Below are 72,089 nucleotides of genomic sequence, written 5' to 3'. Positions count from 1 at the left end.
AACAGAGCTTCTGGATGGTGAGTGTGTGTGTGTGTGTGTGTGTGTGTGTGTGCGTGCACAGAGAAATGGAATGAGAGAGATGGAGAAAGAAGTGGAGAGGGGGAAGAAACAGACAGGAAAACACAGCACCATTTAGCCTCAGGATGTCTTGATAACCTTGTACAAGAGATTCCCGTGACAGACAAAACAGTATTGCTGCTCATAGGTCAGTGTGTACAAGGCCTCTCTATCACACTAGGCTGGCCATATGTTGTTTAGCTTCTGATAAAGGAAGTTCTGCTTCCCTTTTAGCTGGGGCATCATCCCATCATTCACCCACCTCTTTACAGCCGTATCCTAATCATTACAACGTTATTACCTGTTAATAAACAACTCTGAAAGGGATTATAACAACTTAATAATACATCATATATGCCATTTAGCAGACAATTTGATCCAAACCAACTTGCAGTCATGCGCCCATACATTTTACGTATGGGTTGTTGGATGCGTAAGATGTTTATTTAGTTGCAGTGTACAGTGAAATAGTTCAGCTCCGAGCTCCAACAGTGCAGGTGTGAATGAAACAAAACAACAAAACAATAGTAATACTGATAAATATAAATGTCCAATGGTGTCCATCGAGGGAGCAGATAGCCAATATGTTTCTCAAATGAAAAATAGATTTGTTTTTAACCATCCTCCATAATGCTCATATCATGATAGGCTGATAAATGTGCTATGGCTATAGGATAGGTTGGTTTGGCTTCAATGCTCCACCAATTGGCTAGTTGCAGCTCCATCCGACTGACCCGTGTCTACTTCTTCACTTCCTGTTTGCTGGCCTCCTGGTCATTGCCCCACTTTCATCTCCTCTCTCTCTGTGTAATTTGGGCTCCCTCCTGTTGTGTTGGATGTGTTTCCAGCCCAGTTCCTCTTAATGCTGCTCTCTGGCCCGCCTCTTCTGGCTGCTGCCTGTCATTGTGAAGTGTTGGGTAGAATATGTGCTCTGACTCTTATTATGGAGTATACTGGTTGTGTTGTCATAGTTGTTACTAGTTCAGTTCTGTAGAGTGTGCAGAATAGCCATCACTGGAGTGACAGTCCACTGTGTACTGTCTGATTGATTTGAGTTTATAGGTTCACTATGTTGCTTCCCCAGCATTTCACATTGTTCTAGTTCTGCCTGTTATGTACGCAACTATACAGCCATTTGATTGCTCTACTGTGTTGGTATGTACATGAAATGTGATTTGTTACAGAGACCCATGTCAGATCTCTGATGACTTGATTTCTGTGATATACTGTAGTGTTGTGCAGGCTCAGTTGTAGTGGCTGTCTCGGCCTTTGTGATTGGTTGGCTGCGGCTAGTTCTGGAGCAGTGCTATTGGCTTTGGGCAAGATTCCTCAGCTGTTTTCACTTAATTCTCAGAGTCAGTAGAAACCACAACATACACAAAGAGAGAGGGAGAGGGAGGGAACGGGAAGAAGATGACCTAAAGGAGAGACAATTACATAGATATTGTTTGGAAACGTGCCAAGGTGTGTGTATGTACGAGAGAAAGAGAGTGAAAGAGCGAGAGGAAGAGAGAGAGAGAGAGAGAGAGAGAGAGAGAAACGAATAAAATTGATCAAACTGAGGCAGAGGGGTGAAAATAGAGCCAGGAAAAAATTGAGCGTTTTCCAAACTCCACATCCACAAACACAACTCTGGTAATGTCATTACCCTCAGTGAATTGCCCTCTGTTACTCCATCACTCCCCTTTCATCTGTCCTTTTACTGGCCTGTCTACACCAGCCACACCCCATGGTGCCTTCTTTAGGCTTTTACAGAAACCTCAAAACATTCAAATGACTTGTCTAAAGGAAAACAGATCGACGTTAGGATGAGAACAGGTTACAGGTCATGGTGTTGAGAGTGTAGAGAGGAAAGTAAAATTGTTATTTAACTGAAATTAACTTCACTATCCGTGTTAATATCCATTGCTACACTACTACTTACTGTATGTTCAATCTCAAACTTTTCCCTCCGCCTCCTCGTCCTTGTTCTCCCTCCCTCCCTCCCTCCCTCCCCCTAGCCTGGGAACTACCAGCGCACGGTGAAGCGCACGGAGGATGCCTTCCAGGCGTGTAATGACATCGTGGTGTGCTTCCAGGAGAGAGCCCGTGTGGAGAGGCAGTACGCTCAGCAGCTCAGCGAGTGGAGCAACAAGTGGAAGCCCCTGGTGGACTCCAGTGAGTACTGCAGTTGAAGAGATTCACTGTTTGCTCACTATGTTCCCTGTTGATACTGTATCCACTCTCTCTGCTCTCCTCCCTCTACAGGCCCGCTATATGGATCCCTCCTGCAGGCGTGGCAGTGTTTCCTCTCCTCCGCCGACCGCCTCGCCGCCCTGCACTCGTCCGTGTGTCGCTCCCTGGTTTCGGAGGACGGGGACCGGGTCAGGACCTGGCAGAAAGAGACCTTCCATAAGAAGGTCTTTGGAGGCTTCAAGGAGTCCCAGGACTTTGGGACTGGCTTCGCACGTGCTCAGAAGCCCTGGGCCAAACGGCTGAAGAAGGTTAGAATACTGTAGATGAAAGAGAGGTCTCTCTAAGACACTATGAATCATCACGTTGAATGGACAATCTCTACTGAGAAATTCCCAGACTCAAAGACCATACCTTTATATAGGGTAGGGCAGAGGTAAATGACTTGAAAGTGTTTGTATGGGAGTCTTCATTGAGTCACTAATATGTCAGTGTTACCTTATGCCCCCCTCAGCTGGACAAAGCCAGGAGTGCGTTCCATAAAGTGCAGCGTAAGGAGCAGACTGCCAGGGACCGGGAGGTCCACGCCAAGGGCAACCCTGACGTGGCCATCGAGAAACAGAGGAAGATTCAGGAGGAAAGAGAGCTGGCTCAACAGGAGACGGAGAAAGTAAGTGATAGACAGTAAGAGAATGAAGGAGAGAAGTGAATGTGTGAGTCTGTGTGTGTAATGATGTGTAACTCTCTCCCCCAGGTGCGAGTCCGCTATGAGAAGGTTCTGGAGGAGGTGACCCGCTATGCCCCTCGCTACATGGAGGAGATGGAGTGTATTTTTGACCAATCACAGGAGGAGGAGAGGAAGAGGATCAGCTTCCTCAAACAGGCCTTCCTGTCCGTCCACAGACACCTGGACGTCACCAACAACGAGAGGTAGGCTACACCTGCAGCCAGACTGTGACTAGGATGGTGTGTTTGTTGGGGGGGGGGTGTTTGTTGTAGTTGCGTTGTGTAAATGTCTTTCTCATCTCTCACGCCCCATTCTCTTATCCCCCCTCTCTCCCTCACTCTCCTTCTCTCCCCTCTCTCCCTCCCTCACTCTCTTTCTCCCCCTCTCTCTCCTTCACTCCCCCCTCTCTCCTTCTCCCTCCCACTCTCTCCTTTTCCCTCCCCTCTCCCCCCCCTCATCCTCTCCCTCCCTCCCTCTCCTTCTCCCCCTCTCTCCCTCCCTTACTCTCTTTCTCCCCCTCTCTCCCTCACTCCCCCTTTCTCCCTCCCTCACTCTCCTTCTCCCTCCCACTCTCTCCCTTTTCCCTCCCCCTCTCTCCTTCTCTCCCTCCCCCTCATCCTCTCCCTCCCTCCCTCCTTCTCCCCCTCTCTCCCTCCCTTACCCTCTTTCTCCCCCTCTCTCCCCCTTTCTCCCTCCCTCACTCTCCTTCTCCCTCCCACTCTCTCCTTTTCCCTCCCCCTCTCTCCTTCTCTCCCTCCCCCCTCCTCCTCTCCCTCCCTCCCTCCTCTCTCTCAGTGTGAAGGCTGTGTATAATGAGCTCCACAACACTCTCATGGCCATCAGTGAGCAGGACGACCTGCGCTGGTGGAAGAACACCCACGGACCGGGCATGCCCACCGACTGGCCTCAGTTCCAGGTGCAACACTCACACACACAGACACAGTGGGCTAATGGAAGTTAATGGGGCCTAATATAATGTACTGTAATAATGGATTGATGTAGACTTCTGCCCTGTGTTATTGTCAGAGTTAGTCTAATGGAGTGAACAGTGTTACAAGCTAATGCAGCAGACTGTATAACAGTAGAGCATAGTCCAACATACTGAGTATAACAACAATGTGACCAGTATTACAGTCTCTGGAGGCTAATAGACTGGACCGGTCTGCCTTGTTGTCCAATGGGGTCTAATGAAAGGTCTCTTTCAGGAGTGGACGCCAGAGAAGAAAAGCAAAAAAGGGAAGAAAGAGAAAGAGGTAGAGTCACAGCAAGGCACCATAGAGAGGAGGTAAACATGTCTCCATCTGTCTCTTTATTGATTCCTCCTACAGCACATCTCTATCTCAGTGATGTTAAGTAGTTGGAGGAATTTACGTTACAGTCTTAGTATGATACAGGAGACGTGTAGTACTCACTTCCCATCTCATTATGATGAATCATATAGTTCAGATACTGACTGTTGTGATAATTGCATGTAGTTACGGTTAGTGTATGGTTGATTTACACTAACACACTCTCTCTCTCAGTGTAATGATCGGAAGAGTTAAGGTCAGGGCTCTCTATGACTATGACGGACAGGAGACAGATGAGCTCTCCTTTAAAGCAGGTAGGTCTTCACGCTGTACTTGTCTGTGAGTGTGTGTGAGAGAGAGAGAGAGAGAGAGTGGTACTCTGTTACTGAATGATATATTATGACCATGCTCCACCTCTCCCCTCCAGGTGAGGAGTTTCTGAAGACTGAGGATGAGGATGACCAGGGCTGGTGTAGAGGGATGAAGGATGGAGGGAGAGAGGGACTCTACCCAGCCAACTATGTAGAGACAGTGTAGTTACACCACTATGTTTGTAAAAAGAAATAGATTGAATGAAAATGAAAGTGACTCATTTTGATAAGAAACATTGTGTCTGAAATGATCCTCAGCCGATGTGTACTGTGTACTGTGTATTGTTCCTTAATGAATACCGGCTGCATCACATCCGGCCGTGATTGGGAGTCCCACAGGGCGACGCACAATTGGCCCAACATCGTCCGGGTTAGGGTTTGGTCGGGGTAGGCCGTCATTGTAAATTAGAATTTGTTCTTAACTGACTTGCCTAGTTAAATAAAGGTAAAACATTTCTTATGAATAAATAAATAATAACAAATGAAAAAAGTGCCCATGCTATCTGCAGGAAAGCTTTCATCCAAAGAGAATACACTATGGGATATGATAGCTCTGAAGGAACTTTTGGCATACCTACACGGCATCAAATATCCTGGTTTATTTTCTTTAAAATATGTTGGAAAATGTTTAATATATTTACCTGAGACACCTATATGAAAGCTATATGATGTATGATGCCTTTTTTGTACAATTTGAGAGATGCGATGCTGATTCTATAGGTACTGTACATGTCACCACTTGATGCTGAAGCCATACTGTATGTTTGCTGTTCTTATAGAGCTAAACTCGCCTGTTCGCTTTACTGAAACATATATTTATGTAGAAATAAGTGCTTCGACAGGCTTTAATCAGTGATTATTATTATGAACGGAGTGAAACTTTGACAATGAGCACAATTCATCAATACCTGAAGCCTGATCAGTAATAGTATGAGCAGTAATGTCTCCTGTACCCTGTGTGTGTTATAAGAGTATGATGTGACAGGATTGGGATCTCCTTTCAGAGGGACTGTAATAGATCTCCTCTCATCGTCTTCTTGATGGCAACTCCCCTTAATAGAACCTTTGCCAAAGTGAAGGATAGGATGTCATTTCTGGGCCTGTCCACGTTCTGGTTTTTCTTTTCCATTTCTAAATGCGTGTATATGTGAGTGTGTACTATACATGCATGTGTGTGTATATGTGAGTGTGTACTATACATGCATGTGTGTGTATATGTGAGTGTGTACTATGCATGCATGTGTGTGTATATGTGAGTGTGTACTATACATGCATGTGTGTGTATATGTGAGTGTGTACTATACATGCATGTGTGTGTATATGTGAGTGTGTACTATACATGCATGTGTGTGTATATGTGAGCGTGTACTATACATGCATGTGTGTGTATATGTGAGTGTGTACTATACATGCATGTGTGTGTATATGTGAGCGTGTACTATACATGCATGTGTGTGAAAGGTAAGCCTCGGCCCTCATTGTCTCTTGTAGTAGTATATTTGAGCCTTTCATACTGTAAGTGCCTTTCTAAAGAATAAAATGAAACTAAACGATTGTTGATCACTTTTGTTGCCGTCTTCTTGGGACAGGAGATGACGAGTGAGAACACATTTAATGACTGTGTTTGTGTTGTTCTACAGTAGATACAGTATCTACAGCGTTTATTTACACATACTCTGAAGAGAACGGCTAAATGTACAGTATATGTGTGTGATATATGTGTGTGTGTTTGAGTGTATGCGCGTGCGTATACAAGTGCTTGCAGCCATGTGTGTGTGTGTGTGTGTGTATATGTGTGTATGTGTGTGTGAATACCATCGGCCTGGGTGTTGGAACAGGGCTCTGGAGCATGTTTATGGTGCCACATCAGTGGAGTTGTCAGTCTGAGTGACAGTCAGACACAGACACAAGTGTGTATCACAGACTGTTTCAGAGAGTAGAGCAGAGTGGAGTAGAGCAGAGTGCAGTAGAGCAGGGCATCCTGGACCTAGTTCAGGTCATCTGCCTGTGATGTCACCTCTCTCAGCCAGATGGGAAGTGACATCATCATATGGCCAGAATTCCGCCCATGGCTCTGGATGTTGATGATTCTCTATTCAAAGGACTGCACATAGTAAGTGGCACAGCAGGGAAACAAACAGATGGTAACATTGTAATGTGATATGGAATTCAACAGAAATAAAGGTTATGTATTATAGGTTAAACATAAATGGAATGTCTTACTGTATGTCTAGAACCATGCCATGATTTGTATGCCACATAGTTTAACATCTGTTGATTGGTCAAAATGATACCCCGTCTGTATGGGGTCATGTGAGTAGGAAGGATGGGTCAAAATGGCCGGGGTGGTGTGAGGAAACTATTAATTAAATGTTTGTTTAGAACTTTGAAAGTAAAATAGATGAGTAATTGTGCTGTAAAAACCTGTTCCTTTGAATTATCTTCCTGGGAAAATGTAATCACTGGACTACTCTCATCACCAAGGACTTCCTTTCATCCCCAAGGACTTCCTTTCATTACCAAGGACTTCCTTTCATCCCCAAGGACTTCCTTTCATCCACAAGGACTTCCTTTCATTACCAAGGACTTCCTTTCATCACCAAGGACTTCCTGATTGTGTTGATTGACTCTCCTGCATTTTCTGTTGGATTTTAATTGATATTTTTGTGAAATTACTCTCATTTTGGTTTGTGACCTTTGAACTCTGGACTACTGAATTGACAGGTGGCTCGATATAGTAGATAGATAGTTGGCCCTCTCCACACTCCCTCACTATTTCATTGTGAAGGCAAGCCAACATACATTATTAGCTTGTGTGTCGTGATGGTTTAGACTTGCACAAATACAGTGTGATAGAAACACAACCTAATGATGCCACTCTGAGGGGGGAAAGACGCTTAAAGGGATAGTTCATCCAAATGACGAATTCAACTCATCTTACCTCATCTTAAGGGTGCATAGTCGTCCATGGAACCGTAGAGTCAGCTACCCCAAGGTTACCTTCACCTTGTAGGGATTCAGTTTCTAAGTTCCTGATAGTCCGACACCCTTGCTGATAATAAGCGTACCTCTGATTCTTCATTTGGCCAATCAGAGCACAGCTTATTATCAGCTTGGGTGCACCTCCCTCCTATTCCACAGAGATAGAATTCAGCAATTTATATTCATTAAGAGAGCTCATTTTATACAGTAAGTGCAATGCCAACACATAACAATTAACACTCACTTGTTTGTCACAGCAATTATGATTGGAAACAGCTCATTTACATGCTAATGGTCCCCTGACATCCATTGAAATTGACGCCAGTGAGCTCTCAAAGACAACCCGGTCAATAGTGTCACCCATTTATCTTAGTCAGGTCAACATGTGGCCAACCACTCTTAGTACATAGTCTCTGCCCTCTGTATTTACTATGAAACAGTCATACATCACATCTCCTGCCACTCACAGCAGTCACCACGAAGACAGTCAATGGAGAGAGTCAGTTTACAGTGGCTTTACCTCCGGTGTGTCATGTATTGTCATGTTATGTCTTGTTCCTGTTCTTTCTCTTCACTTCGTTTCCCCCTGCTGGTCGTATTAGGTTACCTTCTCTCCCTTTCCTTCCCCCAGCTGTTCCTCATCTCCTCTAACTACCTTGTTTACTCTCTCCCACCTGTTCCCTTTTTTCCCTCTGATTAGGTCTCTATTTCTCTCTCTGTTTCTGCTTCTGTCTTTGTCAGATTCTCGTTTGCTTCACCCTTGTCCCGTCCTGTCGTAATCTGCCTCTTCATCAGATGCTACGTGTGATCAGGTACCTCTGTCCTCTACAACCCGCGCCTACCCGGAGAGACCAGCAGTCTGTTGCCGCTAACCCTGCTATTCTCCTCTGCTGCTAGACTCTGCTTACTCTCCTGTAAAGATCAGAGGACTTTATGATTTATTTGTCGCCCTCTCTGCGGGTTGTCTATTTTGTCAACCGATACATCTGAAGAGGATTTATGTCTTCCCTGTGTTTGGACATTAAAAGACTCTGTTTCTGTTAAACCGCTTTTGGGTCCTCACTCACCTGCATAACACGGTGTCATATGATTATATCATTTTGCTTAGAAGAGTGATTTGATCCGATCCCTAATGATCTCTTCTGTTTGTGTGGATCCTCCTTCTCTCCGTCTCTCCGTTTCTCTCTCTCTGCCTGGTTCAAATGAAATTCAACTACACTTAATATCCTGCACACACCAAGGCAGAAAGATGCACATGCACCCGTGCAGACTCATCTGCAGTTCACCAGGCAGCCAACAGAGGGGGCTAAAGTATCAGATTGACAGCATACAGCAGGCCTGTCTCAAGGAGAAATATGCTCACTGGTGTAGCAGCATATTGGGAAAATGTCTTTATTCCCTCATGTTTCATGTTGTGACAAGCAGAACTTTGGGTTGCCATGGAGAGAGCTGCTGGGGGAAAAAACATAATTAAAAGCCCTGGAACTGATGTTAGTCTGACTCAGTGCATGTCTGTCTGCAGATGGATGAGAATGCATGATGTTTCCTTGAAGGCAAATCGAACACATGTTGTATATTGTGTGTATTTCATATATTGTGTATGCATAATGTTCATATAATGCTGAGTGTATGTGAAAGGGAGAGGGGAGTATGTCAATTATGCTGTGTTACTCATATGTCTTCTTTGATACAATTCAGTCTAGCAGGGTAAGGTACATAGAACGTGTGTGTGTATTTGTGTGTGTGTGTGTGTGTGACTGAGTGTGTGTATGTGTGTGTGTGTGTGTGTGTGTGTGTGTTTGTGAGTGGCTGTTGTGTGTCTGTGGGTATCTCTATGTAAACACAGACTGGTGTGTGTAGAAATGACTCACCGTCCCTGTTAGAAAGACACAGGGTAGAGGAGCAGATGAGCGTTCTCCCAGCTTGTCAGTCACACAGCACTCCCAGATGGGCTCTCACATCCTCCCCTGGTCTCTCTCAGATACACAAACACCCCCAGGGGAGAACCTCAATCCCCCTTACGGTCCACAGGGAGATGAAACCCCCAATCCCCCCTATGGCCCACAGGGAGATGAAACCCCCAGACCCTCCTGATGCCCACAGGGAGATGAAACCCCCAATCCCTCCTATGGCCCACAGGGAGATGAAACCCCCAATCCCCCCTATGGCCCACAGGGAGATGAAACCCCCAGACCCTCCTGATGCCCACAGGGAGATGAAACCCCCAATCCCCCTACGGCCCACAGGAGATTAAACCCCAATCCCCCTATGGCCCACAGGAGATGAAACCCCCAATCCCCCTACGGCCCACAGGAGATGAAACCCCCAATCCCTCCTACAGGCCACAGGGAGATGAAACCCCCAATCCCCCTACGGCCCACAGGGAGATGAAACCCCCAATCCCTCCTACAGGCCACAGGGAGATGAAACCCCAATCCCCCTACGGCCCACAGGGAGATGAAACCCCAATCCCTCCTACAGGCCACAGGAGATGAAACCCCAATCCCCCTACGGCCCACAGGGAGATGAAACCCCAATCCCTCCTACAGGCCACAGGGAGATGAAACCCCAATCCCCCTACGGCCCACAGGGAGATGAAACCCCCAATCCCCCTACGGCCCACAGGGAGATTAAACCCCAATCCCCCTATGGCCCACAGGGAGATGAAACCCCCAATCCCCCCTACGGCCCACAGGGAGATGAAACCCCCAATCCCTCCTACAGGCCACAGGAAGATGAAACCCCCAAGCCCTCCTACGGGCCACAGGGAGATGAAACCCCCAAGCCCTCCTGCGGCCCACAGGGAGATGGTGAGAACCACAACTCCCTGTTATAGGCCAAGGGAGGATTAACACCAGGGTTGAACATACAGGGCTTGCTGGTAGCTACAGGAAAGGGCAGGTCTGAGTCAGCCAGCCTCAGGTGGGAGGACCAGGGGGCAGGCGAGAGGACCAGAAGGTGGGGAAGAGGGCCTGCTCACACAAGAGGGTCAGCTCAGGAGAAAGGGGGAGGGCTCTCTGGCTCGCTTGGCCTCTGTGTGCATCCAGTTTTCATTTTAAATTGCCCAAAAATAATGAGCAATCAAGAAGATGGTTATTCTAGCATTTCAATTAGCCTAATTAAAGAGAGGGCAGCAGGCCACTGAATAGAATGGCTAACAGTACTGTGTGTGTGTGTGTGTGTGTGTGTGTGTGTGTGTGTGTGTGTGTGTGTGTGTGTGTGTGTGTGTGTGTGTGTGTGTGTGTGTGTGTGTGTGTGTGTGTGTGTGTGTGTGTGTGCAGTACGTCTGTGTGTGTGTGTGTGTGTGTGTGTGTGTGTGTGTGTGTGTGTGTGAGTGTGTGTGTTTGTGTGTGTGTGTGTGTGTGTGTGTGTGTGTGTGTGTGTGTGTGTGTGTGTGTGTGTGTGTGTGTGTGTGTGTGTGTGTGTGTGTGTGTGTGTGTGTGTGTGTGTGTGTGTCTGTGGACGTGTTTAATTCTACAAGAAAAGTAAAATAACAACAGTTGGACCAACTGGGGACATTTTGTTAGTCCCCACAAAGCCAACTGATATTTATAGGGGGTTAACGTTTAGAATTAGTGTTAGAATTAGTGTTAGGGTTAGAATTAGGTTTAGGAGCTAGAGATAGGATTAGGGTTAGGGTTAGGGTTAACTGTAGGGTTAGGGTATGGGTATGGGTTAGGTAACATTTTGAATTGGACTGAATTGTGTTTCCCCACAAGGTTAGTTATACAAGACTGTGTGTGGGTGTGGGTGTACATATGTGTGTATGTGTACATATGTGTGTGTGTGTGTCTACGTGTGCGTCAGTGTGTTTGAAATACACTCTGAGGGATTGAATTCCTGCATCACCAGTCAGATTGAGAAATGAACCCCTTTCTCCCCAAATCTCTCCCTCCATTCATAGCCCAGAACGTAAGTTATAACCTCAATACCAACACCAAATTCCAGAACAGATCCTGCCTTCACTCCAGTTTAACAAACACCATTTACCTCAATTTGTTGCTGATCCTAGAACAGTTAGTTGATAACATCCTGTTTCTCTCGACACCAGACTGAGCCCTCTGAACTGTAACTTCAGCATCTCGTCTGCTCTGACAGTGAGAGAGTGAACTGTAACTTCAGCATCTTGTCTGCTCTGACAGTGAGAGAGTGAACTGTAACTTCTGCATCTCGTCTGCTCTGACAGTGAGAGAGTGAACTGTAATTTCAGCATCTCGTCTGCTCTGACAGTGAGAGAGTGAACTGTAACTTCAGCATCTCGTCTGCTCTGACAGTGAGAGAGTGAACTGTAACTTCAGCATCTCGTCTGCTCTGACAGTGAGAGAGTGAACTGTAACTTCAGCATCTCGTCTGCTCTGACAGTGAGAGAGTGAACTGTAACTTCAGCATCTCGTCTGCTCTGACAGTGAGAGAGTGAACTGTAACTTCAGCATCTCGTCTGCTCTGACAGTGAGAGAGTGAACTGTAACTTCAGCATCTCGTCTGCTCTGACAGTGAGAGATTGAACTGTAACTTCTGCATCTCGTCTGCTCTGACAGTGAGAGAGTGAACTGTAACTTCAGCATCTCGTCTGCTCTGACAGTGAGAGAGTGAACTGTAACTTCAGCATCTCGTCTGCTCTGACAGTGAGAGAGTGAACTGTAACTTCAGCATCTCGTCTGCTCTGACAGTGAGAGATTGAACTGTAACTTCTGCATCTCGTCTGCTCTGACAGTGAGAGAGCGAACTGTAACTTCAACACCTCGTCTGCTCTGACAGTGAGAGAGTGAACTGTAACCTCTGCATCTCGTCTGCTCTGACAGCGAGAGAGTGAACTGTAACTTCTGCATCTCGTCTGCTCTGACAGCGAGAGAGTGAACTGTAACTTCTGCATCTCGTCTGCTCTGACAGCGAGAGAGTGAACTGTAACTTCAACACATCGTCTGCTCTGACAGCGAGAGAGTGAACTGTAACTTCAACACCTTGTCTGCTTTGACAGTGAGAGAGTGAACTGTAACTTCTGCATCTCGTCTGCTCTGACAGTGAGAGAGTGAACTGTAACTTCTGCATCTCGTCTGCTCTGACAGCGAGAGAGTGAACTGTAACTTCAACACCTCGTCTGCTCTGACAGTGAGAGAGTGAACTGTAACTTCAACACCTCGTCTGCTCTGACAGCGAGAGAGTGAACTGTAACTTCTGCATCTCGTCTGCTCTGACAGTGAGAGAGTGAACTGTAACTTCAACACCTCGTCTGCTCTGACAGTGAGAGAGTGAACTGTAACTTCAACACATCGTCTGCTCTGACAGTGAGAGAGTGAACTGTAACTTCTGCATCTCGTCTGCTCTGACAGCGAGAGAGTGAACTGTAACTTCAACACCTCGTCTGCTCTGACAGTGAGAGACTGAACTGTAACTTCAACACCTCGTCTGCTCTGACAGCGAGAGAGTGAACTGTAACTTCTGCATCTCGTCTGCTCTGACAGTGAGAGACTGAACTGTAACTTCAACACCTCGTCTGCTCTGACAGCGAGAGTGAACTATAACTTCAACACCTCGTCTGCTCTGACAGTGAGAGATTGAACTGTAACTTCTGCATCTCGTCTGCTCTGACAGCGAGAGAGTGAACTGTAACTTCAGCATCTCGTCTGCTCTGACAGTGAGAGAGTGAACTGTAACTTCAGCATCTCGTCTGCTCTGACAGTGAGAGAGTGAACTGTAATTTCAGCATCTCGTCTGCTCTGACAGTGAGAGCCAGATGGTCATGTAGAACACTCACAGTGACATGAGCGAACACAGCTCCCTCTGCTGGAGCTCCCTCCCTCACACACACACACACACACACACACACACACACACACACACACACACACACACACACACACACACACACACACACACACACACGCATGCACACACTCATTAACATAAATGCAAATGGTACAACACATTTCCTACAGCTTTCTTTCCACGGTTCCCTGGTCGTTTCTTCTTTCATTAGTCACCCCTTTCATCCTCTCTTTTTTCTATTCCTCTCCCTCTCCTCTCTCTCTCTCTTCCTCTCTCTCTCTCTCTCTCTCTCTCTCTCTCTCTCTCTCTTCCTCTCTCTCTCTCTCTCTCTCTCTCTCTCTCTCTCTCTCTCTCTCTCTCTCTCCTCTCTCTCTCTCTCTCTCTCTCTCTCTCTCTCTCTCTCTCTCTCTCTCTCTCTCTCTCTCTCTCTCTCTCTTCTCTCTCTCTCTCTCTCTCTCTCTCTCTCTTCGTGTCCCTGTGCTCCTCGTTTCAGTCTGCTGGTCAGAGTTAATTGGCTGCTGTCTAATTGCTGCTCATTAGCTTGAATAACCAAACATTTAAAACAGCAACAAATCCTCCTCTTTCTCACTCTCTCTCTTTCGCTCTCTCTGAGTGTTTTATTCCCAGTCCGCCAATTCCCCGTCTTTCATTCTGTCTGTCTTCCTCCACATAGCCACACATAGCCACACCACACCTCTCATAGACAAAAACACACACGCACGCCGTACGCGCACACGCACCCATATTCCCTGTCTTCCGTTCCCTCCCCCTACCCTGTTGGCATTTTGTCAGAGTCTGTTTGTTTCGGTTGCCCTCAGTCTCCCCCACCACTGTATACCCTCTTTAATCTGTCTTAGAAAAACCTCTGGAGGTTAATTCCTTTCTCAGAGCAGAGTGCTTTACTGGCATGGCAGCCAAATCCATACAGAAAGAGTGCATCAAGCTTTAAAACGGACATCTCAACAGCGGAGCAGTTTAGCCAAAGTGACGTGATATATAGAGCATACTGTATCACCGTGGAGGAAAAACGCCTCTATCAACAGAAAGACTGCTGCTGCCACTGCTACTGTGGGTGTCTCCAGGGGATGAGAGGTGCGTGTAGAGAAATATGATTTTGATTACACAATCTCACAGACACACACACACGCGTCTCACCACACGCACATGTGCCCAGGCACACACTCACTCACACATGCAAACATCCAGGAATCTGAACCTACGATAATGAGTGTGATAATGAAGTTTGGGCATTGGTTTGGAATGAGCTAAATTACAAGTTAGGAGTCTGTTTCACTGGCCTCTCTCTTGCCAGTCTTCAAACACGTCTGTCAGGGACACGTCTGTCAGGGACACATCTGTCAGGGACACGTCTGTCAGGGACAGGTCTGTCAGGGACACGTCTGTCAGGGACAGGTCTGTCAGGGACACGTCTGTCAGGGACAGGTCTGTCAGGGACACGTCTGTCAGGGACACATCTGTCAGGGACACGTCTGTCAGGGACACGTCTGTCAGGGACAGGTCTGTCAGGCACACGTCTGTCAGGGACACGTCTGTCAGGGACACGTCTGTCAGGGACAGGTCTGTCAGGGACACGTCTGTCAGGGACACATCTGTCAGGGACACGTCTGTCAGGGACACATCTGTCAGGAACACGTCTGTCAGGGACACGTCTGTCAGGGACACGTCTGTCAGGGACACATCTGTCAGGGACACGTCTGTCAGGGACACGTCACAGACCCACACATGATGAGTCATTTACGTTTCCTTCCATTTAACACCTTCATTTGAAAATGTACATCTATATGTGTAATGTGACTTTAATGATGACACATGGCTTCTAATGACATGAAGGAATGAGAAAGTAAAGACCAGGGACAGAGATGGATAGAATGTAAGGATGAAGGAAGAAAGAGGCAGAGAAAGAAGATAAACAGGGAGAGAGAGAGTAAAGGGGGTTGATGACTAAAGAGAGAGAACAGAATAGAGGGAAAGGGAGTAGGAGGCAGAGAAAGAAGATAAACAGGGAGAGAGAGAGTAAAGGGGGTTGATGACTAAAGAGAGAGAACAGAATAGAGGGAAAGGGAGTAGGAGGCAGAGTAAGAAGATAAACAGACATAGAGAGAGTAAAGGGGGTTGATGACTAAAGAGAGAGAACAGAATAGAGGGAAAGGGAGTAGGAGGCAGAGTAAGAAGATAAACAGGGAGAGAGAGAGTAAAGGGGGTTGATGACTAAAGAGAGAGAACAGAATAGAGGGAAAGGGAGTAGGAGGCAGAGTAAGAAGATAAACAGGGAGAGAGAGAGTAAAGGGGGTTGATGACTAAAGAGAGAGAACAGAATAGAGGGAAAGGGAGTAGGAGGCAGAGTAAGAAGATAAACAGGGAGAGAGAGAGTAAAGGGGTTGATGACTAAAGAGAGAGAACAGAATAGAGGGAAAGGGAGTAGGAGGCAGAGTAAGAAGATAAACAGGGAGAGAGAGAGTAAAGGGGTTGATGACTAAAGAGAGAGAACAGAATAGAGAGAAAGGGAGTAGGAGGCAGAGTAAGAAGATAAACAGGGAGAGAGAGAGTAAAGGGGGTTGATGACTAAAGAGAGAGAACAGAATAGAGGGAAAGGGAGTAGGAGGCAGAGGGGGGAGTCACATCAAGGAAATGAAAAGCAAGGGAAGGAGAAAGAGAGGTGTGGGCGATTCGCCCTGAGAGACGGTAGTCATGGTAACATATGAAAATGAAGGGATGAAATATGAATAGAGACTTTTGGTAAGAGAGGGCAAATACATAAAAACAAGCTGCTAATTAAATGTCACACTAAAAGTAAATGCAGAGCAGTTACTACACAAACACAGACTCAAAGGATGGTGAGGACTCTCCCTCTCTCCTATCTCCCTCTCTCCTATCTCTTTATATGGTGGCATGTCTGACCTGTAGTCAGCTGGGGTCACACAGCATCTAGGGTCAAGGGGACAGGGTCAGGGATCAACATGACAAATCCCTCCCAAATCTTGAATATGTCAATAAACAGATCTTGAGAAAGGGAATTAACAGGATAGATCCTTAAAGATGAGTGTGTATGTGTGGGTGTGCGATCAATAAGGCCAGTATTTCATGGTAAGTGTGTGTTTGTGTGCGTGTGCTCTTAAAGGGGAAGATAAGTGTCATGTCAGTGCTTGTTCTAAAAGCGACACAGTCTCAGTTTGGACAGTGGCTGCTGCTGTAGGCCAGGCTTTTAGTTTCTCTCTTCTCAATCCCATTTGCCTCTCTTCTACTCTACTTGTCCTCTTCCTATCTCACTTTTATATCCACTCTGTCTGTTTCTGACCTGTCCTTTCACATTCTGTCTCTCTCCTCCCCTCTCTCGCACTGTATCATCCCTGTCCTCTTTCATCCTCTCTCAGCCTCTCTCTCGCTCTGTGCTCTGCAGTGACAGTTAACAGAGGCAGCTGTTTACCGTCATTTATACATCAGTCATCCCTCGCTCTGGGGGTTCTCCACTCGGACACTCTCTCTCTCCGTCCACCATCACCCTCTTTTCCTCTCTGTGATCAGATGATCAGGAGAGAAGTAATTATGACTTATTATGACTGTCTGGGATCAGATGATCAGGAGGGAAGTAATTATGACTTATTATGACTGTCTGGGATCAGATGATCAGGAGGGAAGTAATTATGACTTATTATGACTGTCTGGGATCAGATGATCAGGAGGGAAGTGATTATGACTTATTATGACTGTCTGGGATCAGATGATCAGGAGAGAAGTAATTATGACTTATTATGACTGTCTGGGATCAGATGATCAGGAGGGAAGTGATTATGACTTATTATGACTGTCTGGGATCAGATGATCAGGAGAGAAGTAATTATGACTTATTATGACTGTCTGGGATCAGATGATCAGGAGGGAAGTAATTATGACTTATTATGACTGTCTGGGATCAGATGATCAGGAGGGAAGTAATTATGACTTATTATGACTGTCTGGGATCAGATGATCAGGAGAGAAGTAATTATGACTTATTATGACTGTCTGGGATCAGATGATCAGGAGGGAAGTAATTATGACTTATTATGACTGTCTGGGATCAGATGATCAGGAGGGAAGTGATTATGACTTATTATGACTGTCTGGGATCAGATGATCAGGAGAGAAGTAATTATGACTTATTATGACTGTCTGGGATCAGATGATCAGGAGGGAAGTGATTATGACTTATTATGACTGTCTGGGATCAGATGATCAGGAGAGAAGTAATTATGACTTATTATGACTGTCTGGGATCAGATGATCAGGAGGGAAGTAATTATGACTTATTATGACTGTCTGGGATCAGATGATCAGGAGGGAAGTAATTATGACTTATTATGACTGTCTGGGATCAGATGATCAGGAGAAGTAATTATGACTTATTATGACTGTCTGGGATCAGATGATCAGGAGGGAAGTAATTATGACTTATTATGACTGTCTGGGATCAGATGATCAGGAGAGAAGTAATTATGACTTATTATGACTGTCTGGGATCAGATGATCAGGAGGGAAGTAATTATGACTTATTATGACTGTCTGGGATCAGATGATCAGGAGGGAAGTGATTATGACTTATTATGACTGTCTGGGATCAGATGATCAGGAGAGAAGTAATTATGACTTATTATGACTGTCTGGGATCAGATGATCAGGAGGGAAGTGATTATGACTTATTATGACTGTCTGGGATCAGATGATCAGGAGAGAAGTAATTATGACTTATTACGACTGTCTGGGATCAGATGATCAGGAGGGAAGTAATTATGACTTATTATGACTGTTTGGGATCAGATGATCAGGAGGGAAGTAATTATGACTTATTATGACTGTCTGGGATCAGATGATCAGGAGGGAAGCGATTATGACTTATTATGACTGTCTGGGATCAGATGATCAGGAGAGAAGTGATTATGACTTATTATGACTGTCTGGGATCAGATGATCAGGAGGGAAGTAATTATGACTTATTATGACTGTCTGGGATCAGATGATCAGGAGGGAAGTGATTATGACTTATTATGACTGTCTGGGATCAGATGATCAGGAGGGAAGTGATTATGACTTATTATGACTGTCTGGGATCAGATGATCAGGAGAGAAGTAATTATGACTTATTATGACTGTCTGGGATCAGATGATCAGGAGAGAAGTGATTATGACTTATTATGACTGTCTGGGATCAGATGATCAGGAGGGAAGTGATTATGACTTATTATGACTGTCTGGGATCAGATGATCAGGAGGGAAGTAATTATGACTTATTATGACTGTCTGGGATCAGATGATCAGGAGGGAAGTGATTATGACTTATTATGACTGTCTGGGATCAGATGATCAGGAGAGAAGTAATTATGACTTATTATGACTGTCTGGGATCAGATGATCAGGAGGAAGTAATTATGACTTATTATGACTGTCTGGGATCAGATGATCAGGAGGGAAGTAATTATGACTTATTATGACTGTCTGGGATCAGATGATCAGGAGGAAGTAATTATGACTTATTATGACTGTCTGGGATCAGATGATCAGGAGGGAAGTGATTATGACTTATTATGACTGTCTGGGATCAGATGATCAGGAGAGAAGTAATTATGACTTATTATGACTGTCTGGGATCAGATGATCAGGAGAGAAGTAATTATGACTTATTATGACTGTCTGGGATCAGATGATCAGGAGGGAAGTAATTATGACTTATTATGACTGTTTGTGATCAGATGATCAGGAGAGAAGTGATTATGACTTATTATGACTGTTTGGGATCAGATGATCAGGAGAGGAAGTAATTATGACTTATTATGACTGTCTGGGATCAGATGATCAGGAGAGAAGTAATTATGACTTATTATGACTGTCTGGGATCAGATGATCAGGAGGAAGTAATTATGACTTATTATGACTGTTTGGGATCAGATGATCAGGAGGGGAAGTGATTATGACTTATTATGACTGTCTGGGATCAGATGATCAGGAGAGAAGTGATTATGACTTATTATGACTGTCTGGGATCAGATGATCAGGAGGGAAGTAATTATGACTTATTATGACTGTCTGGGATCAGATGATCAGGAGGGAAGTAATTATGACTTATTATGACTGTCTGGGATCAGATGATCAGGAGAGAAGTAATTATGACTTATTATGACTGTCTGGGATCAGATGATCAGGAGGGATGTAATTATGACTTATTATGACTGTCTGGGATCAGAAGATCAGGAGAGAAGTAATTATGACTTATTATGACTGTCTGGGATCAGATGATCAGGAGGGAAGTAATTATGACTTATTATGACTGTCTGGGATCAGATGATCAGGAGAGAAGTAATTATGACTTATTATGACTGTTTGGGATCAGATGATCAGGAGGGAAGTAATTATGACTTATTATGACTGTCTGGGATCAGATGATCAGGAGGGAAGCGATTATGACTTATTATGACTGTCTGGGATCAGATGATCAGGAGGGAAGTAATTATGACTTATTATGACTGTCTGGGATCAGATGATCAGGAGGGAAGTAATTATGACTTATTATGACTGTCTCGGATCAGATGATCAGGAGAGAAGTAATTATGACTTATTATGACTGTCTGGGATCAGATGATCAGGAGGGATGTAATTATGACTTATTATGACTGTCTGGGATCAGAAGATCAGGAGAGAAGTAATTATGACTTATTATGACTGTCTGGGATCAGATGATCAGGAGGGAAGTAATTATGACTTATTATATGACTGTCTGGGATCAGATGATCAGGAGAGAAGTAATTATGACTTATTATGACTGTCTGGGATCAGATGATCAGGAGGGAAGTGATTATGACTTATTATGACTGTCTGGGATCAGATGATCAGGAGAGAAGTAATTATGACTTATTATGACTGTCTGGGATCAGATGATCAGGAGGGAAGTGATTATGACTTATTATGACTGTCTGGGATCAGATGATCAGGAGGGAAGTGATTATGACTTATTATGACTGTTTGTGATCACTTGGGAGTATTAATTCCACACATATAATTATGGTAGAAATGTGAGAATTGCCCTGTTAATACTAGAATATTTACTGTACATAACATATATATCAGTATTGCTAGTAATATTCTATTACTCAGCTATTTTCAGCTATACTGATCAAAGAGGGTTATCATTATCAGTGTTAGTCAAGCCAAAGTCTCTTGTCCCAAAAACAACCATTCTCATTGAGGTGTATCTACAAGTTATACAGCATCATATCTCATGTCAGCCCAAGAAGTTGGCATGTACCTTCAGTCCATCATGGCTCCTGGCTGAGTATTCTGATTATTTGACCTAAAAAACATTATGTCCCTTGATAGCTTGAAATGCTGAGAAGTGCTTAAAATCCCTATTTTGACTGTGGGCTGGGCCATCCTAGAGGAAAGCAGACCTTATATAGCCTGGCCTACACTATATTTCAACTACCTGTACAAATAATGTGTAGATACATTTATTTGAGACAGCAGGCATTGCCATCTAGGCAGCTACTACGGCCTAGTCCAGCCAAAGGACAAGGCATTTGTAATTTTCTACAGTAAACACATTTGCAACTGTAAATGAAATCAAGAGGAAATGGTAATCATAAATACAATGCAGTCTACAATTAACACGGTAGGTAGTAACCCCATAACAAGCCTACCATGAATAACTTGCAGATGAGAGAGATGACTTGATTTACTACAGAACTTGAAATGCCCGGTAGCCTACGCCATGAGGCGTAGTCACTCACAGCCTCAAATTATGCGAAGTCTAAACTCATTCTAGTAAGATCTCATGGGCTGGCTCGGGTTGACAAAGATGAGCAACGCCACATATAGGCTACAATGGAATGCTTCCCACTACAGTTGCCAACATTGCTGCAATTTTCAATTATTTTGGTGTTGATGTTTCGTCACATCGTTAGATAGGCCTACAGTACACACACGAAGGGAAATTACATTATCACGAAACCATGATTTGATCCTAACGAGGTGGTGCGCGCTATCACTCGTCCGGACACCATGGCACATACGCCGTGTCCCTTTGGCGGTGGGCCGAGCCACAGTGGTCTGTCCCTATCGCACCACGCGTCTCCTCGCCTCCAGCAACACCCCCTCTCCTCCTCACACACTGCCTCTACCGTCCCCTCCCATCCCCGGGCTCTGCTCGGCTCTCTCTCCCCTCTCTACCACACATATACATCAGTATGTCTTTAGCACGGGTAGCGCTATACAGTCAGCGAGCAGAGAAGCCCGTTTAGTATTCCGAGCACAGGGGAAGAGAGGGAAGGAGGGGAGAGTGAAATACAAAGACAAAAACAGGGTGAGAAGACAGAAAACACATTCCAAGACAAGAAAATAGGAAAGGATGAGAGGGGAGCGGAGAGATACCATATTGTTCATTTCTTCCTCTCAGTCTACCCCTCCGCCTTATTCTTCAATCCCAGGTGCAGTATTTGAACCCATTTTCCTGTCTTGGGGTAGAGGGCGGAATGTTGATTTTTAACGCGTCGCATCTGAAAAATAGGCTGGTTTTTAGATGAAAAGGGCAGGAAGGAGAGGGAGCAGTTTCGGATACAACATAGAGGTTTGATGATATTTCATTGTTGTCATATTAATACACGCCTATGTGTCGTTATATAGGTTCGGCTACTCACCATATTATCCTGTATGATCTTGTGTCACGTAAGTGTTATATACTATCTATACTGTAGCTATGTGCCACCTAACTGACTGTATGTCTGTCCGGTTCAAATATAAATTGTATGCATATTTTGTGCAGTGATGTGCGAATGTAATCATTCTAATTGAATGTATAGCCCATTGGTTCGAGCGTTATGGCATGCTTATAGTAGCCTATGTAGCCCACACTGTAGGTTATCTCTCGCGCAAGTGTGCAGTGTGCAGTGTGCATAGCATGTATGTGGGTTTATATGCCTGTCGGGATGTAAGCCATTGCTCTCAGATAAATCCAACTTTTGAATGCATGTATAGGTGTATAGGGCGAAACACGCACACACACACACACACACACACACACACACACACACACACACACACACACACACACACACACACACACACACACACACACACACACACACACACAGCATGAGTAAGACAGGGGAAACATGTAGGAGCTGAAACAAGTGTTATTCCCCTCCACCCACCCCACCCCTCTCTCCTCTCCCTTCTCCCCTCTCCCCTCTCCCCCCATCAAAGGCACAGTGGCTCTGGCTTTATGAGATAGACTTCCATAATTATGCAAATATGAATACGCTCATATGTAACCAAAGTCACAAGGATAGTCTCGATGGCTCACTGACTTTGGCGTAAATGTAAGTGAAGTATGAAGCGAGGGCTATCCACGTGCACTGTGTGGCTGATGATAATGTTGCCATCTTAGTATTGGACCAGTGAGCTGCTCTGCATATATGGATGTGCAGCTTCTTCCACCGGCTCTAGTCTGCACAGGAAGAGAGCGGAACCAGTATCCCAGGGTTCCTCACCGGCCTCTCGCTCAGCTTGGTGCTCGCGCTGTGTTTCCTGTGTGACGATATAGATAATTTAGACACTCGCGGGAGCAGGCCTGGAGCAGCAGAGAGCCCTGCATGCAGCACAGCAGACTTCAGTGTGTGTGTGTGTGTGTGTGTGTGTGTGTGTGTGTGTGTGTGTGTGTGTGTGTGTGTGTGTTTATGTTTATGATGATGTAGGGACATAAACAGAATATTGAAACCTCCAACGTCGGATAGTTGTACTAAAAGCTTGCCTATGGGCTGTTACAGGCCAGCCTGGAGTAACCTAAAGGCTGAGTCGCAGGCAGCAAAGTTATTACCTTTAGTCAATAGACATTAATACAAGGTCTTCAATCTTGGCCTTGTATTTCTAGTGCCATCTCACAGCCAAATACAGGAGGCAGTCCTCTTTTGTAGCGGTAAAGGTATTTGGTAGTATCTATTTACCCTAGTGCATCAGTTTGACACAGTTGGATGAGCAGAGAGCACAGATGATATTGGCCCAGACAGACATGACGCTGTGATGCACTGGCCTCGATAGGTAGGAAGTGATGCAAAGGTCCATGCCAGTGCTATTGAGCAAAGGTCATGACCTCTGTGTGAGTCACGGAGGGCCCTGCATCCAGTGACTTCATGTCTTAAAGGATGAGTCTTGAGGTTGGAAGTGATAGTGCGCTTATAACACAAGTCCATGGAATACAGTGGAACAGACAGCACAGAACTGAGGAAAGGATGGTAGAGTAGAGGAGAGGATGGTAGAGTAGAGGACGGTTGAGTAGAGTAGAGGATGGTAGAGTAGAGTAGAGGATGGTAGAGTAGAGTGGAGGATGGTAGAGTAGAGGAGGGGATGGTAGAGTAGAGTAGAGGATGATAGAAGAGAGGAGAGGATGGTAGAGTAGAGTAGAGGATGGTTGAGTAGAGTAGAGGATGATAGAGGAGAGGAGAGGATGGTAAAGTAGAGGAGAGGATGGTAGAGTAGAGTAGAGGATGGTAGAGTAGAGGAGAGGATGGTAGAGTAGAGTAGAGGATTGTAGAGTAGAGTAGAGGATGGTAGAGGAGAGGATAGGATGGTATAGTAGAGGAGAGGATAGTAGAGTAGAGTAGAGGATGGTAGAGGAGAGGATGGTAGAGTAGAGTAGAGGATGGTAGAGTAGAGTAGAGGATGATAAAGGAGAGGATGGTAAAGTAGAGGAGAGGATGGTAGAGTAGAGTAGAGGAGAGGATGGTAGAGTAGAGTAGAGGATGATAGAGTAGAGGATGGTAGAGTAGAGGAGAGGATGGTAGAGTAGAGTAGAGGATGGTAGAGTAGAGTAGAGGATGGTAGAGTAGAGGAGAGGATGGTAGAGTAGAGTAGAGGATGGTAGAGGAGAGGAGAGGATGGTAGAGTAGAGTAGAGGATGGTAGAGTAGAGAAGAAGATGGTAAAGGAGAGGAGAGGATGGTAGAGTAGAGAAGGGGATGGTAGAGGAGAGGATGGTAGAGTAGAAGAGGGGATGGTAAAGTAGAGTAGAGGATGGTAAAGTAGAGAAGGGGATGGTAGAGGAGAGGATGGTAGAGTAGAGTAGAGGATGGTAGAGTAGAGGACGGTAGAGTAGAGCAGAGTAGAGTAGAGGGATGGTAGAGTAGAGTAGAGGATGGTAGAGTAGAGGATAGGATGGTATAGTAGAGGAGAGGATGGTAGAGTAGAGTAGAGGATGGTAGAGTAGATGGTAGAGGAGAGGATGGTAGAGTAGAGTAGAGGATGATAGAGGAGAGGATGGTAAAGTAGAGGAGAGGATGATAGAGTAGAGTAAAGGAGAGGATGGTAGAGTAGAGGATGGTAAAGTAGAGGAGAGGATGGTAGAGTAGAGTAGAGGATGGTAGAGTAGAGTAGAGGATGGTAGAGGAGAGGAGAGGATGGTAGAGTAGAGTGGAGGATGGTAGAGTAGAGAAGAAGATGGTAGAGTAGAGTAGAGGATGGTAGAGTAGAGTAGAGGATGGTATAGTAGAGGAGAGGATGGTAGAGTAGAGTAGAGGATGGTAGAGTAGAGTAGAGGATGGTAGAGTAGAGGAGAGGATGGTAGAGTAGAGTAGAGGATTGTAGAGTAGAGTAGAGGATGGTAGAGGAGAGGATAGGATGGTATAGTAGAGGAGAGGATAGTAGAGTAGAGTAGAGGATGGCAGAGGAGAGGATGGTAGAGTAGAGTAGAGGATGGGAGAGTAGAGTAGAGGATGATAAAGGAGAGGATGGTAAAGTAGAGGAGAGGATGGTAGAGTAGAGTAGAGGAGAGGATGGTAGAGTAGAGTAGAGGATGATAGAGGAGAGGATGGTAAAGTAGAGGAGAGGATGGTAGAGTAGAGTAGAGGATGGTAGAGTAGAGTAGAGGAGGGGAGAGGAGAGGATGGTAGAGTAGAGTGGAGGATGGTAGAGTAGAGAAGAAGATGGTAAAGGAGAGGAGAGGATGGTAGAGGAGAGTAGAGGATGGTAGAGGAGAGAAGAAGATGGTAAAGGAGAGGAGAGGATGGTAGAGTAGAGAAGGGGATGGTAAAGGAGAGGAGAGGATGGTAGAGGAGAGGAGAGGATGGTAGAGTAGAGTAGAGGATGGTAGAGGAGAGGAGAGGATGGTAGAGTAGAGTAGAGGATGGTAAAGGAGAGGAGAGGATGGTAGAGTAGAGGATGGTAGAGGAGAGGAGAGGATGGTAGAGTAGAGTAGAGGATGGTAAAGGAGAGGAGAGGATGGTAGAGTAGAGTAGAGGATGGTAAAGGAGAGGAGAGGATGGTAGAGTAGAGGATGGTAGAGGAGAGGAGAGGATGGTAGAGTAGAGGAGAGGATGGTAGAGTAGAGTAGAGGATGGTAGAGTAGAGAAGAGGATGGTAAAGGAGAGGAGAGGATGGTAGAGTAGAGGAGAGGATGGTAGAGTAGAGAAGAGGATGGTAAAGGAGAGGAGAGGATGGTAGAGTAGAGTAGAGGATGGTAGAGTAGAGAAGAAGATGGTAAAGGAGAGGAGAGGATGGTAGAGTAGAGAAGGGGATGGTAAAGGAGAGGAGAGGATATAGAGTAGAGGATGGTAGAGTAGAGGAGAGGATGGTAGAGTAGAGTAGAGGATGGTAGAGTAGAGAAGAAGATGGTAAAGGAGAGGAGAGGAGAGGATGGTAGAGTAGAGGATGGTAGAGGAGAGGAGAGGATGGTAGAGTAGAGTAGAGGATGGTAAAGGAGAGGAGAGGATGGTAGAGTAGGGGAGAGGATGGTAGAGTAGAGTAGAGGATGGTAGAGTAGAGAAGAGGATGGTAAAGGAGAGGAGAGGATGGTAGAGTAGAGGAGAGGATGGTAGAGTAGAGTAGAGGATGGTAGAGTAGAGAAGAAGATGGTAAAGGAGAGGAGAGGATGGTAGAGTAGAGAAGGGGATGGTAAAGGAGAGGAGAGGAGAGGATATAGAGTAGAGGATGGTAGAGTAGAGTAGAGTCGAGGATGGTAAAGGAGAGGAGAGGATGGTAGAGTAGAGTAGAGGATGGTAGAGTAGAGGAGAGGATGGTAGAGTAGAGTAGAGGATGGTAGAGTAGAGTAGAGGATGGTAGAGGAGAGGAGAGGATGGTAGAGGAGAGCAGAGTAGAGTAGAGTAGAGGGATGGTAGAGTAGAGTAGAGGATGGTAGAGGAGAGGATAGGATGCTATAGTAGAGGAGAGGATAGTAGAGTAGAGTAGAGGATGGTAGAGGAGAGGATGGTAGAGTAGAGTAGAGGATGGTAGAGTAGATGGTAGAGGAGAGGATGGTAGAGTAGAGGAGAGGATGGTAGAGTAGAGTAGAGGATGGTAAAGTAGAGGAGAGGATGGTAGAGTAGAGTAGAGGATGGCAGAGTAGAGTAGAGGATGGTAGAGTAGAGTAGAGGATGGTAGAGGAGAGGAGAGGAATGGTAGAGGAGAGCAGAGTAGAGTAGAGTAGAGGGATGGTAGAGTAGAGTAGAGGATGGTAGAGGAGAGGATAGGATGCTATAGTAGAGGAGAGGATAGTAGAGTAGAGGATGGTAGAGTAGAGTAGAGGATGGTAGAGTAGATGGTAGAGGAGAGGATGGTAGAGTAGAGTAGAGGAGAGGATGGTAGAGTAGAGTAGAGGATGGTAGAGTAGAGTAGAGGATGGTAGAGTAGAGTAGAGGATGGTAGAGTAGAGGAGAGGATGGTAGAGTAGAGTAGAGGATGTAGAGTAGAGGAGAGGATGGTAGAGTAGAGTAGAGGAGAGGATGGTAGAGTAGAGTGGAGGATGGTAGAGTAGAGAAGAAGATGGTAAAGGAGAGGAGAGGATGGTAGAGTAGAGTAGAGGATGGTAGAGTAGAGGATGGCAGAGTAGAGTAGAGGATGGTAGAGTAGAGTAGAGGATGGTAGAGGAGAGGAGAGGAATGGTAGAGGAGAGCAGAGTAGAGTAGAGTAGAGGGATGGTAGAGTAGAGTAGAGGATGGTAGAGGAGAGGATAGGATGCTATAGTAGAGGAGAGGATAGTAGAGTAGAGGATGGTAGAGTAGAGTAGAGGATGGTAGAGTAGATGGTAGAGGAGAGGATGGTAGAGTAGAGTAGAGGAGAGGATGGTAAAGTAGAGGAGAGGATGGTAGAGTAGAGTAGAGGATGGTAGAGTAGAGTAGAGGATGGTAGAGTAGAGTAGAGGATGGTAGAGTAGAGGAGAGGATGGTAGAGTAGAGTAGAGGATGGTATAGTAGAGTAGAGGATGGTAGAGGAGAGGAGAGGATGGTAGAGTAGAGGATGGTAGAGTAGAGAAGAAGATGGTAAAGGAGAGGAGAGGATGGTAGAGTAGAGAAGGGGATGGTAGAGTAGAGTAGAGGATGGTAGAGTAGAGGAGAGGATGGTAGAGTAGAGTAGAGGATGGTAGAGTAGAGTAGAGGATGGTAGAGTAGAGAAGGGGATGGTAGAGTAGAGTAGAGGATGGTAGAGTAGAGGAGAGGATGGTAGAGTAGAGTAGAGGATGGTAGAGTAGAGAAGGGGATGGTAGAGTAGAGTAGAGGATGGTAGAGTAGAGGAGAGGATGGTAGAGTAGAGTAGAGTAGAGTAGAGGATGGTAAAGGAGAGGAGAGGATGGTAGAGGAGAGTAGAGGATGGTAGAGTAGAGGATGGTAGAGTAGAGTAGAGGATGGTAGAGTAGAGGATGGTAGAGGAGAGGATGGTAGAGTAGAGTAGAGGATGGTAGAGTAGAGAAGGGGATGGTAGAGTAGAGAAGAAGATGGTAGAGTAGAGTAGAAGATGGTAGAGTAGAGAAGGGGATGGTAGAGTAGAGTAGAGGATGGTAGAGTAGAGGAGAGGATGGTAGAGTAGAGTAGAGGATGGTAGAGTAGAGAAGGGGATGGTAGAGTAGAGTAGAGGATGGTAAAGGAGAGGAGAGGATGGTAGAGGAGAGTAGAGGATGGTAGAGTAGAGGATGGTAGAGTAGAGTAGAGGATGGTAGAGTAGAGGATGGTAGAGGAGAGGATGGTAGAGTAGAGGAGAGGATGGTAGAGTAGAGTAGAGGATGGTAGAGGAGAGGAGAGGATGGTAGAGTAGAGTAGAGGATGGTAGAGTAGAGGATGGTAGAGTAGAGGAGAGGATGGTAGAGTAGAGTAGAGGATGGTAGAGTAGAGTAGAGGAGAGGATGGTAAAGGAGAGGAGAGGATGCTAGAGGAGAGTAGAGGATGGTAGAGTAGAGTAGAGGATGGTAGAGTAGAGGATGGTAGAGTAGAGTAGAGGATGGTAGAGTAGAGGATGGTAGAGTAGAGGATGGTAGAGTAGAGTAGAGGATGGTAGAGGAGAGAGAGGAGAGGATGGTAGAGTAGAGTAGAGGATGGTAGAGTAGAGTAGAGGATGGTAGAGTAGAGTAGAGTAGAGGATGGTAGAGTAGAGTAGAGGATGGTAGAGTAGAGAAGAGGATGGTAAAGGAGAGGAGAGGATGGTAGAGTAGAGTAGAGGATGGTAGAGTAGAGTAGATTATGGTAGAGTAGAGTAGAGGATGATAGAGTAGAGTAGAGGATGGTAGAGTAGAGTAGAGGATGGTAGAGTAGAGGATGGTAGAGTAGAGTAGAGGATGGTAGAGTAGAGAAGAGGATGGTAAAGGAGAGGAGAGGATGGTAGAGGAGAGTAGAGGATGGTAGAGTAGAGTAGATGATGGTAGAGTAGAGGATGGTAGAGTAGAGAAGAGGATGGTAGAGGAGAGTAGAGGATGGTAGAGTAGAGTAGATGATGGTAGAGTAGAGGATGGTAGAGTAGAGTAGATGATGGTAGAGTAGAGGATGGTAGAGGAGAGGAGATTAATCAAACACTCTGCATATGGTGGAATATCCTGTTGCTTTTTAAGCTACTAGATGTGTAACATCATAATAGGTCATCTTTCCTCAGGAGATAACAAAACGTTCCTGAAAGTAATGAGAGGTAGATTTGAGATGACTACAGGTAAAAGATAACAAAACGTTCCTGAAAGTAATGAGAGGTAGATTTGAGATGACTACAGGTAAAAGATAACAAAACGTTCCTGAAAGTAATGAGAGGTAGATTTGAGATGACTACAGGTAAAAGATAACAAAACGTTCCTGAAAGTAATGAGAGGTAGATTTGAGATGACTACAGGTAAAAGATAACAAAACGTTCCTGAAAGTAATGAGAGGTAGATTTGAGATGACTACAGGTAAAAGATAACAAAACATTCCTGAAAGTAATGAGAGGTAGATTTGAGATGACTACAGGTAAAAGATAACAAAAAGAAGAGGGAGGTAATAGAAAATAATCCCATCAGCTTCATTGAGATGCGGCTGAAACATCCCATTAGCTGTACCTCATGGATTACCTCTCTTTGTCTCTTCTTGCATCGTGCAAATTTTCACACAACCTGTCTTTGCTCATTTACATTTTCTCTCACTCAAACACATCGTTTTTCAGACAGAGCGTTACTTCGAATAGCAAAGGAATTCTGTTAAAAGGTAACAGTTGCTGAGCCTGTAGAGTGAAAGTCAGCCGTGCAAATGAGAAGGAGACGATGGAATCTTCTAAACCCATCCAAATGTTTGATTTGTCTCTGAAAGTAATCCAAACTGCTTCACCCTTTGGTCGAATTCACCACTTCTGTTGCGGTGAAAGGAAAAGGGAAGTCCCTCAAGAAAGACTGACGTCTGATGTGAAATAATGTGCAATATTTCAAAGGACGTGCTGACATTACCATAATCTCTGCATAATAGTCGCCACACAGCAGGTAATGTGATATTATACTAATTTTGACATAATGCAAAGCTGTGATGTTGAACGTATTCTGTATGAGAGACATACTGTGTCAGGCTCAGGTGTGATGCCTTCCTTTGAAGAGGAAACCCAGTGAATGAGCTGAGATTTGCGCTCCTCTCCTATGATCCCCTGTGTGTGAAATGCATGCTTTTTGGGTTTCAATGTGTCACAGTTCACACATTCACTCCTCTCCTCCTCTTTTTGGCTTTTCTTAACAAATGAACAAACTGGCACAACCTCAGAGATTCATCACACTCTAGAGAGAGAGAAGGCCCCGAGAGCATGCCCAGAATCAGTTGTCCCAAAGCAAATACAAGCCTCACCCATTATAGGCCCAAAGAAACATCTGGCCTAAAACCAGTGCTTAGGTACACTTTCAGTCAACATCATTCATCACATGTTAAATGTGTTTAGCTGGAGGGGGTCTCTGATTGGACAGTGACTTTACTAACCATCTGTTTTTTGCCATAAGATTGGGCAGTAGCCTTGGTTATCCGTCTCTGACCTTAGTGGGCGCCTGGCTGCTCTCTGCGACATGATTGGACAGTGACCTTACTGGTGCCAGATTAATGTTTTGTGATTGGAACGTGACCTTCCTGGTTCCCGAGTCCATGTTGGGTGTTTGAGCAGTGAATTTACCACCATTTTGTGATTGGACAGTGACCTCACACCACTTACCTATTCTCTGTTGTTTGATTGGACAGTGACCTTCCTGGTTGCCTAGTCTGTCTATTGTGATTGGACAGAGCACGTCCTTGGTTTTCCAGTCTCTGTAGTGTGATTAGACAAATACCTTCCCCGCTGTCCCGTCGCTGTAGTGCGATTGGACAGTGACCTTCCTGGTTGACCGGTCTCTGTTGGTGTATTGGTTGCCTAAGGTTATTGATTTAAAACAGGGCAGCAGTCAATGGAATGTCTGTGGGAGGTTTGTGTTCCTTTGTGGCTGTGAGCGTCTCAGTATAGAGTGTTGTATGGATGAGTCTGTACGTGTCTGATATTTATCAGTAAATAATGAGGCTCTGTAAATATTTTGCTTCTAGTAAATTGCACAGCCAGAGCTTGATTACTATTGTTGCTATGTCACCAACACTGCCTCCTGCTCCATTCCATTCCTTTCTACTTACCTTTCATCTCCTCCTCTCCCTCCTTTCATCTGATGTCCATATCGCTCCTTTCTCTCCCCTCTTTCTCATACCATCTCATTCTCTCTCACAGACACATCCATACACATTCCCTTTCTCATACCATCTCATTCTCTCTCACAGACACATCCATACACATTCCCTTTCTCATACCATCTCATTCTCTCTCACAGACACATCCATACACATTCCCTTTCTCATACCATCTCATTCTCTCTCACAGACACATCCATACACATTCCCTTTCTCATACCATCTCATTCTCTCTCACAGACACATCCATACACATTCTCTTTCTCATACCATCTCATTCTCTCTCACAGACACATCCATACACATTCTCTTTCTCTCCCCTCTCTTGTCCTGCCCCCCCCCCCGATGTTCTTGCTGCCATTTGAGAGGACCAGTTTGGTGCCAGACAGCCATTCCTCAGATTGAGATATGCTGGGTTTTAAAGTCACACTCAGAAAGATTTACTATCTCAGTCTGGATGGAGGGGAGTGGAGCGGGGATACAGACTGGGGTGTTGGGTTGGGGGTAGCGTTTTAATATGCTAATCTCAGGCTAATTTTTTACAATGGAGCGAGCTGAGACGGACAGATAAATGGACCTGGTTGAGTCTGAGTTTCCTTTCTGAACCTGTTCCAGACGAATTGACGGACCTAATATGCCTATCAGAAGTTTTCAGATAGAGAGAAAGAGTGTGATTGAGAGAGAGGGAGAGAGAGAAGGAGAAATGGCACCAACATGTCCTGTCCTGAGTCTTGTCCTGATTGAAATGGGTCTCTTCTTAACGCTGTGATGGATTGATGGATTGATGGCCAGGGAGATAGATGGACAAAAAAAGCAACACTTTGCTAGGGAGGTTGTCAGTCACTGCACAAAGACTGATGCTGACATTTCACAGAACCAGACTCATCAAATGATAAATAGATGTTCCTTTGGCCGAACCGGGTTCTCATTGGACAAGTGGGCCTACCTCTCACTGATACGACGTCTCATTGGACGTTCTGGCAGCAGACACCTCACTGATGAGAAATCTTATTACAGTATGCCAGCTATTACCGTGAATGTAGACATTCATTCATTTATGTATTTTTAGACATATTTCTACCATATATCCCTGCAGACACACAGACCGTGAGAAAGGGAGAGAGCTATAGAGAACGAGAAAGTTGGGGCATTGACCTGCTTTTTGGAGACAGAATGAGTTCAAAACAAAGGGAGAATGTTAAGGAGCTCTGGAAATAGAGTTCTCTGAGAAAAGGACAAAGAGGACAAAACGTCTGTCTGTATGTGCACTGAAACACTAACAGTCCTGGGATTTTACATTCTGTGTACTACTGAGAGCATCCAAACAACAAGAGACAAATTCAATGTAATACCCCTTGTGTAACCATTGTAATAGAATCTCTATCACAATCTCTGTGGATTTTGTTCTTGACCTCATTCAGTAATGTGTTGTCATTGTCTTTCAGGTGATGTTGGAGCCATTTATAAGACATTCTATGAATCTAGGTTGGAGGAAAACCAGGAAAACTACTACATTCCATTGAATCTGCTTGGAACTACATTACCCAGAGCTGAACCGTGCTCTAAATGCTGTTAGAGTTTATCCCTATCTCTGTGACAGAAGAAGAAGAACACAAACTAGTAGAAGGTTATGCATTTGTTGGAAGCATAACCAAGTGTTGTTGAGCTGTATATTGGTGGAGAAGACATTTCAAACATGACAGGGACTCCTAGGCTTTACAAACAACTCTAATACAGGTATGTTGACATAAAACAGAAATAAAAATGTACCATAAACCAGGTTTCCATCCAACCATTAAACGCAGATGAATTACCTGACGTAAAAAAAAAAGTCAAGGCTGATGGAAACAGGAAATGTCCGACAGACAATTTGTTCATTCGACATGTTGGGATCTTTTTTGTGTCTGTAAAACTAGTTATCTGAGAAATGGTAACGGGAACGCCTTCATGCACAAATATTGATATAATAACCATCATATCGAAAATAAACTTGGAGTCACACGATGACCTCCCACCACGACATGGAAGAGCAGGACAGGTTTACAGGCAGATCATGAACTTCACATGGTGGTTAAGTGCACGTTGATCCTGCAAATTTCCAAGAAGATAAATATCGAGGGTAGGCTATTATTTTAATTCTGGGGATATGATGATCGGTGCTTGGCTGCCAATTATCATATCAGTGAACTTGTCTAGAGAGCATGCGCCAAAACCTGATTGGCCAAGTATGCTATTTATCGCAACAGTTTTTGTGACAAAACCATCGGTACTCCATTTAATTGACATGTTTTATCCAGTACATGGGAACTTAACCTCAAAAGTGATTTTTACCACACACAGACGTTTATCCACAATGGGTTAGTTTGATGGAAACTCACCTCTGGTGGGAAAATGCACATATTGTTTTATACAGATTTGAGAATATTTGCATGAAAATCTGTCACCAATTGGTACAATGATAACAGTACCTATTTATACATCATCTTTCAGCTTCTTTTTCCTAATCTTTTCCGTTCATTCCTCTCAGGAAAAGACAAAGGGGTGGGTTTGGCTCACACATTTATGGGCGTGTCAGACATGGAGGGTCTCTGCTAGACTCCGCCTAAGTAGACAGCACCTGACAGAGCCCCTCCCCTTATTCCTGGATTGGTCCAATCTCCACCGGCCCCACCCATTTCTCCAGACCCTCCAAGGAACGTGGCCGGATCGAACCTCTTCTCACCCAGGTGCCGTCCGTTTGGTGAGGGCGGCGAGGGCTGTGCTGTGATTGGTTGACTGCGGGTGGGAGTGCAATGCGGATTGGAGGATGTCGGGGGACTGGGATGAAGACCACCTGTGTAAGAAGGCACTCACTCTGGTGGAGGAGTTGTGCTTACACTCCTCAGCGAAGGACAGCCATGAAGCCAGCTGCCGAGACTTCGTCTACATGATGAGGGGACAGCAGCACGAAACAGGTAACAACATAGTAACATACAGGAATCATTCACAAACACTAACATACACTAACATACAGGAATCATTCACAAACACTAACATACACTAACATACAGGAATCATTCACAAACACTAACATACACTAACATACAGGAATCATTCACAAACACTAACATACACTAACATACAGGAATCATTCACATACACTAACATACAGTAACATACAGGAATCATTCACATACACTAACATACAGTAACATACAGGAATCATTCACATACACTAACATACAGTAACATACAGGAATCATTCACATACACTAACATACAGTAACATACAGGAATCATTAACAACACAGTAACATACAGTAACATACAGGAATCATTAGCAACAAACTAACATACAGTAACATACAGGAATCATTAACAACACAGTAACATACAGTAACATACAGGAATCATTAACAACACAGTAACATACAGGAATCATTAACAACACAGTAACATACAGGAATCATTAGCAACACACTAACATACTGTAACATACAGGAATCATTAACAACACACTAACATACAGTAATATATAGTAATCATTAACAACACACTAACACACAGTAACATACAGGAATCATTAACAACACAGTAACATACAGGAATCATTAACAACACAGTAACCTCCTGGGTGGCGCAGTGGTTAAGGGCGCTGTACTGCAGCGCCAGCTGTGCCACCAGAGACTCTGGGTTCGCGCCCAGGCTGTGTCGTAACCGGCCGCGACCGTGAGGTCCGTGGGGCGACGCACAATTGGCATACTGTCGTCCGGGGTAGGGAGGGATTGGCCGGTAGGGATATCCTTGTCTCATCGTGCACCAGCGACTCCTGTGGCGCAGTGCACGCTACCAAGGTTGCCAGGTGCACAGTGTTTCCTCTGACACATTGGTGCGGCTGGCTTCTGGGTTGGATGCGCGCTGTGTTAAGAAGCAGTGCGGCTTGGTTGGGTTGTGTATCGGAGGATGCATGACTGTCTCTCCTGAGCCTGTACGGGAGTTGTAGCGATGAGACAAGATAGTAGAGACGAGACAATTGGATACCACAAAATTGGGGAGAAAAAGGGGGTAAAAAATAAAAATCATTAATCATTAACAACACACTAACATACAGTAACATACAGGAATCATTCACATACAGTAACATACAGGAATCATTAACAACATAGTAACATACAGTAACATACAGGAATCATTAACAACACAGTACCCATACAGGAATCATTATAAACACAGTAGCATACAGGAATCCTTAACAACACACAGTAACATACATGAATCATTATAAACACTCCAACATACAGTAACATACAAAAACATACAGGAATAGTTAACAACACACTAACAGTAACATACAGTAACATACAGGAATCATTAACAACACACTAACATACAGTAACATACAGGAATCATTAACAACACACTAACATACAGTAACATACAGTAACATACAGGAATCATTAACAACACACTAACATACAGTAACATACAGGAATCATTAGCAACACACTAACACACAGTAACATACAGTAACATACAGGAATCATTAACAACACACAAACACACAGTAACATACAGTAACATACAGGAATCATTAACAACACAGTAACATACAGGAATCATTATAAACACAGTAACATACAGGAATCATTAACAACACAGTAACATACAGGAATCATTAACAACACACTAACATACAGTAACATACAGTAATCATTAACAGAGTAACATACAGGGATCATTAACAACACAATAACATACAGTAACATACAGGAATCATTAACACACACTAACATACAGGAATCATTAACAACACAGTAACAAACAGTAACATACAAGAATCATTAACAACACAGTGACAAACAGTAACATACAAGAATCATTAACAACACAGTAACATACATGAATCATTAACAACACAGTAACATACAGGAATCATTAGCCATGTGTAGGACATGGAGGTGTTTCTGTCCAAGTGACATTAGCAAGACAAAATGCCAGGAAAAACTCCTGGCCGTAGTAATGTGTATTGTGGGATAGAGCAGAATATCCTGAAGAAGAGTTATTATCTGGGTTCTGATGCCAGGGTTGCCCTGAGGGGCTGGCTAGCACTCCCACAACAAATCAGGGCACCTCCGGAACACTTTGAAATATTCATGAGACATTTCCAAATTGATAACGAAGGTCCAGCCCTCTGTTTATAGGGCAAACCAAAGAGTCCAAGTGCAATCCCAACCTGGCTAATTGTAAATATGGAGCATCGTCCCAGATCCCTTTGAATGAATTCTACACAGCAGAGTGGATGAGTGGTGGCGCTAGCTAGCTGCAGTCCCAGCAGCATTCTGGTCCTGTGTGGATTCTCATGGAGAGGTTTTGGAGCGGTAGAAGTGGTAGAAATGTGCAGTAGTGGAGATTAGAGGGGATGCGTGTGGATCAGTGTGCTGTAGTGTAGATTAGGCTGGATCTGCTGCATGGAGCACCTAGAGATTTGTGTGACACAGTGCAGGATGTCATCATGCAGTGGGTTTGGTGGGAGGCGTTAGCGGATAGCCTCTGGGTAATGACGTGATAAACCAAAGCAAGGGCCTCTGGGCAGTACAGGATCCGCCATCCGTCGCCTGTCTGTCAATCAATGGTTTGTGTAAGCAGGGTGGGTGTGAGCTGTTTGATGTTCTGCCTGAAAAACTCCCAGTCGGATACATCACTTACTGATTGACAGCCGGTGTCAATCTGCCCCCCATGCTGGGTTTCTGTCTCAGAAGAACCACCCCCGCCAAGCTACCCCCACACACACACACACACACACACACACACACACACACACACACACACACACACACACACACACACACAAACACACACACACACACACACACACACACACACACACACACACACGTTAACGGTTAGGCTGTGTGGTTTAGGACTGACCTATGAGCACCTCCTGAAAGACTAATGAATAAACAACGTTTTCCTGCTGACAGTCTCCCCCCACACACAGCCCTGTCTTATCTATGCTCCCTGAGTTGCCACACACACACACAAACATGCACAAACACACGCATGTAGAGACACACACATACTGTTATTCTCTCTCTCTCTCTAAATCCTCGTTGCCTTGTTTGTCCTCCATCTCTCTCCATCATTCTTTCTCTCTTCATCATTATCTCTTTTTGTTTTCTTCTGTGGCGTGGCATGTTGGTAGATGTTGACTATATTAACCTGGCTGTATCCTTCTGAATGTGACCAGTCAGCCAATATGTCTGCTTCAACATGGTTACCAATCTGTCTCTATCTGGCCCGCCCCTACAGCCTCTCTCCTCTCCTCTCCCCCCTCTCTTCTCTCAGAATCTCCCTCTCTCTCGTATCATGCTCTACACCTATTCCCTCTGTCCTTATTTCTTCTTCCCTTTTTTCTTTCTCATTCCCCCGCTCATTTTCTTTCCCACCACCTCTTTCGTTCCACCTCTCTTCTCTCCCTTAGGGCTCCTCTCCCCTTTCTCTCTTCTCTCTCTCTCTCTCTCTCTCTCTCTCTCTCTCTCTCTCTTTCTCTCTCTCTCACTCTCCCTCTTTCTCTCTGATCATATCCTTTGAACAAGTGCTGATTAATGTCATACATAGACTGATGAATAATACACAACAGTGAGCGAGAGGAGAGAGAGAGGGAGAGAGAGAGAGGAGAGGAGGGGAAGAATGATGGAGAAAGGGCGGAAGAAGGAGAGAAAAGAAGGGAGAGAGAGAAGGAGAATAGGGGGAGAGATGGGCGAGAGAGGGGCTAAATAAGAGAGCACGGAAAAAGGAGAGCAATGGAGGATGTGAGAGAAGACTAAAGAAAGGGGGAAGAGATGGAGAGAGAGAGACAGAAGGAAGGCGTAGAGAATTCCAGGAGATGCACCCTAGGGGTAGAGGAGTGTCTCGCACTGGCTGCTGTTGTCTCATTTACTCATTTACTCTCAGTCTCGTTGTCAGTGAGTTATAGATATAGTTTCAATATCTTTTGAATGATTGAACAATGTTTGTGTCTTTGTCATGCCCACAAAGCCACTTCGGATTGAATCGAGGAAAGACAGAGCCAGGGAAAGGAAGGGAGAGGGTGAAGGAAAGATAGATAAACAGATGCACAAAAAAGAGAGACGGAGATAGGAAGAGAGGGGGAGAGAGAGGGGGAAGGAAAGATGGGGAGACCGAGAGACAGAAAGATTAAGAGGGATAGGAGGAGATAGGGAGGGTGATAGAAAGAGAGGGATGGGGAAGGAAAAATAGAGAGATGGACAGACAAAAAGAGAGAGAGCGATAGAAAGACAGCTAAAGAGAGACATACTCCAGGTCCAATACTGATCGCTCAACACCCAGACAACGGCCTCAGGTGATTGGCAGGCCTCTGGTCTGTGTATTGGATAGGGCTGGAGGAGCTGTCCACCAGACTGGTGCTGAAACCATGCTTTTTTACTTATTTTTTTTCTCTCACCAGGATGACTCATCCCCCCCCCGTTTCCCCTCAGACAAAATATTTTAGCCGTCAGTGATTAAAAGCTCATAACCACGAGCATAGGCCTAATCACATCACAGGAAATATCATTGTGGGTGTTAGTGTTTTTATTGTGGTGTTATCAGTCCACCAACGTTTGTTCGTGTTTAAGCTGCCATATTCAAAATGGGTATATTAGCATCTGAAGCGGCGTATCACATTACTCTCACAGTGTGTTGTCCCTCTGCTCTGATGATGTGGGATTTAGTGGATTTTGGGCTGATAGGGGCTATTTGTGATGAGGAGTGGAAAAAGGAGGCTTAATTGAGAGAATAAACTATGTGAAGGATACTGAATAATGTGACATGAGGCTTTTTGGTATTTTAGATGATGAGGTTGAAGTATTGAGTCTTCATCCATCATTACCAAACAAACTCACCCTCTGTCTCTCTTCTCTCCATCCTTCCCTCTCTCCTCTCGTCCTCCAGAGATCTCTGTCAGCCTGTTGTCGGTGATTGTGACATTCTGCGGGATCGTCCTTCTCTCAGTCTCTCTCTTTGTCTCCTGGAAGCTCTGTTGGTTGCCATGGCGAGACAAGGAGGGTGGGGGCCTGAGCTTGACATCAGGGCTGATGCCCGGGGGTGTGGGTGGGATGGGCGGCAGTGGGGGGGCCTCCCTCCTACCTCCTGTCATGCAGAGGAAGGCGTCCCACTCCTCACTCTACCCCTCCCTGGCCCAGTCCCAGCAGCATCACCCCCACTTCTCTGACCTGGTGGGGGTGGAGAGTGGCCAGGGGGTGGGGGGCGTGGTGGGAGGCCCGGAGCAGACCCAGGAACACTCCTACCTGGACATGGACTCCTACCCCAACAACGCTGGTGAGAAGGAATGCCTGATCTCACCCCACTGATACTGGAGTGGCTTTATTATAGCATGTGTACAGAGTTTGCGTCATATAATGCCTTGGTCGATGTTTTAAGTCTTGTACTATAGCAACATATCATATTTATATCTACAAAATGTTCTGTAATATATTACATTTTAACTCCACTGATGGTATGTCTAGCCAGAGTATTATTAACACATCTTGAAATGGTGCGGCACATTGCTAAATGCACTACAACCCCCCCATAGGCTGAAGAAATAAGACACAACAATCTCTTTACAGTAGAACCAGCTTCACTTTCTATACAAACACCTCTTTTCTCTCTCTCTCTCTCTCTTTCTCTCTCTGTCTCTCTCTCTCCCTCTCTGTCTCTCTCTCTATCTCTCTGTCTCTCTCTCTGTCGCTCTCTCCCTCTGTCTCTCTCTCTATCTCTCTGTCTCTCTCTCTCTCTCTTTCTCTCTCTGTCTCTGTCTCTCTCTCTATCTCTCTGTCTCTTTCTGTCTCTCTCCCTCTGTCTCTCTCTCTATCTCTCTGTCTCTCTATCTCTCTCTCTCTCTCTCTCTCTCTCTGTCTCTGTCTCTGTCTCTGTCTCTTTCTCTCTCTCTGTCTCTGTCTCTCTCTCTCTCTCTCTATCTCTCTGTCTCTCTCTCTGTCGCTCTCTCCCTCTGTCTCTCTCTCTATCTCTCTGTCTCTCTCTCTCTCTCTCTCTCTCTCTCTCTCTCTCTCTCTCTCTCTCTGTCTCTGTCTCTGTCTCTGTCTCTCTCTAGGGAATCTTAAATTGAGCCAGACGTCTCCAGAGTTGCCCCCCACCACTGAGGGGGGAGCCGCCCCACCCCACAAAGACATGCCCAATGCCCACTCCCAGCAGCAGGTCACTGCACGGTCAGTACTGTAATGTGTGTGTGTGCTTGTTTGCTTGTGTGTGTTCTCTGTGTTGGTGATTACAAAGAGGTTATGGTATATGTAGTGAATTTGTGTGTGATTGATCAAAATATGCAGGATGTGATATATCTATCTATCTATAAACTCAGCAAAAAAAGAAACGTCCTCTCACTGTTAACTATTTTCAGCAAACTTAACATGTGTAAATATGTGTATGAACATAAGATTCAACAACTGAGACACAAACTGAACAAGTTCCACAGACATGTGACTAACAGAAATGTAATAATGTGTCCCTGGACAAAGGGTGGGGGTCAAAATCAAAAATAACAGTCAGTATCAGGAGAGGCCACCAACTGCATTAAGTACTGCAGTGCATCTCCTCCTCATGGACTGCACCAGAACCTGACCAGTTCTTGCTGTGAGATGTTACCCCACTTCCACCAAGGCACCTGCAAGTTCCCAGACATTTCTGGGGGGAATGGCCCTAGCACTCACCCTCTGATCCAACAGGTCCCAGATGTGCTCAATGGGATTGAGATCCGGGCTCTTCGCTGGCCATGGCAGAACACTAACATTCCTATCTTGCAGGAAATCGAGCACAGGACGAGCAGAATGGCTGGTGGCATTGTCATGCTGGAGGGTCATGTCAAGATGAGCCTGCAGGAAGGGTACCACATGAGGGAGGAGGATGTCTTCCCTGTAACGCACAACATTGCCTGCAATGACAACAAGCTCAGTCCGATGATGCTGTGACACACCGCCCCAGACCATGACGGACCCTCAAATCGATCCCGCTCCAGAGTACAGGCCTCGATGTAACGCTCATTCCTTCGACGATAAACGCGAATCCGACCATCACCCCTGGTGAGACAAAACCGCGACTCGTCAGTGAAGAGCACTTTTTGCCAGTCCTGTCTGGTCCAGCGACGGTGGATTTGTGCCCATAGTTGTTGCCGGTGATGTCTGGTGAGGACCTGCAATACAACAGCCCCCGCCTACAAGCCCTCAGTCCAGCCTCTCTCAGCCTATTGTGGACAGTCTGAGCACTGATGGAGGGATTGTGCGTTCCTGGTGTAACTTGGGCAGTTGCTGTTGCCATCCTGTACCTGTCCCGCAGGTGTGATGTTCGGATGTACCGATCCTGTGCAGGTGTTGTTACACGTGGTCTGCCACTGTGAGGACGATCAGCTGTCCGTCCTGTCTCCCTGTAGCGCTGTCTTAGGCATCTCACAGTACGGATGTTGCAATTTATTGTCCTGGCCACATCTTCAGTCCTCATGCCTTCTTGCAGCATGCCTAAGGCACATTCACGCAGATGAGCAGGGACCCTGGGCATCTTTCTTTTGGTGTTTTTCAGAGTCAGTAGAAAGGCGTCTTTAGTGTCCTAAGTTTTCAGAACTGTGACCTTAATTGCCTACCGTCTGTAAGCTATTAGTGTCTTAATGACCCTTCCACAGGTGCATGTTCATGAATTGTTTATGGTTCATTGAACAAGCATGGAAAACAGTGTTTAAACCCTTTACAATGAAGATCTGTGAAGTCATTTGGATTTTTACGAATTATCTTTGAAAGACAGGGTCCTGAAAAAGGGACGTTTCTTTTCTTTCTGAGTTTATATCTATATCTATGGAAAGTATTCAGACCCCTTGACTTTTTCCACATTTTGTTATGTTACATCCTTATTCTAAAATGTATTAAATCATTTTTTGCCCTCATAAATCCTAACACAATACCCCATAATGACAAAGCGAAAACAGGTTTTTAGAAATGTTTGCAAATGTATTCAAAATAATAAACAGAAATACCTTATTTACATAAGTATTCAGACCCTTTGCTATGAGACTCAAAATTGAGATCAGATGCATCCTGATTCCATTGATCATCCTTAAGATGTTTCTACAACTTGATTAGAGTCCACCTGTGGTAAATTCAATTGATTGGACATGATTTGGAAAGGCACACACCTGTCTATATAAGGTCCCACAGTTGACAGTGCATGTCAGAGCAAAAACCAAACCATGAGGTCGAAGGAATTGTCTGTAGAGCTCCGTGTCCAGGCACAGATCTGAGGAATGGTACAAAATCATTTCTGCAGCATTGAAGGTCCTCAAGAACACAGTTTCCACCATTTTTAAATGGAAGAAGTTAGGAACCACCAAGACTCTTCCTAGAGCCGGCCTCCTTGCCAAACTGAGCAATTGGGGAAGAAGGGCCTTGGTCAGGGAGGTGACTAAGAACCCGATGGTCACTTTGATTGAGCTCCAGAGTTATCCTTTGGAGATGGGAGAACCTTTCAGAAGGAAAACCATCTCTGCAGCACTCCACCAATCCAAGTGGCCAGACGGAAGCCACTCCTCAGTAAAAGGCACATAACAGCCCGCTTGGCGTTTACCAAAAGACACCTAAAGACCATGAGAAACAAGACTCGCTGGTCTGATGAAACCAAGATTTAACTCTTTGGCCTGAATGCCAAGTGGCACGTCTGGAGGAAACCTGGAACCATGTAAAGCATGGTGGTGGCAGCATCATGCTGTGGGAATGTTTTTCAGCAGCAGGGACTGGGAGACTAGTCAGGATCGAGGAAAAGATGAATGGAGCAAAGTACAGAAGTACAGAGAGATCCTTGATGAAAACCTGCTCCAGAGCGCTCAGGACCTCAGACTGGGGCGATGGTTCACCTTCCAACCTTAAGCATACAGTCAAGACAATGCACGAGTGGCTTCGGGACAAGTCCTTGAATGTCTTTGAGTGGCCCAGTCAGAGCCCAGACTCGATCAAACATCTCTGGAGAGACCTGAAAATAGCTGTGCAGCGATGCTCCCCATCCAACCTGACAGAGCTTGAGGATCTACAGAGAAGAATGGGAGAAACTCACCAAATACAGGTGTGCCAAGCTTGTAGCGTCATACCTAGGAAGACTTGAGGCTGTAATCTCTGCCAAAGATGCTTCAACAAAGTATTGAGTAAAGGGTCTGAATACTAGTTTTTTTTTCATATATATAAATTTGAAAAATGTCTAAACCTGTTTTTGCTTTGGAATGATGGGGTATTGTGTGTAGATTGATGAGGGGGGGAAAACTATTTAATCCATTTTTGAATAAGGCTGTAAAGTAACAAAATGTGGGGGAAAATCAATTTTTACTATTTTCTACATTGTAGAATAATAGTGAAGGCATCAAAACTATGAAATAACACATATGGAATCATGTAGTAACCACAAAGTGTTAAACAAATCATAATATATTTGATATTTGATATTCGTTAAAGTAGCCACCATTTGCCTTTGCACACTCTTTCTTCAAGTGCATTTGCACTATGATGAAACTGGCTCTCATGAGGACCGTCACAGGAAAGTAAGAGCCAGAGTTACCTCTGCTGCAAAGGACAAGTTCATTGGAGTTACCAGCCTCAGAAATTGCAGCCCAAATAAATGCTTCAGAGTTCAAGTAGCAGGCACATCTCAACATCAACTGTTCAGAGGAGACTGTGTGAATCAGGCCTTCATGGTTGAATTGCTGCACAGAAACCACTACTCAAGGACACCAATAAGAAGAAGAGACTTGCTTGGGCCAAGAAACATGAGCAATGGACAATTGGAAATCTGTCCTTTGGTCTGATGAGTCCAAATTTGAGATTTTTGGTTCCAACCGCCGTGTCTTTGTGAGAGTCAAAGTAGGTGAACAGGTGATCTCCACATGTGTGGTTCCCAACGTGAAGTATGGAGGAGGGGGTGTGATGGTGTGGCGGTGCTTTGCAGGTGACACTTGTCAGTGATTTATTTAGAATTCAAGGCACACTTAACCACCATGGCTACCACAGCATTCTGCAGCGAAATGCCATCCCATCTGGTTTGCACTTAGTGGGACTATCATTTATTTTTCATCAGGACAATGACCCAACACAGCTCCAGGCTGTGTAAGGGCTATTTGACCAAGAAGGAGTGATGGAGCGCTGCATCAGATGACATGGCCTCCACAATTACCCGATCTCAACCCACTTGAGATGGTTTGGGATGAGTTGGACCGCAGAGTGAAGGAAAAGCAGCCAACAAGTGCTAGGCATATGTGTGAACTCCTTCAAGACTGTTGGAAAGGCATTCCTCATGAAGCTGGTTGAGAGAATGCTAAAAGTGTACAACGCTGTCATGAAGGCAAAGGGTGGCTACTTTGAAGAATTTTAAATCTAAAATATATTTTGATTTGTTAACACTTTTTTGGTTACTACATGATTCCCTATGTGTTATTTCAAAGTTGTGATGTCTTCAATATTATTATACAATGTTGAAAATAGTAAAAATAAAGAAAACCCCTTGAATGAGTAGGTGTGTCCAAATGTTCAACTGGTACTGTATATATTTTTAAGTATGTGATAATTATATTATCTAAGGGTCATCACATTTCTGTGATTGGTTGTCTAGTGTATACATTTTCTGAGTGTTCTGAGTATTAACCCTGTCTGTCTCTCCAGTGAATGTATGTCTGTGAATTAACCCTATCGATCTTTTTGTGCGGGGCTATTTTTTTTCCAACCCTGTTTCTATTTTTGATGTAAATGCCATGTTATAGAAGGGTCCAGACACCTTTTTTGTGATTTCACTTGCTTTTGGGAAATTTACCCCAAACATGCAAATCACTTCCTCATCCTGGTTGTGCAGTACGGGGGCCCTGAAAAAAACATGAAAAAAGGCTCCAAAAAACACCCAAATACATATTTTTTAGAAACGGCAAAGCTCTCAGTATAGTGATGCAGGTCTTTAGATGTGGTACACGTGAAAATGTGTCATTACGAACATTATCCATAACGTTATATTCCATTTTGTAGCGACTCGAGCGATACTACGTCCATTCTACAGGCAACTGACAAAATAAAGGAAACACTTGAGTAAATGAGGGATACAAAGTATATTGAAAGCATGATTCCATATGTGTTATTTCATAGTTTTGATGTCTTCACTATTATTCTGCAATGTACTTCCACACAGTAGGTTCCAGGCATTTGTAGAACCATTGAAGCTGTTCTGGCGGCTCGTGGAAGTCCAGCGCCCTATTAAGACACTTTATTATGGAGTTTCCTTTAAATCAAATCAAATCAAATGTATTTATATAGCCCTTCGTACATCAGCTGATATATCAGTGCTGTACAGAAACCCAGCCTAAAACCCCAACAGCAAGCAATGCAGGTGTATAAGCACGGTGACTAGGAAAAACTACCTAGAAAGGCCAAAACCTAGGAAGAAACCTAGAGAGGAACCAAGCTATGAGCGGTGGCCAGTTCTCTTCTGGCTGTGCCGGGTGGAGATTGTAATAGAACAGGGCCAAGATGTTCAAATGTTCATAAATGACCAGCATGGTCAAATAATAATAATCACAGTAGTTGTCGAGGGTGCAACAAGTCAGCACCTCAGGAGTAAATGTCAGTTGGCTTTTCATAGCCGATCATTGAGAGTATCTCTACTGATCCTGCTGTCTCTAGAGAGTTGAAAACTTGGGACAGGTAGCGCGTCCGTTGAACAGGTCAGCGTTCCATAGCCGCAGGCAGAACAGTGGAAGCTAGAGCAGCAGCACGGCCAGGTCGACTGGGGACAGCAAGGAGTCATCATGCCAGGTAGTCCTAGGGTTCAGGTCCTCTGAGAGAGAGAGGGAAAGAAAGAGATAAAGATAGAATTAGAGAGAGCATACTTAAATTCACACAGGACACCAGATAAGACAGGAGAAATACTCCAGATATAACAGACTGACCCTAGCCCCCCAACACATAAACTACTGCAGCATAAATACTGGAGGCTGAGACAGGAGGGGTCAGGAGACACTGTGGCCCCATCCGATGATACCCCCGGACAGGGCCAAACAGGCAGGATATAACCCCACCCACTTTGCCATAGTACAGCCCCCACACCACTAGAGGGATATCTTCAACCACCAACTTACCATCCTGAGACAAGGCCGAGTATAGCCCACAAAGATCTCCGCCACGGCACAACCCAAGGGGGGGGGCGCCAACCCATTTAATTTGGCAGTTACCTATAGCAGCAGTCTAAACAGAGAATGGAGCAGGTGGTTTGGGGAAATGGCTCAAGTAGCACAAAATGGAATACAACATTGCCGATAAAATTCGTAATGACACAATTTCATATGTACAACATCGAAAGACCTGCATCACTATACTGAGAACGTTTCCGTTTCTAAAAGGATGTATGTGGGTGTTTTTGGAGCATTTGTACTGCACAACGAGGATAATGAAGGGTTTTTCTGTTTGGGGTAAGTTTCTCAAAAACAACTGAAATCACAAAAAAGGTGTCTGGACCCTTCTATAACATGCCATTTACTTTAAACATGTAGATGTGGTTGTAAAAAAGGTGTCTGGACCCTTCTATAACATGCCATTTACTTTAAACATGTAGATGTGGTTGTAAAAAAGGTAACTTCTCCTTTAACCCTGTCTGTCTCTTCAGTGAGTGTTAATGTGTCTATTAAGCCCTTCTCTCTCCCCAGGCCCAAGCCCATGACTCACCAGTTGTCCAGCCCTGATTTCCATGGTGAGGAGAAGAGCGAGCAGGTGACCAGCATTGGCCAAATCAAACCGGAACTCTACAGACTGCGTGGGGGCGACCAGGGGGAAGGGAAACCGGGGGACAATTGTGGCAAGATCAGCTTCCTCCTGCGCTACGCCTTCAAGTGAGTGAACCGATTCACTTAATTAAACCTCTTCACACCTAGGTCTGGGTGCACTGTTAATATATACATTACATTAAGGCTTAGACAGAGGATCAACAGCTGCTCTGTCATCACAGCTGAGTTAAGGTACTTGCCCTAGAAACTCTATCATTGCAGTGTCAAGTATCACACAGTGGGCAGTTTTTATCACCAATATATACTTTTACATTATGGACTAAATAGTGTACACAAGATAGATAGATAGACATTGTTATTGTAATTGTCTAATTTTCCATACCTTGAGTGCATTAGTCATGCATGCCTCCGTTGCAGGTTTACTGCAGCACTGGCTCTGTTTATGTAAATGGTGGACGTGCCCCCCTCCGGAGGGTTGAAGATGGGAAGATGGAGGGAGGACAGAGAGGAGGGAGAGATCAGGGGCAGTGTAGTACAGTCTGCTAGGTCAATCTCGGTCTCAGTCTATCTGTGGCTCTGTGGCTGCCTGGTGGGGTCCTTTCTTTCTGCCGTCACACAGAGAAACATTACAATGGAGAAAGAAAGTGCTGATGTTTGAAAAACAAGGGAGTGAGAGGCAGTTAGGGTCATGAATTATATATGGTGAGCTACTTTAAACAGCAGACCCTGTCAACACATAATAACACCAGACTTATAGCACGAATTACAGACACACACAGAGGGAGGGAGGGAGGGAGGGAGGGAGGGAGGGGGAGGGAGGGAGGGAGGGAGAGAGGGAGGGAGGGAGGGAGGGAGGGGAGGGAGGGAGGGAGGGAGGGAGAGGAGGGAGGGAGGAGGGAGAGGGAGGGAGGGAGGGAGGGAGAGGGAGGGAGGGAGGGAGAGAGGGAGGGAGGGAGGGAGGGAGGGGGAGGGAGGGAGGGAGGGAGGGAGAGGGGAGGGAGGGAGGGAGGAGGGAGAGGGAGGGAGGGAGGGAGGGGAGGGAGGGAGGGAGGGAGGGAGGGAGGGAGGGAGGGAGGGAGGGGGAGGGAGGGAGAGGGGAGGGAGGGGGAGGGAGGGAGGGAGGAGGGGAGGGAGGGGGAGGGAGGGAGGGAGGAGGGAGAGGGGAGGGAGGGAGGGAGGGAGGGAGGGAGGGAGGGAGAGAGGGAGGGAGGGAGGGAGAGAGGGAGGGGGGAGGGAGGGAGGGAGGGAGGAGGGAGGGAGGGAGAGAGGGAGAGAGGGAGGGAGGGAGAGAGGGAGGGAGGGAGGGAGGGAGGATGCTGTTGGTGTATCTCTACCTGTACCTACATGAAATACTACCTCACGTCACAAGATCATTTGTTCTGCTCTGCTTTCTGACACACTGTGAATCTTTGTTAGAAAATCTAGAGAGAGAGGAGACAGACAGAGAGAGCGGGAGAGAGAGAAGGAGAGAGAGATAATGTGTCACCTTCTCTTCACACTGTTAGCACTGTGTGGGATAATTGTAATGTATTTACCATACATCAATGTTAACGTGCTAGACCCGAGCACATTTGGGGAATAGCAGTCAGGACAACAATGTCAATTTTCCCTCGGCCCTTTGGGAAATGTATTTTCTATTGACACTGTAGTTAAAAGCTGACACTAGTGCTGTGGGAATAGGGTGGTTTCCAGCCATTGTCTGTGAGGAATAGTATAGCGAATTTCCCTCTGACACATCAGTAATAGGTGTATTTTCTGCCGAGTGCTTCTGGGACCATGTTAGTAGGCCGTCATTGTAAATAAGAATTTGTTCTTAACTGACTTGCCAAGTTAAATAAAGGTTAAATATATATATATATATATATTTTAAAGGTTGTCTTTTGTTCCTGCTCTTTGTTGTCTTGATGTTAAAACGGACATGTGAGAGTAGGAACACTGCAGTGTTTGTTGTTGTAATGAGGTAATGTTGTTGAATGTGACATGCCATCAGGGACAGCTTTTATACAGGACTCACCTGGCAGTTTCAATTATGCTTTATAAAACTACACTGCTCATAGTCATAAGGACTACAGTTCCCAACACGTACTGACAGTGTGTATAGACTTCTAAGCGGAGATGATACTGGACTTAAAGTAAGTAGATAGACTTAAGAAATACTAATTGGACATGTTTCTCTGATTAACGTGTTTATCCAATTTAAATATAACTTCCTAATTTACTAATGACGGTATTAATCTTATCCCTGATTTGATGCGATTGTAGGATTGGCATGTTTACCTGATTTCCTTAATTGGACGTGTTTGTATGATAAACATTAAACCTGATTGGATGCAATCGTGTCGTCAACAGGCTTATCTCAGTCCTGATTAGGCCAGATGATTAAACAGTGTCTTAGTCTGAGCTGCTATTGGCTATAGCCTGGTGGTGCTCTCTTCCCCAGAGTTCACGCTGTGCTACTAAAGGCCCGTAATGAAGTGGTGACACGCTCGTTAACACAGAAAGGCAGGGTATAATGAGGTCTGAGTAAAGGCCTGCCAGCCATCTTCACTCTCTTAATTAAATCCCTCATAAGTAGTTCTGCAGACAGACCACTGGACGTAGGCGGTTTAGATGGACGTCTTTGCCCGTGTGTGTATGCATGTGTATATGTGCAAGACTGTGTATGTGTGTGTGCGGGCGTGTGTGTATGCATGTGTATATGTGCAAGACTGTGTATGTGTGTGTGCGGGCGTGTGTGTATACATGTGTATATGTGCAAGACTGTGTATGTGTGTGTGCGGGCGTGTGTGTGTGTGTGTGTGTGACCCAGACTGACCATAACACAGTGGAATAGTCTACTATGGGGAGTATTAATGGCTTGGCTTCTCTCCCTGGAACTGCTGGAGCCAATCTGTAGCTTTGTAGCAATGGATTATGCTACTTGTAGAAGTTGCTCTCATTCACAGATCTACCTTCCTCACATTCCCCATTAGTAGGGAGTAAACCTTTAAATCAGTGTCACGGGCTGCTTCATCCTAGACCTCAATGGATCCCCATCGACCCACTCCATAGATACAACATACTCTCCTAACCACTGTCTCTCTATCTACTCTGTCGCCCTATGTCTGTCCAGATCAGTTTGACATATAGATCGTGTTGTGTGTGTGTGTCCCAGACGGTGAGTCTAACATAGATTGTATATGTGTGTCCTCGTCTGCAGTACAGAGCAGCTAGTGGTGAAGATCCTGAAGGCTGTAGACCTGGCTGCCAAGGACGCCAACGGCTTCTCAGACCCCTACGTTAAGATCTACCTACTGCCAGACAGGAAGAAGAAGTTCCAGACCAAGGTAACACATTTATCAAGCCTGATCCCAGATCTGTTTGTGCTGTCTTGCCAATGACCATAAATACCTTGGAAGAGTGCAAACAGATCTGGGATTAGGCTGTCATTTATTACACCTGTCAGTTTTCACACAAATTGAAGGCACAGTAAAATACTAACCCGACAAATGTGTAGTTTCACTCTGATGCCAATTGAGAAATGTGTTCATGCATAACTTGGAGTTCTGTGTGAATCCTCCATTGATGTCACTCAAGAGATTTGTGTATGCATTACCACGAGAGATTTGTGCGGAGTTTCATTGCCGTTTCTCAAGTTGGGATTTGATTCTAAATTACTATCAGTAATTTATTATAATTTATAAATGCGTAGTCTCCTCCCTTACTCATTGGAATGATCTGATATTTCGTTCAGCCTAATCTGAATAAATATGTTAGGCTGTCTAGCAGACTCTCTTGCAGACTCTCTTGTTGACTCTTGTCCTCTCTCTCACTCTCTCCCCCTCTCCCTCTCCTCCCCCTTTCTCCCCCTTCACCTCTTTACCTCTATACCGCTCTCCCTCCTCAATTGCCCCCTCTCCTTTCTCCCACAGGTCCACAGAAAGACCCTAAACCCTATCTTCAACGAGACGTTCCAGTTCGGTGTCCCCCTGGCAGAGCTGCACTCCCGGAAGCTACACTTCTCTGTCTACGACTTTGACCGCTTCTCCAGACACGACCTGATTGGCCAGGTGGTTGTGGACAACCTTCTGGACTTCAGCGAGGGCACAGGGGAAAAGCCTGTCTGGAGGGACATAGTGGAGGGCACTGCGGTGAGAGAGAGCCCATGCCTGACACCATAATGCCAACGCAATGCCACCACTATGTTACCATGATGACACCACTATACCACTATAATATCACCACTATGCCACTATAATGCCACCACTATGGCACTATAATGCCACCACTATGCCACTATAATGCCACCACTATGCCACCACTATGCCACTACAATGCCAACATTAATGCTATAATGCTACCACTATACCACCAATATACCACTATAATGCTACCACTATACCGCCACTATAATGTCACCACTATACCACCACTATGCCACCAATATGCCACTATAATGCCATCACTGTACCACCACTATACCACTATAATGCCACCGCTATGCCACTATAATTATACCACCACTATAATGCCACTATAATACCACCACTATAATGCCAGTATAATGCCGCCGCTGTGCCACTATAATGCCACCACTATGCCACTATAATGTCACCACTATGCCACTATAATGCTACCAATATGCCACTATAATGCCACCACTATACCACCACTATGCCATTATAATGCCGCCGCTGTGCCACTATAATGTCACCGCTATGCCACTATAATGCTACCAATATGCCACTATAATGCCACCACTATACCACCACTATGCCACTATAATGTCACCACTATGCCACTATAATGCTACCAATATGCCACTATAATGCCACCACTATACCACCACTATGCCATTATAATGCCGCCGCTGTGCCACTATAATGTCACCGCTATGCCACTATAATGCTACCAATATGCCACTATAATGCCACCACTATACCACCACTATGCCGCTATAATGTCACCACTATTCCACTATAATGTCACCACTATTCCACTATAATGCTACCACAATACCATTACTATGCCACTATAATGCTACTACTATACCACTACTATGCCACTATAATGTTGCCACTATACCACCACTATGCCACCAATATACCACTATAATGCTACCACTATACCACCAATATGCCACTATAATGCCACCACTGTACCACCACTATGCCACTATAATGCCACCACTATGCCACTATAATGCCACCGCTATGCCACTATAATGTCACTACTATGCCACTATAATGCCACCACTATATCACCACTATGCCACTATAATGCCACCACTATATCACCACTATGCCACTATAATGCTACCACTATACTACAACTATGCCACTATAATGCCACCACTATGCCACTATAATGTCACCACTATACCACCACTATGCCACCAATATACCACTATAATGCTATCACTATACCGCCACTATAATGTCACCACTATACCACCACTATGCCACCAATATACCACTATAATGCTACCACTATACCACCAATATACCACTATAATGCTACCACTATACCGCCACTATAATGTCACCACTATACCACCACTATGCCACCAATATGCCACTATAATGCCACCACTGTACCACCACTATACCACTATAATGCCACCGCTATGCCACTATAATTATACCACCACTATAATGCCACTATAATACCACCACTATAATGCCACTATAATGCCACCGCTATGCCACTATAATTATACCACCACTATAATGCCACTATAATACCACCACTATACCACCACTATAATGCCACCACTGTACCACCACTATACCACTATAATGCCACCGCTATGCCACTATAATTATACCACCACTATAATGCCACTATAATACCACCACTATAATGCCACTATAATGCCGCCGCTGTGCCACTATAATGTCACCGCCATGCCACTATAATGCCATTGCTATGCCACTATAACGCCACTATAATGTCACCAGTATACCACCACTATACCACTATAATGCTACCAATATGCCACTATAATGCCACCACTATACCACCACTATGCCATTATAATGCCACCACTATGCCGCTATAATGTCACCACTATTCCACTATAATGCTACCACAATACCATTACTATGCCACTATAATGCTACCACTATGCCACTATAATGCCACTATAATCTCACCACTATACCACCACTATGCCATCAATATACCACTATAATGCCACCACTGTATCACCACTATGCCACTATAATGTCACCACTATACCACCAATATGCCACTATAATGCCACCACTGTACCACCACTATGCCACTATAATGCCACCACTATGCCACTATAATGCCACCGCTATGCCACTATAATGTCACTACTATTCCACTATAATGCCACCACTATACCACCAATATGCCACTATAATGCCACCACTGTATCACCACTATGCCACTATAATGTCACCACTATACCACCAATATGCCACTATAATGCCACCACTGTACCACCACTATGCCACTATAATGCCACCACTATAATGCCACCGCTATGCCACTATAATGTCACTACTATGCCACCATAATGCCACCACTATATCACCACTATGCCACTATAATGTTACCACTATACTACCACTATGCCACTATAATGCCACCACTATGCCACTATAATGTCACCACTATACCACCACTATGCCACCAATATACCACTATAATGCTATCACTATACCGTCACTAAGTTTCAACTGTTCTGCCTTATTATTATTCGACCATGCTGGTAATTTATGAACATTTGAACATCTTGGCCATGTTCTGTTATAATCTCCACCCGGCACAGCCAGAAGAGGACTGGCCACCCCACATAGCCTGGTTCCTCTCTAGGTTTCTTCCTAGGTTTTGGCCTTTCTAGGGAGTTTTTCCTAGCCACCGTGCTTCTACACCTGCATTGCTTGCTGTTTGGGGTTTTAGGTTGGGTTTCTGTACAGCACTTTGAGATATCAGCTGATGTACGAAGGGCTATATAAATAAAATGGATTTGATTTGATTTGATAATGTCACCACTATACCACCACTATGCCACCAATATGCCACTATAATGCCACCACTGTACCACCACTATGCCACTATAATGCCACCGCTATGCCACTATAATTATAATGCCACTATAATACCACCATTATAATGCCACTATAATGTCACCACTATACCACCACTATGCCACCAATATACCACTATAATGCTACCACTATACCACCACTATAATGTCACCACCATACCACCACTATGCCACCAATATGCCACTATAATGCCACCACTGTACCAACACTATACCACTATAATGCCACCACTATACCACCACTATGCCATTATAATGCCACCACTATGCCGCTATAATGTCACCACTATTCCACTATAATGCCACCACTATTCCACTATAATGCTACCACAATACCATTACTATGCCACTATAATGCTACTACTATACCACCACTATGCCACTATACCGCCACTATAATGTCACCACTATACCACCACTATACCACCAATATGCCACTATAATGCCACCACTGTACCACCACTATGCCACTATAATGCCACCACTATGCCACTATAATGGCACCGCTATGCCACTATAATGTCACTACTATACCACTATAATGCCACCACTATATCACCACTATGCCACTATAATGCTACCACTATACTACCACTATGCCACTATAATGCCACCACTATGCCACTATAATGTCACCACTATACCACCACTATGCCACCAATATACCACTATAATGCTATCACTATATCGCCACTATAATGTCACCACTATACCACCACTATGCCACCAATATGCCACTATAATGCCACCACTGTACCACCACTATGCCACTATAATGCCACCGCTATGCCACTATAATTATAATGGCACTATAATACCACCATTATAATGCCACTATAATGTCACCACTATACCACCACTATGCCACCAATATACCACTATAATGCTACCACTATACCACCACTATAATGTCACCCATGTACCACCACTATGCCACTATAATGCCACCGCTATGCCACTATAATTATAATGCCACTATAATACCACCACTATAATGCCACTGCTATGCCACTATAATGCCATTGCTATGCCTTTATAATGTCGCCTCTATGCCACTATAATGCCACCATAATGCCACTATAATGCCACTGCTATGCCACTATAATGCCATTGCTATGCCTTCTCACCCCCCCCCTTGAAAGATTTAGATGCACTATTGTAAAGTGGCTGTTCCACTGGATGTCTTAAGGTGAACGCACCAATTTGTAAGTCGCTCTGGATAAGAGCGTCTGCTAAATGACTTAAATGTAAATGTTTATAATGTCGCCTCTATGCCACTATAATGCCACCGCTATGCCACTATAATGCCACTGCTATGCCATTGCTATGCCTTTATAATGTCGCCTCTATGCCACTATAATGCCATTGCTATGCCACTATAATGCCACCGCTATGCCACTATAATGCCATTGCTATGCCACCTCTATGCCACTATAATGCAATTTTTTTTTTTTTTTTTATTTTACCTTTATTTAACCAGGTAGGCTAGTTGAGAACAAGTTCTCATTTGCAACTGCGACCTGGCCAAGATAAAGCATAGTAGTGTGAACAGACAACACAGAGTTACACATGGAGTAAACAATTAACAAGTCAATAATACAGTAGTAAAAAGGAGAGTCTATATACATTGTGTGCAAAAGGCATGAGGAGGTAGGCGAATAATTACAATTTTGCAGATTAACACTGGAGTGATAAATGATCAGATGGTCATGTACAGGTAGAGATATTGGTGTGCAAAAGAGCAGAAAATAAAATAAATAAAAACAATATGGGGATGAGGTAGGTAAAAATGGGTGGGCTATTTACCGATAGACTATGTACAGCGGCAGCGATCGGTGTACGAAGGGCTATATAAATCTGCTCAGATAGCATATGTTTGAAGTTGGTGAGGGAGATAAAAGTCTCCAATTTCAGCGATTTTTGCAATTCGTTCCAGTCACAGGCAGCAGAGAACTGGAACGAAAGGCGGCTAAATGAGGTGTTGGCTTTAGGGATGATCAGTGAGATACACCTGCTGGAGCGCGTGTTACGGGTGGGTGTTGCCATCGTGACCAGTGAACTGAGATAAGGCGGAGCTTTACCTAGAATGGACTTGTAGATGACCTGGAGCCAGTGGGTCTGGCGACGAATATGTAGCGAGGGCCAGCCGATTAGAGCATACAGGTCGCAGTGGTGGGTGGTATAAGGTGTTTTAGTGACAAAACGGATGGCACTGTGATAAACTGCATCCAGTTTGCTGAGTAGAGTGTTGGAGGCAATTTTGTAGATGACATCGCCGAAGTCGAGGATCGGTAGGATAGTCAGTTTTACTAGGGTAAGTTTGGCGGCGTGAGTGAAGGAGGCTTTGTTGCGGAATAGAAAGCCGACATTGCTATGCCACTATAATACCACCGCTGTGCCACTATAATGCCACCTCTATGCCACTATAATGCCATTGCTATGCCACTATAATGCCACCACTATGCCACTATAATGCCACCGCTATGCCACTATACTGCCACTGCTATGCCACTATGCCACCACCATGACCACTGGCTGTGCCGAGTTAGGAGGAAGCAGGGGACAGTGTTTAAATAGCTTTTATCTTCTTGGGGACATTGAAAGATTGACATTTCATTACTGTACTGTGATGACAGTTGCCTTCAGTTTGAATATGCTGCCTGTTTAGATTGTGACACCTGTCATGTCTCTGTGGCAATTATCACTGATGGTTTAGCAAACCAAATGCAAGATGGTGGTCTCTTTTACAGACCCTCTGCTCTCAGCCTGTGGCTCTTTGGGTATTACTGGCTGAGTGTTTACCACACGTTTGCTGGGTTCCCTGTTTGAACCCTGACCTCTGACCTCTGTGTGTGTTTTGTACAGGAGAAGGCTGACCTGGGGGAGCTGAACTTCTCTCTGTGTTACCTGCCCACGGCAGGTCGGCTCACCGCGACTGTCATCAAGGCCACCAACCTCAAAGCCATGGACCTCACCGGCTTCTCAGGTGACTTACCTACTGACCACAGCACACTGACCGCAGCACACTGACAACAGCACACTGACAACAGCACACAACAGCACACTGACAACAGCACACTGACAACAGCACACTGTTCACGGCACTGGGGGTTGTCTCTTCTGTTAGAAACAGCCTGACAAGACTCACATCACACATTTTGTATTTAAACTATTATTTGAATGCAATTAGGCTGCATAAACAGATGGAGCAAACACATCAATTGACTGAATTCATGAATATTTTAATATTGATATGTTACATTCTGTAAATATTGCCCAAATAAATACTGTTCAACTGTTCCAAACACAATGAAGTGCCAAAAATCTGTTTTGTGGCAATGTTGGAAACACAAGCGGGCGGCAGGGTAGCCTAGTGGTTAGAGCGTTGGACTAGTAACCGGAAGGTTGCAAGTTCAAACCCCCAAGCTGACAAGGTGCTCCTAGGCCGTCATTGAAAATAAAAATTTGTTCTTAACTGACTTGCCTAGTTAAATAAAGGTAAAATAAAAATAAATAAACAAGCAAAAAAAAATCATAAACGTTGGAGTGCTAAAAACCGCAGCCAACAAACAACCAAATGCTTTAAACACAATCATGTCCTGACCTGATTGATGGCTGGGACTTAGGTAGCTGATGATGATTTAATTAATGAACGCCTAACTAAAGTAATTGAGTTATTAATCCTGCCTGTGAGGATGTGATGATCCTGCATTACCACGGTAACAGTTACTATACTGACGAAATGACACGCTAAATTATGAGGCCACACCGTTATTATTGCTTTTATGATTAGGAGATTATTAGAATGCCTAACGAAGGTATAAAACAATCCACCATAAAATCAAATGGTAACTCTCAGTGTTCTGTAAGTGCTACAATGGACTAGAGCGGCAGTTTGTATTCTGTGGTAATTGACGTGAATCCACCCGTTTGGCCTTAATCCGCCTCGTCCAAGGGGCCTTGATTTGGATGTCTTTTATGTGTTAAAGACAGATGCCTGGATGTGGGAGTATAATTTGTTAATAGCCTGCTCAAGGGTTGTCTCTTATCTTTGTCCCTCTCTTTTCTTTCTTCCCTTCTCTTCCTCTCTCTCTCTCCCTCCCTCTTTCTCCTTCTCTCAGACCCATACGTGAAGGCTTCTCTGATATGTGACGGCCGCAGACTAAAGAAGAGGAAGACCTCCATTAAGAAGAATACGTTGAACCCCACCTACAACGAGGCTCTAGTCTTTGACATCCCTCATGAGGACATCGACAGGGTGTCCATCATCATCGCTGTCATGGACTATGACTGGTAAGAAGAGACCTGGGCTGTTATTACTTTGTTATTACTGGACAATAGGAGTTTTATACGTTTGTGTGGGATGTGGATGTAATTGATACCATTATAATACTGACTATGTATTTGGATGGTTGCTGTTGTTAATTGTTATATGAGGGTAGGTCTGTTGTTAATTGTTAGATAAGGGTATGTCTGTTATTAATTGTTAGATAAGGGTATGTCTGTTATTAATTGTTAGATAAGGGTATGTCTGTTAATTGTTAGATAAGGGTAGGTCTGTTGTTAATTGTTAGATAAGGGTATGTCTGTTGTAAATAGTTAGATAAGGGTATGTCTGTTGTTAATTGTTAGATAAGGGTATGTCTGTTGTTAATTGTTAGAAGGGTATGTCTGTTGTTAATTGTTAGATAAGGGTATGTCTGTTAATTGTTAGATAAGGGTAGGTCTGTTGTTAATTGTTACATAAGGGTATGTCTGTTGTAAATAGTTAGATAAGGGTATGTCTGTTGTTAATTGTTAGATAAGGGTATGTCTGTTGTTAATTGTTAGATAAGGGTAGGTCTGTTGTTAATTGTTAGATAAGGGTATGTCTGTTGTTAATTGTTAGATAAGGGTATGTCTGTTGTTAATTGTTAGATAAGGGTATGTCTGTTAATTGTTAGATAAGGGTAGGTCTGTTGTTAATTGTTACATAAGGGTATGTCTGTTATTAATTGTTAGATAAGGGTATGTCTGTTAATTGTTAGATAAGGGTAGGTCTGTTGTTAATTGTTAGATAAGGGTATGTCTGTTGTCTGTTGTAAATAGTTAGATATAAGGGTATGTCTGTTGTTAATTGTTAGATAAGGGTATGTCTGTTGTTAATTGTTAGAAGGGTATGTCTGTTGTTAATTGTTAGATAAGGGTATGTCTGTTAATTGTTAGAATTGTTAATAAGGGTAATTGGTCTGTTGTTAATTGTTACATAAGGGTATGTCTGTTGTAAATAGTTAGATAAAGGTATGTCTGTTGTTAATTGTTAGATAAGGGTATGTCTGTTGTTAATTGTTAGATAAGGGTAGGTCTGTTGTTAATTGTTAGATAAGGGTATGTCTGTTGTTAATTGTTAGATAAGGGTATGTCTGTTGTTAATTGTTAGAAGGGTATGTCTGTTGTTAATTGTCTGTTGTTAATTGATAAGGGTATGTCTGTTAATTGTTAGATAAGGGTATGTCTGTTGTTAATTGTTAGATAAGGGTATGTCTGTTGTTAATTGTTAGAAGGGTATGTCTGTTGTTAATTGTTAGATAAGGGTATGTCTGTTAATTAATTGTTAGATAAGGGTATGTCTGTTGTTAAGATAAGGGTATGTCTGTTGTTAATTGTTAGATAAGGGTATGTCTGTTGTTAATTGTTAGATAAGGGTATGTCTGTTGTTAATTGTTAATTGATAAGGTTAATTGTTAGATAAGGGTATGTCTGTTGTTAATTGTTAGATAAGGGTATGTCTGTTGTTAATTGTTAGATAAGGGTATGTCTGTTGTTAATTGTTAGATAAGGGTATGTCTGTTGTTAATTGTTAGATGAGGGTATGTCTGTTGTTAATTGTTAGATAAGGGTATGTCTGTTAGATTAATTGTTAATTGTTAGATAAGGGTATGTCTGTTGTTAATTGTTAGATAAGGGTATGTCTGTTGTTAATTGTTAGATAAGGGTCTGTGTCTTGTTAGATAAGGGTAAATTGTTAGATAAGTCTGTTGTATGTCTGTTGTTAATTGTTAGATAAGGGTATGTCTGTTAATTGTTAATTCTGTTAGATAAGGGTATGTCTGTTGTTAATTGTTAGATAAGGGTATGTCTGTTGTTAATTGTTAGATGAGGGTATGTCTGTTGTTAATTGTTAGATGAGTCTGTTGTTAATTGTTAGATAAGTCTCTGTTGTTAATTTAGAAGTTAGATAAGGGTATGTCTGTTGTTAATTGTTAGATAAGGGTATGTCTGTTGTTAATTGTTAGATAAGTTAGGTATGTCTGTTGTTAATTGTTAGATAAGGGTATGTCTGTTGTTAATTGTTAGAAGGGGGTATGTCTGTTGTTAATTGTTAGATAAGATAAATTGTTAGATAAGGGTATGTCTGTTGTTAATTGTTAGATAAGGGTATGTCTGTTGTTAATTGTTAGATAAGGGTATGTCTGTTGTTAATTGTTAGATGAGGGTATGTCTGTTGTTAATTGTTAGATAAGGGTAGGTCTGTTGTTGGTAGTTATTATTTTTATGGTGTGTAGCAAAGTTATTATAGCAAACTTAAACAAAAACGAATTAAGACTAATCATCACTCAAAATAATTAACAAACTCGTTTGAAAAATGAAAACTGTACTGCCTCCAAAACTAAATAAAATAAAAACCATCATGAATTATGTTTTTAGGGGGCAAAAATCAAACAGGGTTTTCAAGCTAAACTAATGATTGGTTGACAATAGAGCCTCCCACAATGCAGGTGATGACTGCAGGATGAAGTTGGTGAAGAGCAACTGCAGAAAGTTGCAGTCGACTGCAGTCCAAACTTCATGACCTTTGATCATATGATTTTTGTAAAGTTCATGTAATTGACATGTAGGCTCCCGTCTGACAATTTTTATCACCAGAATGCAACACCTTAAAAGGCGGTAACCAACGATGGAGCTTCAACGCTCCTGGTTGTTGTGGAAATTGACCCACCACTACTGTTTACTTTGTGCATCTACGTCATCTCCCTGAGTCTACCTTTAAACCTAACCTAACCTATGACCTGACCCATCACCTTATGCATTACTGCCCCACAGTGGCAAGAAGTGACATTCCAAAAAACACAAAAACTTTATGCTTGTTTTTATAAAAAGTAAATAAAAAATTAGGTAAAGTAGATCTGAAACCTAACTGAAACAAAACTGAATTTCGAATAAAAATCTTAAAACTAATAGGAATATAAACAATAATAACCTTGTAGTTAGCACTCTGTTACGTTGATAGACATTGTTATTGGGTTGGTGTGTATTTAGTACTGGATCATGTGTAACGTATGTTGATGGTGGTTATTATTTGGTTGGTGAGTAGTTAGCACTGTGTGGGTCTATTACGTTGATAGATGTTGGTGTGTAGTAGGATGGGTCATTCTGTTACCTTCAAATAACTGTCCAGTGTTAAATATGACCTATTATTACTTACAATATGAGTGAAATAGTTTTCCTTCCAATTTAAAAAAAAATGATGTATGTTAAGAAGCTTTTCTGTGTTGGAATAGTGTGGGCGTACCCCAACAGAATGATGTGGGCGTATACCGGTCGTTAAAAATATCCTCCTCTAGACCGCTGATTGGCCAGCTCATCCTCCTCAAGAGTATGACACCATACTCTATGAGGAAGTAGCAAGCATTTTGAAACGGTCTGTATGAGATACAAGTTTGTGGTGTTTTTTCTCAATTCATGCTTTGGCCACTAATACGAGTACAAGATGAATAAACACAATTATTTGGGTATGAGTTAGCAGAATATGAACTTTGAAAAGTGTAATTTTCACTGGACAGTTACTTTAATAGACATTGTTGTGTACTAGCATGGGTCAGTCTAAAACATTGATAGACGTTATTTGGTTGGTGTGTAGTTAGTACTATGTGGGTCTGTACCGTTGATAGACGTTGTTATTTGGTTGGTGTGTAGCAGTGGTCTGTTGAACACATAGCTGATTGTCCCTGTGAGTCAGACTCCTGGTGGATTCCTCCTGTTTTACATGAGGATGGGCGCCTCATGAATAAACATGGTTTATGCTAATGCTAATGGAAATAGTGTCTGGTGGTGAGACACTGTGTAACCATGCCAGTGTTTCTCTATCTGGCACTAACACCCTCCATCATCACACCATCGCCTGGCTGGTGTGTGTTTGTGTTTTCTTTATCTATTATTAAACCCATGTTGTAGGTTATAGTATCTCTATAGTTCTGTGTGTGTGTGTGTTTGTGTGTGCGTTATCTTTTATGCATTTAAAACCCAGGTTATAGCATCTCTATAGTTCGATGCTTGTGTGTGTGCATGCATGCGTGTGTTTGTGTGTGTGCATGCATGCGTGTGTTTATGTATGATATGAATGTGCTCTCCATTTGTATTGAAACCTTTGTACGGTCTCTGTATATTGTGCGCTCACTATAGAATATCCAACCTCTGTGGCCGCATTCATTTTCCCAGCATTCAAGGTTGATAAATGAGGCCTACTTTGCCTGTTGATCAGTCTCCCCCCCCCCCCCTCTCTCTGTACCTGGCTGTGTGTTGGTCAGTATTGGTCATAATGAGGTCATAGGAATGTGTCGTGTGGGCAGTGACGCTGACGGTCCTGGGAGGGAGCACTGGACTGCCATGTTGGCCAACCCCCGCAAGCCCATAGACCACTGGCACCAGCTCGTCGAGGTAATTATGTGCATGATGTGGTGTGTGTGTGTGTGTGTGTGTGTGTGTGTGTGTGTGTGTGTGTGTGTGTGAGTGCATGACTACAGTGCTTTTTTGTGCAGGCCTGTGCTCTCATTCTATTTTCCTACTTCATGTATGTAATTGTACTTGACCTTCTTTCCCCCTGTTCAAACTAGTCTTTGTTTTTCTGTAAGTGACCACACAGTAGTCTGGGGGCCGTTTGTATCAAGCATCTCAGTGTTGGAGTGATGTTTTTCCTTTTAGATCACATTGAATAAGATGAAACGGACACCAGGGGGGACCTGATCCTAGATCAGTACTCCTACTCTGAGATGCTTGAAACATACTGTACAACAACTGGTCTGTCTATTCAACCACTCACCATATTTTTTATTAGTAATGAAATATCTATTTTAGCATACATTTACCTTTGTTATCTACAGTGTCTGTGTTGGTGATACTAACTCTGCTTTAATATATTTCTCCAGGAAAAACTTGTGGCCTCATTTGTGTCAAAGAGTCCCGCAGCCTCTCCCAAGCCTCACATCGTGGTGGACAGTCCTCACTCTGAGTAGAACTGTGAGTAGAACTCTTGGTTCAATGCTCTCACATGTAGTGCCAGGACCAGTGTTGGAGTCCTTTCCATTTCAATTCAGATAAATTAGTTGTATGATTTAGAAAACATCGTCATTACAAAGGACGGGCAATTTCTGCTTCATGAATTAGATTGAATTGATTTCCTGCATTGCCTTTATTGAAGTGGACCCCAACCCTGACACACAATTTTTCAATATTCCATAGCTTTCTGTGGAGGGACCTATATAACCACAGCTTTGTGATTATAATCTTGGTGAATGTGATCCAGCTGAGACTCAGAGGCTGTTAGATTAACGAGCTGTGAGGCAAGAGTATCTGTACCATCTAGATGTTATGTACCCCACCCCCTGACTTACTGTACTCTAAGTTTCTGTTCTATGTTATGTATCTTCTCACCTGCACTGTCTCTCCTGCTTTATCTCTCTCTTTTTCCTCTTCTCCCCAGGTTATTATCATCTTTCCAGTTCCAGACTTTCTTTCTGCTCATCTGTGAATAATTCTCTCCATCAAACAAAGAGAGATAAGGAGACACATCGACTGCTACTGCTGTTCTACTGCTACTGCTGAATATTCCAACTCCTGTCCTGTCGCAACGAAGCACAGGAATACAGAATCTACACTCTATACAAGCAACACTTAGAACTCTGACACACACACGCACGCACGCACACACACACACACACACACACACACACACACACACACACACACACACACACACACACACACACACACACACACACACACACACACACACACACACACACACACACACACACACACACACACACACACACACACAGTGCTTCAGGTTAGTGCCAGTAATTCATCCAGGAGGAGTGTGATGATGCACATTTCTCCCTCCAATCAAACCTGGGCCTAAGGTTTCTGCTCTGTATGGACTTCAAAAGACAAACCGTGCCAATGCTTTACTTTAGGCCATTAGTATACAAGTGTAGGAGTTAGGAAACATCCATGTAGTGTTTCCAGCAGGACAAACATCAGTTGTGGAGACTCTAGTGGTTTGGGCCTACTGTATCTGGGCTTTTCTGGCTTCTTTTAGCTGGAGGAAGGAACCTTTGCCAGTCGTTATTATTGATGTCAGGGGAGGGAGAAATGTGGATGAACCCATCTGCTGAAGCATGTTACGTAACCTTGAAATGTGTCCCTTCGCCTCATTATTTTGTCACCTTCTTCATGGTGCTCATTAATGTGAATTTGCTTTTATTTTTCTATTTGTTTAGTTTTGGGGGTTTGTGTAATATAATCATCCAGAAAGGAATTTATCCATACCATTTTTTTACGATCCACTAAGGATGTGACTGTGAGTACTCGAAGACCTGAAATATTTGAGCGCCTTGGGATGTTACAGGAATAGTGTTCCCCTGTTTGGACATACTGGCAGACTTTACCCCAGAGGACTCTACAGGGGAACTGTGATGAGGACGGACCTGCTCGGCTTGGAGTGCACTTACTGGAAATGTATCCTACAGGGAAGGATTTCACCATTATATGGAATTTTTCTATCATTCCAAGATTTTGTTTTTCGGAAAGACATTATTTAATTTGAAAAGATAAGAATTGTCTGCAGTCCATCATGTCTCCGACTGGACGACAACGTTAGAAGGACACACGCATTTGTGTTGCTTTGATTTGTGTGTATTTCTGTGTTTGTGTGTGTGTGTTTTGTATTCGTGTGCGTCTGTGTGTGTATGCCTGTGTGTTTGTGTGTGTCACTGTGACCTTCTGTGTGACACGTTTCTGTGCTCATGACGTCCCTATCTTCTACCTGTCCTCGCGGCCCCACACCATTCCTAGCATCCACAGACTGAAACTCCTGTCTTTGAACAAAATGTGTCTTCTGTCCTGTGTGTCTTAGAGGAACCATTTGTTGTAGGACCCATTGCACTTGGTGGGGAGTGGGATACTTATGATCCCTGAAGAACAGTCGGTCTCTGACAGAGATTAGAGTGTATCGTGTGTGTTGTTTCCCAGATCAGCTGTCAGTCACTCAAAAGTGCCCCCCCCCTGCCTGATCTATGTAACTGTGTTGGTTGTGTACTACTTTTAGTAAATGTGTACTGTGTGTCTGAGGGGAAACCAGTTGGCACCGTGATGTTAGATACGTTTTGATTACTTGAGGTAGAATTTTTGGGCTGAGTAATGACTCTTTTATGTCCCCTAGCAGTCCCTCCAAACGGGGAGACAGAGAGGGGGTAGCCATGTCCTTTATCTTTTGTGAAATACGATGAACCCCTGTTTACGCTCTGCACTTCCTCTTTAAGCACCATGTGGCTACTGCCATGGGATAACCATGTCTACCACCACTTCTGCTACTATAACCTCAACTAACAGTTAGCACTACTAATGCTATGGCTGCCATTTCCCCTTAAACGCATTCAGGGGGATCCAGTTACTATTCCAACTTCAGGCCAAGGAAGTGCAGGGATGCTTACTGGTATGCTTGGTATGTACACAGATTAAAGCCGTATATCCCATATCATAGCCAGAAGTTTTCCATCTGGAACTGTATGTCTGCTCAGGTTGTTCTGGGAGGTCATTGATCTGCCTGTATAAGTAGATACTATAGTACTGTATAGTACTATATCTACTTATACAGTACTGTATAAGTAGATACTCTCTCTTTTTCTCTCCCTCTCTCTCTCTCTCTCTAAATATACCTTTCTCTTGCCCCTTAATCTCTTTCTATACCTCACTCTCTTTTTCTCTCCCTCTCTCTCTCTCTCTTTTTCTCTCCCTCTCTCTCTCTCTAAATATACCTTTCTCTTGCCCCTTTATCTCTTTCTATACCTCACTTTCCTTTTCTCTCCCTCTCTCTCTAAATATACATTTCTCTTGCCCCTTTATCTCTTTCTAAACCTCACTCTCTTTTTCTCTCCCTCTCTCTCTCTCTCTCTTTTTCTCTCCCTCTCTCTCTCTAAATATACCTTTCTCTTGCCCCTTTATCTCTTTCTAAACCTCACTCTCTTTTTCTCTCCCTCTCTCTCTCTCTCTTTCTCTCCCTCTCTCTCTCTCTCTCTCTAAATATACCTTTCTCTTGCTCCTTTATCTCTTTCTATGCCTGCCTGCAGCTCTCTGCCTCTCTCTCTCTCTCAATATTCCTTTCTCTTGCCCCTTTATCTCTTTCTATGCCTGCCTGCAGCTCTCTGCCTCTCTCTCTCTCTCAATATACCTTTCTCTTGCCCCTTTATCTCTTTCTATGCCTGCCTGCCGCTCTCTCTCTCTCTCTCTCTCTCTAAATATACCTTTCTCTTGCCCCTTTATCTCTTTCTATGCCTGCCTGCAGCTCTCTGCCTCTCTCTCTCTCTCAATATACCTTTCTCTTGCCCTATTATCTCTTTCTATGCCTGCCTGCCGCTCTCTCTCTCTCTCTCTCTCTCTCTCTCTCTAAATATACCTTTCTCTTGCCCCTTTATCTCTTTCTATGCCTGCCTGCAGCTCTCTGCCTCTCTCTCTCTCAATATACCTTTCTCTTGCCCTATTATCTCTTTCTATGCCTGCCTGCCGCTCTCTCGCTCTCTCTCTCTCCCTCTCTCTCTCTCTTTTTCTCTCCCTCTCTCTCTTTTTCTCTCCCTCTCTCTCTCTCTCTCTAAATATACCTTTCTCTTGCCCTATTATCTCTTTCTATGCCTGCCTGCCACTCTCTCTCTCTCTCTCTCTCTCTCTCTCTCTCTCTCTCTCTCTCTCAATATACCTTTCTCTTGCCCTTTTATCTCTTTCTATACCTGTCTCTCGCTCTCCTTTTATCTCTTTCTATACCTGTCTCTCGCTCTCCTTTTATCTCTTTCTATACCTGTCTCTCGCTCTCTTTGATTGCTTGTTCTCCCACTCTATTTCTGAAAACTCCCCTTTCCCCACTTCCCTCTCTCTCCACACAGCCATTCACCCCCTCTCTCCGCCTCCCTCCATCTTGCCCGCTCTCTCTGTGTGTAGGACTCCTCTCTCCTCTGTCTCTCTCAGTGTTAGTGCAGTTCTGAATGGACATGGGGAAACATGTGTGCATGCTTATATTAACATGAATGATGTCAACTTGATGCAATGAAAATTAAATAAGTGATGCTTTAAGCAAAACCTGACAATGAACTTGATATTAATACTACTAATGATGAAAATGGAGACCTAGCAATCGTTATCTCTGTAATCAAAACAATGATGATAAATAACATTGTTTATCCTGTATGTCTTCATTAAATAGTTATTCCTGATTTAATTTTTGATTCCTTAAAACAAATATAATTTCTTCAGACGTTTCCTTTTTATATGGGTTAAACGGATAAATAGACATTTGAACAGAAGTGAGACATTCAGTCAGGATGCTTGTTTCAGCCAGAGAACTAGGGGGAGGAGGGTGAAGAGGAAGATGATGTAGGTGAATGTGTGGGAGATGGTGTGGCTGAAGCAATGATCATGGAAATAAAGGATATGTATCATCCAGCCTCATTCTGTGTGTTTGTTTATTAATCACTGTGTGTGAAGTAGGTGTGTGTGTGTGTGCATGCCTTGTGTATTATGTACATATACAGTAGCCTACACACACACTGGACCTATATATATAGAAGGGGCAAAAAAGTATTTAGTCAACCACCAATTGTGCAAGTTCTCCCACTTAAAAAGATGAGAGAGGCCTGTAATTTTCATCATAGGTACACTTTAACTATGACAGACAAAATGAGAAAAAAAATCCAGAAAATCACATTGTAGGATTTTTTATGAATTTATTTGCAAATTATGGTGGAAAATAAGTATTTGGTCAATAACAAAAGTTTATCTCAATACTTTGTTATATACGATTTGTTGGCAATGACAGAGGTCAAACATTTTCAGTAAGTCTTCACAAGGTTTTCACACACTGTTGCTGGTATTTTGGCCCATTCCTCCATGCAGATCTCCTCTAGAGCAGTGATGTTTTGGGGCTGTTGCTGGGCAACACGGACATTCAACTCCCTCCAAAGATTTTCTATGGGGTTGAGATCTGGAGACTGGCTAGGCCACTCCAGGACCTTGAAATGCTTCTTACGAAGCCACTCCTTTGTTGCCCGGGCGGTGTGTTTGGGATCATTGTCATGCTGAATGTCCCAGCCATGTTTCATCTTCAATACCATTGCTGATGGAAGGAGGTTTTCACTCAAAATCTCACGATACATGGCCCCATTCATTCTTTCCTTTACACGGATCAGTCGTCCTGGTCCCTTTGCAGAAAAGCAGCCCCAAAGCATGATGTTTCCACCCTCATGCTTCACAGTAGGTATGGTGTTCTTTGGATGAAACTCAGCATTCTTTGTCCTCCAAACACGACGAGTTGAGTTTTTACCAAAAAGTTATATTTTGGTTTCATCTGACCATATGACATTCTCCCAATCTTCTTCTGGATCATCCAAATGCTCTCTAGCAAACTTCAGATGGGCCTGGACATGTACTGGCTTAAGCAGGGGGACACGTCTAGCACTGCAGGATTTGAGTCCCTGGCGGCGTAGTGTGTTACTGATGGTAGGCTTTGTTACTTTGGTCCCAACTCTCTGCAGGTCATTCACTAGGTCCCCCCGTGTGGTTCTGGGATTTTTGCTCACCATTCTTGTGATCATTTTGACCCCACGGGGTGAGATCTTGCGTGGAGCCCCAGATCGAGGGAGATTATCAGTGGTCTTGTATGTCTTCCATTTCCTAATAATTGCTCCCACAGTTGATTTCTTCAAACCAAGCTGCTTACCTATTGCAGATTCAGTCTTCCCAGCCTGGTGCAGGTCTACAATTTTGTTTCTGGTGTCCTTTGACAGCTCTTTGGTCTTGGCCATAGTGGAGTTTGGAGTGTGACTGTTTGAGGTTGTGGACAGGTGTCTTTTATACTGATAACAAGTTCAAACAGGTGCTATTAATACAGGTAACGAGTGGAGGACAAGGAGCCTCTTAAAGAAGAAGTTACAGGTCTGTGAGAGCCAGAAATCTTTCTTGTTTGTAGGTGACCAAATACTTATTTTCCACCATAATTTGCAAATAAATTCATAAAAAATCCTACAATGTGATTTTTTGGATTTTCCCCCCTCATTTTGTCTGTCATAGTTGAAGTGTACCTACAGTGCCTTGCGAAAGTATTCCGCCCCCTTGAACTTTGCAACCTTTTGCCACATTTCAGGCTTCAAACATAAAGATATAAAACTGTATTTTTTTGTGAAGAATCAACAACAAGTGGGACACAATCATGAAGAGGAACGACATTTATTGGATATTTCAAACTTTTTTAACAAATCAAAAACTGAAAAATTGGGCGTGCAAAATTATTCATCCCCCTTAAGTTAATACTTTGTAGCGCCACCTTTTGCTGCGATTACAGCTGTAAGTCGCTTGGGGTATGTCTCTATCAGTTTTGCACATCGAGAGACTGACATTTTTTCCCATTCCTCCTTGCAAAACAGCTCGAGCACAGTGAGGTTGGATGGAGAGCATTTGTGAACAGCAGTTTTCAGTTCTTTCCACAGATTCTCGATTGGATTCAGGTCTGGACTTTGACTTGGCCATTCTAACACCTGGATATGTTTATTTTTGAACCATTCCATTGTAGATTTTGCTTTATGTTTTGGATCATTGTCTTGTTGGAAGACAAATCTCCGTCCCAGTCTCAGGTCTTTTGCAGACTCCATCAGGTTTTCTTCCAGAATGGTCCTGTATTTGGCTCCATCCATCTTCCCATCAATTTTAACCATCTTCCCTGTCCCTGCTGAAGAAAAGCAGGCCCAAACCATGATGCTGCCACCACCATGTTTGACAGTGGGGATGGTGTGTTCAGGGTGATGAGCTGTGTTGCTTTTACGCCAAACATAACATTTTGCATTGTTGCCAAAAAGTTCAATTTTGGTTCCAGCTGACCAGAGCACCTTCTTCCACATGTTTGGTGTGTCTCCCAGGTGGCTTGTGGCAAACTTTAAACAACGCTTTTTATGGATATCTTTAAGAAATGGCTTTCTTCTTGCCACTCTTCCATAAAGGCCAGATTTGTGCAATATACGACTGATTGTTGTCCTATGGACAGAGTCTCCCACCTCAGCTGTAGATCTCTGCAGTTCATCCAGAGTGATCATGGGCCTCTTGGCTGCATCTCTGATCAGTCTTCTCCTTGTATGAGCTGAAAGTTTAGAGGGACGGCCAGGTCTTGGTAGATTTGCAGTGGTCTGATACTCCTTCCATTTCAATATTATCGCTTGCACAGTGCTCCTTGGGATGTTTTCCTTGGGAAATCTTTTTGTATCCAAATCCGGCTTTAAACTTCTTCACAACAGTATCTCGGACCTGCCTGGTGTGTTCCTTGTTCTTCATGATGCTCTCTGCGCTTTTAACTGACCTCTGAGACTATCACAGTGCAGGTGCATTTATACGGAGACTTGATTACACACAGGTGGATTGTATTTATCATCATTAGTCATTTAGGTCAACATTGGATCATTCAGAGATCCTCACTGAACTTCTGGAGAGAGTTTGCTGCACTGAAAGTAAAAGGGCTGAATCATTTTGCACGCCCAATTTTTCAGTTTTTGATTTGTTAAAAAAGTTTGAAATATCCAATAAATGTCGTTCCACTTCATGATTGTGTCCCACTTGTTGTTGATTCTTCACAAAAAAATACAGTTTTATATCTTTATGTTTGAAGCCTGAAATGTGGCAAAAGGTCGCAAAGTTCAAGGGGGCCGAATACTTTCGCAGGGCACTGTATGATGAAAATTACAGGCCTCTCTCATCTTTTTAAGTGGGAGAACTTGCACAATTGGTGGCTGACTAAATACTTTTTTGCCCCACTGTATATATCTGTATCCAGACTGTATTGAATCTTCTTTGAACCTATAAGACCTTCCTCTCTCTCTTTCCTACCGTGCATTATCGTCATGTGTAATTATTTAGTCACTTTGTCATGAATTCTTTATTGTGTCCTCACTTTATCTAAATGCAAAGTGGAGTGCTGCTGCCTGCCTTGAGTGTGTCTTTCTCTGGTCTGCCACCTACTGTTGCTTTGTGAGTCTTTTCTAGTAGTCATATAAATGCCAGGGAAGTCATGCAGTGATTATACCCTTATGAACTGAGCATTATAGTCATGCCCACTATCAGCACACTGAAACTCTGCTACACCAACCGAGGGGGAAGTGTGTGTGCGCGCTTGCATGCACATGTGTGTGTGAGACAAAGAGAGAATAGTAAGGAAGGATTAAGAGAGTGAGGGGGAATGACACAGACAAAGGGGAAGGCAGGATTGGATGAGGAGATGAATTAAAAAGACAAGGAATGGAATCGAAAGAGTGTGTGTGTGAGAGTGAGTGTGTTTGTGTGTGAGGGAGAGGCGGAGGAGAACAGGTCTGTATATAGACACACTTGACTAGGGGCGAACGGGGCACCTGCAGCACTTTGACAGTGTGAGCAGCATGAGAACAGTTCAGAACAACACACACACATACACACAGAAGTGCAGAAGCACCAGTTAGCACTGCTACAACACCATGAACTGCTGAGGTGGGTGGGGCTGGAGGTGGGTGAAGGGGCCGGGGGAACTGCTGTCTCCATGGCAACGTTCCCACCGTGCAAAAAAAATAATTTAGTCGGAAAGACATTTCACTCAGTTCAGTGAGCTGAAAGAAGCAGAGAGGGAGGGAG

At 44.0% G+C, this 72,089-nt stretch overlaps 2 protein-coding genes across 4 annotated transcripts in view; both read left to right on the top strand.

Moving 5' to 3' along the window:
• LOC115126190 (protein kinase C and casein kinase substrate in neurons protein 3-like) overlaps nucleotides 1-6,174 on the top strand; it is a 10,080-nt gene extending 3,906 nt beyond the window's left edge. For 2 of the 3 annotated variants that reach the window (XM_029655798.2, XM_029655797.2), the window contains exons 2-10: nucleotides 1-17; nucleotides 2,058-2,214; nucleotides 2,305-2,540; nucleotides 2,744-2,899; nucleotides 2,984-3,159; nucleotides 3,752-3,872; nucleotides 4,162-4,241; nucleotides 4,480-4,559; nucleotides 4,673-6,174. The exon at nucleotides 1-17 is cut by the window's left edge and continues 51 nt beyond it. In XM_029655798.2, coding sequence (XP_029511658.2) covers nucleotides 1-17; nucleotides 2,058-2,214; nucleotides 2,305-2,540; nucleotides 2,744-2,899; nucleotides 2,984-3,159; nucleotides 3,752-3,872; nucleotides 4,162-4,241; nucleotides 4,480-4,559; nucleotides 4,673-4,782 — 1,133 coding nt within the window. In that variant the 3' untranslated portion in view covers nucleotides 4,783-6,174. The remainder of the gene's footprint in view (nucleotides 18-2,057; nucleotides 2,215-2,304; nucleotides 2,541-2,743; nucleotides 2,900-2,983; nucleotides 3,160-3,751; nucleotides 3,873-4,161; nucleotides 4,242-4,479; nucleotides 4,560-4,672) is intronic. The other variant, XM_029655799.2, reaches the window with a different exon arrangement.
• A 27,663-nt stretch (nucleotides 6,175-33,837) lies between these two features.
• On the top strand, nucleotides 33,838-67,898 carry LOC115122271 (synaptotagmin-C-like). The gene is made up of 11 exons (XM_029651467.2): nucleotides 33,838-34,256; nucleotides 39,235-39,621; nucleotides 40,397-40,511; nucleotides 47,006-47,188; nucleotides 50,283-50,409; nucleotides 50,995-51,213; nucleotides 57,009-57,129; nucleotides 58,265-58,436; nucleotides 62,711-62,840; nucleotides 63,329-63,419; nucleotides 63,883-67,898. Exons 1-10 carry the CDS (start codon nucleotides 34,109-34,111, stop codon nucleotides 63,413-63,415), a joined length of 1,689 nt encoding a protein of 562 aa, XP_029507327.2. The 5' UTR covers nucleotides 33,838-34,108; the 3' UTR covers nucleotides 63,416-63,419; nucleotides 63,883-67,898.
• Nucleotides 67,899-72,089: the final 4,191 nt, after the last annotated feature.

This window comes from Oncorhynchus nerka, linkage group LG26 (genome assembly GCF_034236695.1).
Source record: "Oncorhynchus nerka isolate Pitt River linkage group LG26, Oner_Uvic_2.0, whole genome shotgun sequence".
Taxonomy (NCBI): domain Eukaryota; kingdom Metazoa; phylum Chordata; class Actinopteri; order Salmoniformes; family Salmonidae; genus Oncorhynchus; species Oncorhynchus nerka.
This window is presented reverse-complemented; position numbering and strand designations above follow the sequence as displayed.

Excerpts from the sequence above, each read along its gene's own strand:
- LOC115122271 (XM_029651467.2), top strand. The coding sequence starts at position 34,109 with ATGTCGGGGGACTGGGATGAAGACCACCTGTGTAAGAAGGCACTCACT. Across the intron at positions 47,189-50,282 it reads CTCCTGCGCTACGCCTTCAA|TACAGAGCAGCTAGTGGTGA; the intron begins GTGAGTGAACCG and ends CCTCGTCTGCAG. Across the intron at positions 51,214-57,008 it reads ACATAGTGGAGGGCACTGCG|GAGAAGGCTGACCTGGGGGA; the intron begins GTGAGAGAGAGC and ends TGTTTTGTACAG.